A 71,762-nucleotide genomic window follows, 5' to 3' on the forward strand; every position below is an offset into this window, starting at 1 on the left:
GTGGGACTGAAAAGTTCAATCCATCAATTCCAACTTTGCTAGATTTTTTTTCCCCGTGAGAAGTTGAAAGTGATTGATTTTTTTTTTTGCACATGGCAGCCGAGGCCTAAAGCAAAAAGGTTTTATAAAACCCAGCTGAAGGCCTAGGACTGGGGCGACGGTGCATGTGTCCACAGAGAGGGCTCTGCGTGCTACCTGTGGCACCCGTGCCATAGGCTTGCCACCATGGATATAGGTGGTTTTTAACATCCTGGCCCTTTATTGGTGGGAAAAGGAGAGAAAGGGATTTGCGACTCTCATTTTCCTGGGCCGTTTTTGTCTTAATAAAGAGCCAATATACATCTCATGCCATCTGAAAGGGGACCACTTCGGCCACCGGTCTTCCCTGTGCACAGGCATAGCAATTGCTTTTATTTAAACCTTTTATAGTATACTTCACCCATTCTACCCGGGAATTTGTGTCTCCATATCCAGTGTCTGCCTCAAAAGTTTGTCTCAGATTGTCTTTTTCCACTATAGTTACTGCTTTGGGATCATTAGATGGAACAAAAGGTTTGACCAGAGGCACTTTGCCTTTATCATCCAGACGTTTGTCAGTGTTAACCACTAAGATCTTCAAACAACATCCTAGAGCAGGGGTGTCAAACTGCCAGCCTGCGGGCCAGATACATCACGCGGAAACCGTGCCCACCCCAGCTCCAACAAGGGAAAAAAAAGTCGTGATACATTGAGACATGTCACGTGACGCAGCGGGTTTGACACCCCTGTCCTAGAGGATCTTTTCCTGCTGTGTTGATTCCCATACTGTACAAAGTATTAATTTCCCTACATTCTTTGTAGTCATGCTGACCGTATTGCATGTCTTCTGGTTGCAGTGTGATACAGGGGGTTTCCCTAAGAAGGGAAATGCAAGATTTTATCCCTGCTATCCCTGATTCAACATAGGAGGTCCATCCTTTTGCTTCTGTTGACCACCACACATCCTCCCAGAGAGAGCAATCTGAGTTCACTTTTCCTACTTTTGCATATTTTTATTTTGCATATTTGTACTTTTCCTCATTTGTATATTGTCTCTGGTTGCTCAGACCCCCAGAGTTTATTAAATGGCACGCCTTAAATTGGCTTACCTGGGGCTTACTAGTTTCCTGGACTCTAATAGTAAATTTTTACAGTGCCAAAGGTGTGAAAATTTTGCCCAAACGTATGTTTCTTGCCATAAGCAGTGGTCAATCCTTGTACTACATGTGACCACCCATCCCTCTATCTGCCCCATTTTCGCAAAGGAGTTCCAACACCTGGGATAGTCTAAAGCAGGGGTCTTCAAACTTGGCAACTTTAAGACTTGTGGACTTCAACTCCTTGATAAAGAAGGCTGGCTGAGGAATTCTGGGAGTTGAAGTCCACAAGTCTTAAAGTTGCCAAGTTTGAAGACCCCTGGTCTAAAGCATGCAAGCCCCTTTTAATCCAATAGTTTCCCCTCAGTTGAAATTACTCTCCTCTCTGTCTCCTGAGCAGACAATAATTCAAGTTTACTTCCCTAATCTAAACTATCTGAAACCTCTCAGTTTTACCTCGTCTATGCTGGAAATAGAAGTGAGTTTCCCACCTTCTCACACTCCATCTAAGCCTTGTTTTATATTCCATTCGTCCCCAGCTTTCTTCTGCCCCCAGGGTAGTACTAAATAGGATATTTAAACCAAGGACACAGATACCCTGATTCAATTATGCTTGGCCCATACGGCCATTGCAACCGGTCAGTAAATTGTTAACTGTCCAGATGAAGCTATCTTCTTGCCAGGTGTCCTGTAATCTAAAAGCAAATATATCTTGTTATTCTTAGCCAGAAGGGGGTCACTTGAAGGTTGCACTTTTCACTTCTCTCTTCTGGAGCCTCCACTGGTCGGTCCCTTCAGTCAGCTGTAACGAGTCCAGCCTTTTTCAGCCATTCTTAAAATGTATTTAACATGGTCCATGCAAAAACAACACTTTGTTATTCCTTACAGTTGATAGGACAATTTGGCACATCTTAAAAAGGTAAAGGTAGGATAATTTTCCAGAGAAGAGCAAACAAGGGGGGCTGGGGGTGAGTGGATTCAGCAGGCTCCAGATGGATCCTCCCCCAGCTGATCCTTCTTTGAAGGAAGGTTCGCCAAACATATAAAAAAAGAGGTAGCATTTGATTGCACCTTTGCAGCCGCCATCTTGAATTTTGGACCACATTCTTCAGACGCCCCTGTTTTACACCGAAAAATAAAAACCAGCCTAGAGGTAGTCCTCAACTTACGACCACAACGGAGCCCAAAATTTCTGTTGCTAAGCGAAACATTTATTAAGTGAGTTTTTCCCCATGATTCTTCTGGCCACAGTTGTTAAGTGAATCGCTGCAGTTGGTAAATTAGTAACACAGTTGTTAAGTGAAACTGGTTTCCCCCGTTGACTTTGCTTGTCAAAAGGTCGCAAAAGGTGGTCATGTGACCCTGGGACACTGCAACCGTCATAAATGTGAGTCAGTTGCCAGGCATCTGAATTTTGATGACGTGACCATGGGGATACTGCAATGGTCATGTGAAAAATGGTCATTAAGTCACTTTTTTTAGTGCTCTTGTAGCTTTTGAACAATCACTAAATGAACTGTTGTAAGTTGAGGACTACCTGTATTTGCAATCAGGCCTGCTGCATGGCCCAGGCTGCAGAGACAGCAAGAAACTCAGCTTCTTCTCTCCCCACCCCCACACCTTTGATACAGGTAGTCCTTGACTTATGACAACTGGGAGCAGAATTTTTGTTGCTAAGCAAGGTGGTTGTTAAGCAAGTTGACGCTGAGCTTGTCGATCAGAAGATCGGCAGTTTGGCGGGTCGAATCCCGAGTGCCGCATAGCAGAGTGAGCGCTGTTGCTCGTCCCAGCTTCTGCCAACCTAGCAGTTCGAAAGCACCTAAAAATGCAAGTAGAAAAATAGGGACCACTACGGTGGGTAGGTAACAGCGTTCCGTGAGCCTTTGGCGTCTAGTCATGCCAGCCACATGACCATGGAGATGTCCTCGGACAAGCGCTGGCTCTTCGGCTTTGAAACGGAGATGAGCACCGGCCCCTAGAGTCGGAAACGACTAGCACACATGTGCGGGGGAACCTTTACCTTTACCTTTACCAAATTTTACGACCTTTTTTGCCCTCACATGACTGCAGTGAATCACATGGTCATTAAGCAAGCCCAGCTTCCCCCATTGACTTTGCTCGTTGGAAACCAAGCTGGGAAGGTTGCAAATGGTGATCACAGGATCCTGGAACACTGCAATTGTAAATGCATGCTGGTTGCCAAGTGCCTAAATTTTGATCATGTGACAGTGGGGAATGCTATAGCAATAGCATTTAGACTTATATGTACCAAGCACAGGTCCAAAGGGGTACAAAGCTTTACAGCTCTCTCTGGGCGGTTTACAATGTAAGCATCATTTGTATACTGCCCCCAACAATCTGGGTCCTCATTTTACCGACCTTGAAAAAATGGAAAGCTAAGTCAACCTTGAACCCCTGTCAGGATCAGAACTCCAAGCTGTGGCCAGAGTTTGCCTGTAATATTGCACTGTGCACTGTGCTGCCAGGGCTGTTTCTATTGTGATTCAGTGTCAGCCTGTGCTCCCAGCAGCTGAGTCCGATGAATCTGAGGAGGAGGAGGAGGGGTTTGGAGAGCCTTTGGTGTCAGAGGGAGGCTCTGATGCACTGCAGGACTCTCAGCCTGGCCCCTCCAGTCATGTTCCTCGTGATGCTCAGCTGTGTGAGTACGAGGTGTCGGACTCAGAGGTTTCACAGCTGAATCTGTTCAGAGACGCTAGAAGCAGAAGATAATCGAGCAGAGCAGAGAAAATCAATGAGGCAACTCAGTGAGAGGAGAAGGTACTGAGAAGCCATGCCTTGGGACTGATAATAAAAGGGGAAGGTGTGGGTGGGGCTGGTTGCTGAAGGCAACCGTTTGGAGACATTCTAAGGGAATCCTGGTCTGCTCTGGATACATCTGTTTAACTCTTGTTTGTTGACTCTTGTTTGATATTTTGATTCATTTATAGAAGGAAATATTCTGTTGCTTTTTTGTTTGAACTGTAAATAAATTTGGCTTGGGTTTTTCCAGCCTATTGACTGTAAAAAGGAAAAAAGGGTTGTCCCTGACACACAAACAGGGCCGTTCGTAGGCTGGAACAGAACAGTTTCAGGGCTATGCCAGTCATAAGAATGACAATCACCTGAAGAGAGCTTCCACGGCTGCAACAATTTGGGATGATTTCACGGTCTTAGCTTCTCCTCCTGACCAGCAGCCTCCTGGGGTCCCCCTGTTTTGCCAGCCTCTTGACTTACTTCTTTGCATGAGATCTGCAGTGAGGAAGCTTCATTAAATAGTAAAAACAAAGAACAAGAGCCCAAGAAAATATCCACACATCACTCCGGCAGCAAGAAATGGTGTTTATTCAGAAAGTAACTGGGAAACAGGAGAGGGAGGGTTGAATTCTGAATCTCTGCGTAGTATTGGAAGCATAAGAGACCACTTGCCTTTCGAATTCATTTCCCATCAGCAAAGCTGAACTAGTCTGACACCGTTTTAAACAAACCACCCTTTGCCTGCTGAGTTCGACCCCATTTCCCCAGCTTTGCACTGATCTAAATCAGGGTGTCATCAAAAACTGGGAAGGGGGGGGAGGGCAGAAAGTCACAGGCAGCTGGCGCTAGGCAAATGGCTATGAGCTGGGAGGGGTATGTTTGTCCCAACACTTCTCCATCCTGGTATTTTCCCAGATGTGCTGGATTCTGCAGCTTTCAGAATTGCCAGTCACTGTGCCCAAAGTTGGCAGTTGCAGTCCCAACCCATATGGCATTGTCAAGAGAGAGGCTGCTTTGCCCTGTCACTATGAAACAACATGAATAAATCATTTCGCTTCTGCACAACCCAGCTGGAGAGCCCAATGGGGTATAAGCAGTGGATGAAATAAAGGATGTTATCACTGAATTGATAGCTGTGCTGAATGAGTCTAAGAATTGGTGGGAACGGCTGGAAAACCTGATGCAGCAGTTTTGTCTTTCGGAAACGGGTTTTGGATTCTCCCTGGATTAGTCTTCCAAATGACAAACATGCCACAAACATAGGCAACACAGATTTTCTTGCTAGCTTGTTAGCTTCCTCCCCAGGGCTGCTTGCTTTTTCTGATTAATTTGGGTAATTTTGCATTCACGCCTTATATTGCATCTAGTTAATGTCTTTAAAAAATGAGACACCGTTCTTTGATCTCTTCCTGAAAAGTGGCTCTGAAGCAACAGAGATAATTCACAACATCGAGGTGCTCATTTAATAGGTATTCATCTGTCTGCCACAAATTGGAAAATATAACCCCGTAGGGCTGAACTTGCAGGACCACAAAACGATCAAAGTTATAGGGCAATGTTTCTCCACCTTGCCTGCTGGGGAATTCTGGGAGTTGAAGTCCATATGTCTTTCAAGTGGCCAAGGTTGGGAAATACTGTTCTAGAAAAACCTTGCTCAGTGTCAGCATCTTTAAGATGTGTGGACTTCAAATCTGGCTGGGGAATTCTGGGAGCTGAAGCTTAAGGCTGCTGAAGTTGAGAAACACTGTGGTCCAGCAGACTGTAAGAAAATCCGTTGTTATAGAACTCATTCCTAATTCTTGTGCCCCCTCAAACAGTTGAGATTACAGTTAATAATCTCCAACCAAAGTAACCAAATGAACGGTAGCTGGCAATTATGGGAGCTGTAATCCAAACAAGGTCTGGAAGACACCTTGTGACATTTGAGAATACAGTACAGGTGTAAATATACCCGGAGAGAATACCTTTTAAAAAAAAGTTTTTAGTCACTTTTCATTTGTCTACCTTCTATAGCATTCCTGCCAAATAAGCTGGGGAAATCTAATTTGGTGGGTTTCATGTGAATTTTATGATAGCGTGCCCAAGAGCATTCTCGAAGACTTGCAATTTAGGGTAATTCTAGCAGAGATAATTCAACCAGACCAAACATTTGTTTTGGTGTGCCCTACATTTTCACACAGCATGGTGAGCAGTTGCCACAGCTAGCTGCTAATGTTTGGATAACCACATTGGCCTAAATCTCCCAGTAACCTTGGGCTACTGGGACATAAGACACCAATGCCACCCATCTCCCTGAAAAAAATAGACTTCGTCCTACGAAACACCCTTAGGGTGCTGTTCCACCACCAGTCCAAAGAATGATTTTGATCTCGTATAAATATGAATCTGTATGCTCCTTTTGTTTCATAACACCAAGTAAAAATGACAAAAGAAATATATTAGGAGTTAGAAAGGCACTGTCCACCAAAGATGGAACCTCCTCTTCCAATGGCATCTTTTTATGACCAGCTATAAAAATAAGATATAGTCCCTAAAGTAAAAGATTTTCTTCTCCTACTCCCATGCCATACTTTCAAGAAACAGGAGGCTACTGTTCCTGCTAGTCTCTTCTGGTGGCCCCTGGAAATTGAAGCTTCTCCATCACTGTGGGACATCAAGATGGAACAATCCCAACTTTTTTTTTTCACAGAGTTGGCACTGAAGAAAATAAGATAGCACGCTCAACCAAGCTAAAATATGTGCATGTCATTTTCAGGTACACGGCATCTAAATCAACATCACTGTTTCAACCAATCCAATGTGGCCTCTTGGAGATGTCCTGATTTTGAGAATTCACGGTTTCCAAAGTTGGCATCAGGCAACTCATCAAGGTTCAATGGAGCAGATACAACCAACAAGACTAGGACGCAATATTTTAAATCCTAAAGTGGCACAGAAAGTTGTTAAGAACCTGAGTATCAACTATTTTATCAAAACTAGTTTCTAATCTTATTCCATTACATTATGATGTTAGATGTTGATATTACAGTAAGGTGAAGTAATGATGTCCTGGGCCCTAATGTCATGAATTTGAATTGGTGGACTGGTGGTTGATCTTCCAAACATTGGTTTTATCCTGTTCAAAGTGAACGCCGGGATTTCTGGCATGTCTGACCATCCAAGATGATGCATACACTGACACCATCCAGACAACAATGGCGTCATTCTTCCAAGGGAGCAATTGGACATGTCATTAATAGAAAGAAGACCATGCACGATGAAGCTTGATGTTAGTATTCTTGCCCAATCTAGCTGGATTCTAGTGCCAGGATAACCTTTTAGGATAAAAAGAAGATGCTTCCCCTTTTCCATCAAGTGCTGGGGACCAGACTGCCATTACTGCCCTTCCTACCATTGCTCCACCATTAGGTCTATCATGTGGTTGACACACAAGTCAGAAGAATCAAAAAAGTCTGTACAGAAGATACTGTTACCAACTGGACTGGCAGAGCCGAGACCTGATGCTGAACCCGAGGTCAAGGCTTCTAGCCAATCAACAGGGTCAAATCCGGCACGGGTCCCACTCCCTTGCCAGGCATCTGGAGGAGATGGCGGCATCTCCAGAGAGTCAGGGGAGAAAACAGAGGACAGCGAATCCAGTGATGCTGATGAAGAGGAGGCTGTCGAAAGGAAATCGTAGGATCCGGGAAAATCAAAGATGGCAGAGGACACCAGCGGTGGCTCATTGCTGGAGCAGGATTTCTTTGGTGGTGATGCTTCTTGGTGGACCAATGGGGACAAGGAAACTTGATCAGGAACCTCTGGGGTCAAGGCAGGTGCTTGAAGAATGTCACCTAGATGCCGCAAAACAGATCACACATTGACATAATAGTGAACCCCCACCTCAATCTTCCTAACTCCAAGTTAAAAAAGAAGAAGCCACAGAACAGGTTTTCATACCAGGATTTTGCCCTGGATCATAGGGTTGTGGCCATCTGAGGAGCAACTGTCTCTTTAACCAACCCTTCCCCAAACTTAGGGCTCCTGTTGGCTCGAAGCCTTTATTAATCCATCTTTGTTCCTGATAGCTTTTTCTCTTATTAATTCCTCCATGAGCCAGTACCGATTGCAGTCTGCAAAACGTATTAGAGCCATCATCTCACCTGTACACATCAGTGGTTCTTCTAAAATCTCTTCAATGGATTGGCTTGGCACCAGCTATATAGAAAGGGAAGAAAAGAGAGGGGGTCTCAAAGAGGGTCTGTCTCAAGAACAAAGCCAGAACACGTTCTGGCACAAGGATCAATTACTGATCTTCCAAGCCAATGTTCAAGCCAATGCAAGCATTGATGGTGAAGACTGTTCCTTCTCTCTTATGGAAAATGGAAGAACTCTGAAAAAAGTTGAAGGATTCAGAAGATACACAGCTGTCCATACCTCTGTTCCACGTTGCTATTATTTAAACCGGGATTAAAGAGCCTGGAGAACTTTGGCAATCCCAACGTAGCCAATTCCTCTATGGCAGCCTGTGTGCAAAGCAAAATCAGATCGTCTGCAAGAAAGACCGACAGGGATGCCCCAAAATAGTACCTGAGCCTTTTGAATGGCCTCTTGGAGCTCTTCCTCCAGGGACCGAGTGGCTGGGGCTGGATCAGGAGGGCTGGCTGTAATCTCGAGGGGCAGCTCCATATCAGAGTGGATTGGCTCACACGAGGGGGAGCATAAAACCTAGGAAGAAAGTGGAAGAAATGCTAAGAGTTCAACCTGATTTCTTCAAGCAAAAAGCCCCACTGGCTTTAATACTACTCATGGAAAACACACACACACACACACACACACACACACACACACACACACACACACACTGGTCTCAGGCTAATGGTTTCTTAATGACTCTGCTCAGTGCTAGGTAGAAATGCCTGACGTTCCTCAAGCAGGAGGGGCCTGGAGTCCTGTGTATGGAGGCGATCCTCGGGCTGGAGACAGAGATGACAGGGATCAGGGAGGCTAGCAAGTTGGGGAGTGGGGGATTAGGAGCAGGTGAGAGCACCGAGGTGGGGATGGGCAAGGGGAGGTATGGTTGGAGTCAGTGGAGAGACCGTTGCCAAGGAGCATGGTCTTGGTGTCTTCCACCAATTCTGCATTCTGGCTGCCTCTGCTCTGTCCCAATATCCGACCATGGAGCCTTGGGAGCCCTGGACGTAAGCTGTTGCTACTCACTCAACAGTGGCCACAGGATTGGAAAAGATCAGTTTACATTCCAATTCCAAAGAAAGGCAGTGTCAAAGATTGTTCAAACTATCGCACCATTGCACTCCTTTCACATGCTAGTAAAGTTATGCTTAAAATCCTACAAGCTAGACTCCAGCAGTATGTGCATCGAAAACTACCAGAAGTACAGGCAGGATTTCGAAGAGGCAAAGGAACTAGAGATCAAATTGCCAACATACGCTGGATCATGGAGAAAGCTAGGGAGTTCCAGAAAAACATCTACTTCTGCTTCATTGACTATGCTAAAGCATTTGATTGTGTGGATCACAACAAACTGTGGTAAGTTCTTAAAAAGATGGGAGTACCAGATCATCTTATTTGTCTTCTGAGAAACCTATATGCGGGTCAAGAAGCAACAGTGAGAACTGGACACGGAACCACTGATTGGTTCAAAATTGGGAAAGGAGTCCGGCAAGGCTGTATACTGTCGCCTTGCCTATTTAACTTATATGCAGAGCACATCATGAGAAAGGCAGGGCTAGATGAATCAAAAGTTGGAATTAAGATTGCCGGAAGAAACATCAACAACCTAAGATATGCAGATGATACCACTCTAATGGCAGAAAGTGAAGAGGAACTAAAGAGCCTCTTGTTGCAAGTGAAGAAGGAGAGTGCAAAAGTTGGGTTGAAACTAAACATTAAGAAAACCAAGATCATGGCATCCGGCCCTCTCAATTCCTGGCAAATAGATGGGGAAGAAATGGAGGTAGTGACAGATTTTATTTTCCTAGGCTCCAAGATCACTGCAGACGGGGACTGCAGCCAAGAAATTAAAAGACGCTTGCTTCTGGGGAGGAAAGCCATGGGAAACCTAGACAGCACACTGAAAAGCAGAGACATCACCCTGCCAACAAAAGTGTGTATAGTCAAGGATATGGTCTTCCCACTTGCAATGTATGGCTGTGAAAGTTGGACCATAAGAAAGGCTGAGCGCCAAAGAATTGAGGCCTTTGAACTATGGTGCTGGAGAAGACTCCTGCGAGTCCCTTGGAATGCAAGGTGATCAAACCGGTCAGTCCGAGAGGAGATCAACCCCGACTGCTCTTTAGAAGGCCAGATCCTGAAGTTGAAACTCAAATACTTTGGCCACCTAATGAGAAGGAAAGACTCACTGGAGAAGAGCCTAATGCTGGGAAAGATTGAGGGCAAGAGAAGAAGGGGACGACAGAGAATGAGGTGGCTGGATGGAGTCACTGAAGCAGTAGGTGTGAGCTTAAATGGACTCCAGAAGATGGTAGAGGACAGGAAGGCCTGGAGGAACGTTGTCCATGGGGGAGGAGAGCGCGAGAGAGAGAGAGAGCGAGAGAGCGAGAGAGAGAGAGAGAGAGAGAGAGAGAGAGAGAGAGAGAGAGAGAGAGAGAGAGAGAGAGAGAGAGAGAGAGAGAGAGAGAGAGGGAGAGAGGATGGCCCAACCGATCCTCCACAAAATTGTCCACACCTTAAAGTTATCCAGATTGAGTGACACTGGTAGTTGGTAGAACTTATGGCTGTTTATTTGATGTATAATAATTATAGGTTTGCTTTCGGGTCTTCTGTGCTTTTTCCTGCTGGTGCTGCAAAGTCTGGATAATAACTTTGCTGTCCCTTTTCTAACCTTTCTGCTCTCTAACTGTGCAGCCCCTCCCTCCCTATCTGGTTAATTGCCCTGACCTCTTTCCTGCTAACAAAAGTAATTAACCTCCTTGTCTTAGAGAATGAAATAGTTAACCTTTTGCTCTCACTAGCCACATCACTGGTTCCTCCGTGTCCATTGATTGACTTTCGCACACAATGTGGGGACCAGCAAGTACCTTTCACACATACTTTTACAGATATGAATGCACAAATGTTAATTTGATGATTAATTGATCGGGCACTGTTCCCTTTCACTGGATGGGGAGGGGGAACTTGAGACTAAGAGGTGGGCACTAATGGGCCCCTAAGTATAGACAAAGGCCATAATGAATAGCCTTTCCCGTCACTATTGTTGCTGAATGCGTTGGAAGCTTCCCTGTGTAAATACAGGCAGTTCTCCTTTACTGACCACAGTGGGTATCAGCAGCTTGGTCATTAAATGAAGTGACAGTTACTTTTTCATCACTATCATAACTGCAAATAGTCACTAAATGAGACAGTCATTGAATGAGGGCAATCTATTACTTTCATGGCTATCACTCTGCTTAATGAACTTGGTATTTTATTGTCATTCTGTTGATCATAATTTCTTTGGGTCTCTCACCTGTGATGGGCATTGCCCACAAAAGGTGACCATATAAGTTAGATCAGGGGTCTTCAAACTTGGCCCTTTTATGACTCGTGGACTTCAACTCCCAGAATCCCTCAACCAGGCACGCTGGCTGAGGAATTCTGGGAGTTGAAGTCCACGAGTCATAAAAGGGCCAAGTTTGGAGACCCTTGAGTTAGATAAATAAAATATGAATAAATAAATAATGTTGAGGACCAGCCCTTAAATTTCCCCTGCTAAGTGACAGACGTTGTGCAAGTAGGGGTTCTCTGTGGCCCTTAATATTTTGCTGCTGTCCTATTCTTGTGCAGGTAGTCCTCCACTTATGATCAGTCACGTAACATCCATTCAAGTTACGGTGGGCATCAGTGGGGACACTTATGACCTGGATTCAAAGTTCCAGCAACCTGGCTCTTCCCTGCAGTCACATGACCCAACTTTGGGCACTTGGCAACTGGCCCGCATAGTATGGTGGTTTGCAGCATACCGCCATCACGTGACCACATTTTATGATGGTTTTCTGAAAACCAGCATTTACTTTTGGTTTTGGGCCAAACCCGGCCCATTAAAAAAACCATTCGTTTGCTTAATGACTGCCATGTTTGCTTAAAGATCACCACAAAAAAGGCCATAAAATTGGGTCGGTCATGTGGGTGACCCAATTTATGACTGTCACAATGGGCAGGCTCCATTATGGTCACAATTGAAGGCCTACCTGTGCAGCTAGAAGATGCTAAGATAATTAGGGGTAGACTACCTTTGTTCCAAACTTTGGTTGGAAGAGAGAAATAGCCCAAGGTGTAATCTGCTTTACCTGGGCATCAGATACAATGCGTTTTTCTGATGTTGCTGATACCCATTGTGGTCATTAAAGGAGAACTACCTGTACTTATATTATATAGAGAAGCTCCCATCCCATTCAGCGACAATATTGTACACCGCCCTGAGTCCTTCGGGAGAAGGGCGGTATAAAAATATAATAAATAAAATAAATAAATAAATATTGACAGGAGAGGCCATTCAACGGGTACCCATGGGGGATGGGGAAAGTAATGACAGATCCATCGTGATGACATCGCACAGTGATAGCTCCTTATGAATACCTGCGAGCATCAGATGAACACAGATTTCCACAAAGTGATTCTTCAGCTAAGGATAATTTATTTAGTAATAAGTTAGGACGCTGAGCTTGTCGATCAGAAGATCAGCAGTTTGGCGGGTTGAATCCCGAGTGCCGCGTAGCAGAGTGAGCACCTGTTACTCATCCCAGCTTCTGCCAACCTAGCAGTTCGAAAGCACGTAAAAAAATGCAAGTAGAAAAATAGGGACCACTATGGTGGGAAGGTAACAGTGTTCCGTGCACCTTTGGCATCTAGTCATGCCGGCCACATGACTACGGAGACGTCCTCGGACAAATGCTGGCTCTTCAGCTTTGAAACAGAGATGAGCACCGGCCCCTAGAGTTGGAAACGACTAGCATGCATGTGCGGGGGAACCTTTACCTTTACCTTTAAAGAATGATATAGCCTTCCCCAGTTAGGGACCGCTTGGAATCTATGGAGCTACTTGGAAATAAAATTTACCTTGAGAAAATGGGTTTTATTTGAGAGGGTAGAAATGGCAGCACCCGCAAATTGAAATTCATCTGTCTGCTGACTTAGATGTACAAAATATTTTGTGTTACATCTGCTTACGTTATTTAATTTTCTTATGAAACAGCAAACACAAGAATCCCCCAAGAAATGTTCAATCAACACTTTAATTCCCAGGGTATACTGGCTAGCAGCCAAAATCCAAAATATCTTGGAAAGAGGGCACCAATTTACAGAAGGCTGCATTTCCAGGAGTCAGAGTGAAGCGGATGAGTCAGGAAAACAGTCATACAGGAAAGCAAAAAGCATCTGTCACTTTTCAGCTCAGAGGGAAGATGAGTCCTGGGGATTCTTCCAGGGGGACCATGGGGGAATCAAACAAGTCAAGATTAAGGCTGCATGATGCCCTGTCCCCAGCTCCTTTTAACAGGCACATATCAAAAAGGGTCGAGGATTCAGTTATATGGTCATGGCTGCCATCTTACTTATTGTTTATTGATTTTATTAAATTTAGAAGCTGTGGTGGTGCAGTGGTTAGAATGCAGTATTGCAGGCTAACTCTGCATTCCACTGCCAGCAGTTCGATCCTGACTGGCTCAAGGTTGACTCAGCCTTCCATCCTTCTGAGGTCAGTAAATGAGGACCCAGATTGTTAGGGGCAATATGCTGACTCTGTAAACCGCTTAAAGAGGGCTGTAAAGCAGGGTTGGAGAGGGTTAATGTCGTACCCTGATTCTGGGATCTCAGGAAGCTTCACTCTCATTAGAAGCAGGCTGCTGATCTGCAGACTCCCGTCGAGATTTGTAGACTTGTATAACCCTTCATTCTATCAGTGTTGTTTTTCCAAGATTTTCTTTGACCCACTAGATTGCTATCCCTTTTACAAGCAACCCCATTGTCCTATCATGTGGTTCCTTTTCAGGCTAGCCAAGGAAAGCTGACTTGCTTACCATGAACTCGTCTTCCATGCCCCCTCCCTCCTTGGCGCACTCTCTCTTGGGGATGTAAGGAGGGGGCGGAGCTTCCTGACGGCCCGGTGACTGCAGTGCTCCCTTGCGGCGATTCTTGATCTGCTTGTGCACCTCCAGCTCCTCGCGGGGGTCGCTGTCGTGGTGCTTCAGCTCTCGGTGGAGCTTTAGTGCCAGATTCTCCACCACCCGCTGCTTCTCCTGCAGGGTCTGGGGTTCTTCTTCTAACTCAGAAGGTGCCAAGCGGGCGCTGGGGAGCGGGGCAGGTGGGGGCTTCACCCGGGCCACCTGGTAAGGCTTGAGGCGTTCCAGCAGGGCTGGCTTGGTGCCCGAAACAGGGAGGCCCCGCTTACGGAGCTGCTGGCGGAGTTCAGAGACCTGAGAAGCGAAATTATGGCCATAGGTAAGGAAAAGGGGAGGAAAGAGGTGGTAGATCACAGGTAGTTCTCGAGTTACAATTCATTCAGTGACCGTTTGAAGTTACAACAGCACTGAAAAAGTGACTTATGACAGGTGCTCAGACTTACAATCGTTGCAAGGATCCCCATGGTCACATGATCAAAACTCAGGCAGCTGGCAACTGGCATGTATTTATGACAGTTGCAGTCTCCCTGGATTATGCAATCATCATGAGTAACCTTCCAAGATGGCTTCTGACAAACAAAGTTAATGGGAGAAACCAGGTTTGCTTAACGGCCACATGTCACTTAACAACTGCAGTGATTTGCTTATCCACAAAAGGCAAAAAGGTGATGAAACTGCAGCATGTCTCCCTTAACAACTGTCTTGCTTAGCAACAGAAATGTTGGGCTCTATTGTGATTTTAAGCTGAGGACTATCTATATCCGAGGTCTTCAAACTTGGCCCTTTTATGACTTGTGGACTTCAACTCCCAGAATTCCTCAGCTTGGGTCCTATCATGCCCTATTATCAGGGGTCTTCAGACTTGGCCCTTTTATGACTTGTGGACTTCAACTCCCAGAATTCCTCAGTCAGGCACGCTGGCTGAGGAATTCTGGGAGTTGAAGTCCACAAGTCATAAATGGGCCACGTTTGAAGACCCCTGATCTATATTAATCAAATGCACGGAGAACAGGTTACAGGTGATCCTTGACTTATGACTAGTCACTTCACAACTGTTTGAAATTACAAAGCATCCCCAAAAGATACTTATGACCCAGATTCAAAATTCCGATGGTTGCTCCCCTCTTCAGGCCCTTTCATGCATCGGTATTTCACTTCTCAGTTAAAAAACTTTCTGCAGAGCAAAACTGAATGTCCCGGCATAGAAAGAAAAGGCATTAGAGGAATGGGAAGCCAAAGAGAAACGCTGGCGCTTGAGGGTAGAGTTGTTTTTCATGTGCTCCCTATTTCCATAAGCAGTGGGGGGAAAAAATCCCCGATTTGATTCTTTGGAGGAGAGAGGACAAACTCCATCTCTGGAAATTGGGCTTAACTGATTTTCCTCCACATTGCCAAAGTTTGAAATACAGGAGCCTTGTGACTCTTTCCCAATCCACAATTCTATGATTATGGGACCTCTATGAGGCAAGCAGAGCAAAAGCGAGCAGGCAGGACCGTCCTGAGGGAAGTGTGATGGAAATCTGCAGGCAGGCTGCACTGAGGGACTTCAGGCCCAATGTTTGAAAGTGCGCCAAACTGCTGCACTGGCCTTGGTTTCCGCCTTCAGTGTCTGGCTGTCAGATCCTCAACAGTCCCGGACTTCAGCTGTTGTTAATAGAATAGCAGGCCAATGTGTAACAAAGCCTCCCATTATTCACAGACTTATCTTGGAGGAGGTTGTGCACCAGCTGAGACCCCAGGGGGGAGGAGGAGTGATGGCTATTGTCGTCCATGAATTGTTACAGGCTTTCAGAGGCTCTTTTTAGCAGACAACCAGATGTGAGGTGCTCTGGGTGAAGCTGGGCTTAAGGCAGGGGTAGGCAACCTTGGCTCTTTTATGACTCATGGACTTCAACTCCCAGAATTCCTGAGTCAGCTATGCTGACTCAGGAATTCTGGGAGTTGAAGTCCATGAGTCATAAAAGAACCGAGGTTGCCTACCCCTGCCTTAAGGGAACAGTTGGGATCACTGCTAGTGTACCAGCCTTCCTGTCGCTCAGCTGGATTTTGCGGCCTGGTTGATAATATTGACTTTTTGAAGTTACAACAGTGCTGATAAAAATCCGGTCCTCACACCTGTGCACCATCCCCACAGTCATAGGATCGCAATTTGGGTGCTTGGCAACCAGCTTGCATTTACGACTGGTTGCAGTGTCCTGCAGTCGCACAAAGTTTTCTGCTAATTTCCAACATAAAATGCTCATTTGGAAAAATGGATTCTCACTTACAACTGGCGTGTTCACTTAACAACCACGGATTCGCTTAACGGTCGTGGTGATTCACTTAACGACTATTGTAAAAATGATTCGAAAATCAGGTCTGACTCGACTTACAACTTAAGACAGAAATTCTGGTCCCAATTATGGTTGTAAGTCGAAGATGATCTGCATTCTGCTTTGGGATTTCAATTTGCCACCTGATGGTACTGAGTCCACAGGAGATTGTGGCATCCGTGGTGACCATGGAATTACCTCAGTCATTGAGATATGTTGGAGATTTCTATTGTAAGACAGACCCCCCCCCCCACTCCAGCACTTTTACGCTGCTGCCTGAAATCTAGTGTGGCCCTCAGCAAGTACATGCATGTTTAACTGATACACACTGACACACAAAAAATGTGGACTCTGATCTTTTACAGAGAGCTGAGGTATGGGTTATGCTTCATGTAAGCACAGATGGAATATCCAGTTTGGTGAATTTTCCAATCTCTTCCTGATTATGTCTGGAAACCAAAGCCATTGGTCTTGTCATGGATACCCTTTCCTTCCTCAGAGGGTCCTGAGGAGGCCAAATTCATCTCCCTGGCTTGCTTTTTCTCAGAAATCAGGCAGGCAATGATACGATAACCATGACTGGAAAATGTACTCAACCCAGGGAAAAGACAGACAACATTAACTTGAACATGACTAAGCAAAATGGATTGGTTGCATTGGTTTACTCCTTGGTTCCCTATTATCATCTAACCTCTTCTCCTCATAAGACATGTTTATTTATTTATTAGATTTTGATCACACCTTTATTGTTATAAACAACTCAAGGCAGCGAACATATCTAATACTCCTTCCTCCTCTTATTTTATCCACAACAACCACCCTGTCAGGTAGGTTGGGGTGAGAGTGACTGGCCGAAGGTCACCCAACTGGCTTTCATGCCTAAGGCGGGACTGAAACTCATTGTCTCCTGGTGATTGGCCCAAAGTCACCCAAATTGGGACTGGAATTCACAATACTTAACCAATACTTTGCCAGTCATTTACCTAACATCGTGTTAGGCGACTCGAGCTGATTAAACCCCCAAACCTACCGTGAGCTCTTCTAAGTTGGCAGGTAACAGTTCTGGTTTTGGTGGCAAAGGGGAGATTGGGGTGGCCGGAGAAGGAAGAGGGAGCGTTGGAGGCCCATTTGTGGAAGCCGGAGTACCAGGGAAATTCAAAAGTTGCTCTGGAGCATTGCTGGGTTAAAGAGAGAGAGAAGCAGAGAAAGAAAATAAATAAGGGACTATTGCTCCAGGACAGCTTTGCCTCAGACCATAAAAATAAAATGAGATTAGTCCACGTGACAAAGGCCTAAATTTATTGAAAGCTGGGCAGCATACAGGTTTAACAAATTATTATTATTATTATTATTATTATTATTATTATTATTATTATTATTATTATTATTATTATTAATAATAATAATAATAATGATAATAATAATAATAATAATAATAATAATAATAATAATAATAATAATAATAATAATAATAATAATTTTATTTATTTATTTATTTATTTAGTTTTCTATACCGCCCTATTCCCGAAGGACTCAGGGCGGTTTACAGGGCAATATTTAAAAGACAATATAAATGAAGATAAAAATAGAATTAAAAAGAATTAAATTCATAATAGCCCAACAATAAAACAATGTTAAAATTTAAAACTAAAACCTCCCTCAGTCCAGGCCGGATAAATCGAAAAGCCAAGTTCTCAGGTCCCGGCGAAACGAGCGCAGGTCGGGGGCAGTCCGGAGTTCCACAGGTAACTCATTCCAAAGGGCAGGCGCGCCCACAGAGAATGCCCTCCCTCTGGGGATCACCCACAGGCATTCCCTAACCGGCGGCACCCTAAGGAGGCCCTCCCTATGGGAGCACACAGGACGATGGGAAGTTGATGCCGGCAGCAGGTGTTCCCTTAGATAGTCCGGACCCAAGCCATTTAGGGCTTTATAGGTCATTACCAGCACCTTGAATCTCATCCGGAGGGCAACTGGAAGCCAATGCAGCTCGCGGAGGTGTTACACGGGAGTATCGGGAGACTCCCATCACAACTCGCGCGGCCGCATTCTGCACCAGCTGAAGCCTCCGAGTGGTCCTCAAGGGTAGCCCCATGTAGAGAGCGTTGCAGTAGTCTAACCGGGAGGTCACGAGCGCATTATTATTATTATTATGCCGAGTAGTTTAAACTGGGAGCTGTAGGTTTAAATTCCCGCTTAGTAAAGAAACTGAATCCCTGCTTTTAAATCAATCAATGGCTCCCCACAAAAGTCCCTCACAACATTATTGAGTAGAATAAATGTGGAGGAGGAAAGCCAGCCATTCTTTCCTAGGCTCTTCAAAGAAGGAATAAAAGAGAATTCTATAAAGACAAATAATACAATTCACCAAACCGGCCCTAAGCTAGCCTTCAACAGTTCTTAAGACAGAGAAGAAACTAATTAAGGCTAGAAGAAACTAATTAAGGCTAGTCGAAGAGCTCCAGAATAAGGAGCGGGAGGATAATGACATACTGCATGACATGTGTGCAAATATGAACAGTGTTTTATTACAACACATGTGGTCGTAAATTGAGGACAACCTGTAATGCATTCAGTGTATTCATTTAATACTGTATGCTTATATATTGCCAAGCTACGCAAGTTGTTTCTAGAATTCGTGGATAGTTTATGCTAATCGCAATTAAGTCCCATTGCAATTATTGGGACTTGTGGTGAATTAACCATGACTAATTTCAGCAGATGCTTCTCTTGAGTAACTAATTCTGAATTTTGGTACTTAATAAAAACGGTCAGTTAATTTAACAAGTGCTTTTTACACTTCTGGGGTATCTTCCCCAAAGCCAAAAAGTCAAAGAAATAAAAATAGCAGTATGTTCCTTGCTTAATTGGAAAGCAACACACACTTTAATCTTAATTGGAGAGCAATTCCTTGAAGTAGAGAATAAGTGGCAAGTCTCTGGGGATCTTAGCAAAAAGAAATATAAATGTTTTAGCAGCATCCAACAGCGAGCTGTGCCATGAGTCAAGAGTGAACCCTCTGCAAACAGGGCACACTATCTGCAAGATGGCAAGTGAGGTCAAAAAAAGTAAAAAAAAGTACAGACTGTAACTGCATGGTGTTGGCCACCCTGTTCATTTCTTTATTTTGTATAGCTGCCCATCTCAAACTGCAACTCTGGGCAACACACAATCATAAAACACTTTACACTTTTATATATATAAAAGAGGGATGCGGTGGCTCAGTGGGTTAGGACTCTGAGCTTGTCAATCAGAAGGTCGGCAGTTTGGCGGGTCGAATCCCGAGTGCCGCGTAACAGAGTGAGCGCCTGTTACTCGTCCCAGCTTCTGCCAACCTAGCAGTTCGAAAGCACGTAAAAATGCAAGTAGAAAAATAGGGACTACTACGGTGGGAAGGTAACAGCGTTCCGTACGCCTCTGGCGTCTAGTCATGCCGGCCACATGACCACGGAGACGTCCTCAGACAAGCGCTGGCTCTTCGGCTTTGAAACAGAGATGAGCACCGGCCCCTAGAGTTGGAAACGACTAGCACGCATGTGCGGGGGAACCTTTACCTTTACCTTATATATAAAAGGCAAATTAAAGACCAAAACAACCTCAACTTACAGCCATTCATTTAGTGACGGTTCAAAGTCACAACAGCATTGAAAATAGTGAGTTGCGACTGTTCCTTGCACTTATGGCTATCGCAGCAATCTCTGTCTTGGTCATGTGATCAGAATTCAGGCGCTTGGCAACCGGCATATATTGACGACACTTGCAATGTTCTGGGATCATGGGATCGCCATTTGCAACCTTCCCAGCCGGCTTCCAACAAGCCAAGTCAATTGGGGGGGTGGGGGTGGAGAACCAGATTTGCTTGATGGCTGTGTCATTCACTTAACAACTGCAGTGATTTGCTTAACAACCATGGCCACAAAGGTCATAGAATTGGGCGTGACTCACTGACAAACCACCTTGCTCAGCAACAGGAACGCTGGTCCCAAATGTGGTCGTAAGTTGAGAGCTACCTGCAGCCTCCAAGAAATATGTAATCTAAAGGTGTGGACACAGCCGGGTAAAGGGGCTCCTCATCACCCTTGGGCACCTAACCAGGTCTTCTGAAAGACCAACGGGGGGGGGGGGGAGGGAGAGATCCTAATTTCAGGGAGGAAAAAAATTCCAACCGACAGTCACAAGGGCAGAAAAGGAAGGGTCTCCTCTTGACTTTTTTGGATTTCCCTTGCAGACTGACGCTGCCTGCAAACCATACCTGTGGTGTTCTCAGGGCAAAGCTAAGAGTTACCTGGCGGGGACTGCGTGGAGAGCCTGAACGCAGAAGGTTGCCGGGGACGTGGGCATGGGCTGCTGCTGCTGATTCAAGATCTGGAGCTGCAGAAAAACCTGCTGTTGCTGCAGGAGGTGAGCGTAGGCGGCGTCCATGGGCAAGGGAGCCTGCTCCCCCTTCTGATCGGGAGGCATGTACTGGTGGTACTTCAGCTTCTTGACTTTGGGCCGGGACTCCTTGGCCTTTTTGGGTCTGGGGGCCTTTCTGGCCTCGGGAACTTTGTGGAGGACCTAAAGAGCGGAAGTGAAAAAGGAAGCAAAGATGGCACAGAGGGTCTGTGGACCAGAGCAAGGAGAAAAAAAAAAAAGAGAGAGAGATTCTAGGGCAGCGTTTCTCAATCTTGGCACCTTTAAGGTGTGTGGACGTCAACTCCCTACCACTTGCACTTGATGCAAGATTGTACAAAAGGGGAAATTGCAATATTTAGTGCCGTGGAAGGCATATCCATTATCAGAAGCCACCTGGGTGAAGTGTACTGATGTGAAAGCTGACAGACTTATACGTAAATTTTATGGATAAACATCCAAACAAACCGAGGGGAGGGCGGGGTTCTTAACTTTTGTCTCTTGTTTGATTCGCAGGATTTCTCCTTTCTTTTAAGGGGAGCCGAATGTCAACGCTGTGACAAACCGAACTGAAGCCATTTTCTTTTTGTCCCCATTGCCACATTTTAGTGTAGAGATATTAGATGAAGGAAGAGGGATGGGGGATGCATAGTTCTGTTAGCCAAAACAATTCATATGTGTGAGAATCAAGGTCAGTGCTGATAACATTTTGGCGGGCTGGAGAGCTGGAAGGAGAGCCCGCCTTTTGTAACAAGGCTGGCTGGGGAATTCTCGGAGTTGACGTCTACACACCTTAAAGGTATCACGGTTGAGAAACGCTGGTCTACTCTAGATGACGGGTAGAAATTACACCTTCCTTTTTTATATATAATAGTTAATATGTTTGTGTTTATGCTTTCTGTGCTTTTCTTGCAGATGCTGAATAAGGACCTTGCTTTCCCTTTTCTAACCTTTCAGCTCCCTAATAATGTAGCCACTCCCACTCCATCCATTTAATTACCCTGATCTCTTTCGGTCCTAAGTCAAGGACTACCTGTACTGAAGATAATACAGGTACACCTTTCCTGAGGCCCAGCATCCTTAAGTAGGTTTCTCCTCATAACATAGTAACCTCTCTGAAATGCACGTCTACTACTTAGTGAAATTGGAGATACACAGAAAATAAATTTTGGGGAAATTTGACTCGATTAGTGGAATACTGCAACCAATTTTGGTCACCAGACTACAAAAAAAGATGTTGAGACTTTGGGAAAAATTCAGAAAAGAGCAACTAAGATGATCCAAGGCCTGGAGACTAAAACATATGAAGAACGGTTGCAGGATTTGGGTTTGGCTAGTCAAGAGAAAAGAAGAACTAGGGGTGACATGATAGCAGTATTCCAATATTTGAGGGGCTGCCACAAAGAAGAGGGAGTCAAATTATTCTCCAAAGCACCAGAGAGCAGAACAAGAAACAATGGTTGGAAACTAATTAAGAACAGAAACAACCTGGAATTAAGGAGAAACTTCCTAACCGTGAAAACAACCAATGGAACACCTTGCCTTCAGAAATCATGGGCGCTTCATCACTGGAGGTGATGAAGGAGAGACTGGACAGCTTACGTGTCTGAAATGGTATAGGGCAGTGATGGCGAACCTTTTAGTGACCGAGTGCCCAAACTGCAACCCCAAACCCACTTATGTATCATCGGGTGCCGGGTGGGCGTGGCCCATTGGGTGGGTGTGGCCAATTGGTTGGGCATAGACCATTGGGTGGGCGTGGCTGCGGTGGTAATGGCAGACTGGGTGGGACTAAAAATTTCAATCAATTCCAACTTTGTGAGAACTTTTTTTTCCCCGCGAGAAGTTGAAATTGATTGATTGATTGAACTTTTTTTTTTTTGCACACGGCGGCGGAGGCCTAAAAAGAAAAGGTTTTATAAAACCCAGTTGAAGCCCTAGGACTGGGGTGACAGCGCGCGTGCCCAGAGAGGGGTCTGCGTGCCACCTGTGGCAACTGTGCCATAAGTTCGCCACCATGGGTATAGGGTTGTCCTGCTTGAGCAGGGGGCTGGATGACCCCTAGGTTCCTTCCAGATTCTATTCTATTCTATTCTATTCTATTCTATTCTATTCTATTCTATTCTATTCTATTCTATTCTATTCTATTCTATTCTATTCTATTCTATTCTATTCTATTCTATTCTATTCTATTCCTTATTCTTTCCTGTATTCTATTCCATTCCATTCCATTCCATTCCATTCCATTCCATTCCATTCCATTCCATTCCATTCCATTCCATTCCATTCTATTCCATTCCATTCCATTCCATTCCATTCTATTCTATTCTATTCTATTCTATTCTATTCTATTCTATTCTATTCTATTCTATTCTATTCTATTCTATTCTATTCTATTCTATTCTATTCTATTCTTATTCCAGGGTGTGGTTCTTAGGGCATTTACAATATTGTAACAGCACATTCTGATGAGTCTCAATTTTTTAATGTTTGAACTTCTCCATTCGCTTCTCTGAGTGTGGAAAGCCGGGGTATACTTTGAAATAAATAAATAATACATGTGCCTGATGCAAACAGGCAAACTTCAGCAAACGAAGCCTCAGCATCTCTCCTTGACTGTCCTTGCATACTGGAGGAGGTTTCAGATGCTTGAATGTGTGACTCTTGTGCAGCAGGACCAAGAGGAGGGAAGGGGATGGAAAGATAACAACTTCCTAGCAGGAGTGCAAATCCTGAGGCACCCCAGATGTTGTTTTCATCATCCTTCGAAAATTGATCATGCTGCCTGGAATTGCCGGGAACTGCAGCCCAGCAGTATCTATGACTTATTCAGCAAGTCATAATTTTTAAAAAAATGGAAGGGAGAATTCATGACAAAACTGGCTTACAAAGGCTGGAGAAATTTTTAGTTAATGTAGTGTTTTGCAATTTGGAACGAACACTGGGTTACCTTTTATTTTCTGACTATATTCAGCTGACAAGAGAGGACACTTAGGGCAAAATCAGCCCAAAATCCTCTCCTCTCCTCCTTCCTCCTTTCCTTTCCTTTCCTTTCCTTTCCTTTCCTTTCCTTTCCTTTCCTTTCCTTTCCTTTCCTTTCCTTTCCTTTCCTTTCCTTTCCTGTAATTGATTTGCAGAGGTTGTCAGAATTAGTGGTATTCCTCCCTGTGGCTACTCATAGATAGCAGCTGCTGTGCTTCCCTTTACAAAAAGCCCTTCTCTATAATAATTCATGCAGGGAGGACTAAAAAAAAATTGTGGCAGCTAAAAATCAGTACATATTGCCACCACGAACTAAAATTAGTTAAATTTTACCCCACATTTGCCCAATATTTTGCTGCCTGCAAATAAGGCAGGAACACCAGGGGAAGGAGAATGTACAGCTTTCCCTCCACAGGGAGACTAAAAAAATTAGGATGAAGCATCTTTGATGGAGCAGTTGCAGTCAGCATTTTGACCTGTCTGTCTGTCTATCATCTATCTATCTATCTATCTATCTATCTATCTATCTATCTATCTATCTATCATCTATCATCTATCTATCTCTCTGTCTATATCAATCAATCTATCTATCATCTATCTATCTATCTATCTATCTATCTATCTATCTATCTATCTATCATCTATCTATCTATATCTATTCACGTATTTATATCTCCGTCTATATCTATCTATCTATCTATCTATCTATCTATCTATCTATCTATCTATCTATCTATCTATCTATCTATCTATCATCTATCTCTACCTACCTGTCTGTCTGTCTCTGTCTATCTATTTATTCACCTATTTATATCTCTATCTATCTATCTATCTATCTATCATCTATCTATCTATCTATCTATCTATCTATCTATCTATCTATCTCTGTCTGTCTGTCTGTCTGTCTGTCTGTCTGTCTGTCTGTCTGTCTGTCTATCTATCTATCTATCTATCTATCTATCTATCTATTCATCTATCTATCTATCTATCTATCTATCTATCTATCTATCTATCTATCTATCTATCAATCATCTATCTATCTCTGTCTGCCCGTCCATCCATCTTCTATCATTCAGCAATGTTTTTAATATGCCTCCTATCTCAGTATCCAAAGGGACTCTCACAATACAAGAAAAAATAAATTACAAGAATATTAAGATAAGGATTTTTTTTTATTTTTTTAAAAATCAGATAAAATGTGACCCCTCCCAGCAGACACCCATGATTGCAACAGCCGCATATCTCCTGGCAGGACCCTAGAGCGCATTCATGGCTGAGCCTTGCAAAATCACGCCAGCAAAATCATGGTTGATCTCTGTTAAAAATGGTGGGAAAGTCTTTCTCCAGCCATGCTCCCACTGGGCTCTCCTCTGCCAATGACCCATGCCTACCTTTGGGAGCGGAATTGCGGGCTTAATGAGGATGTTTCTCCCTTGGAGAGAGAACTGAGCATCAGAGGTAGACGAAGTGACACCAGGCTGTTGATCCACCGGGACTGGGGGCAGGTCCAGCTGCAGGAAGAAAGATAAAACTCAAGAATGGCGGCTCTTACGTATACAGTACTGAGTTTTCCACCTTAACCTTGTTCTTTAAACTGTGGTTTGGGGAATAAGCCACAATAGTGCATTCATATAAAGTAAGAATCCAACAAAGCCCAGGTTGGAACCCATTGCTCTCAGACTCCTAAATTCACTAACTGCTATTTTTTCATGCCAAGGACATATGACACTTTAAGAGGGTGAACATCATGGATGGTCAAAGAAAATGGCTGCCCTGGGGTGGATGCACATTCACAGAATGGCTGCGCGTATGGGTATCATGATGGATAGAACCCATTTTTATTTTGTAATACATTTGAACATAGAATTCAAAAAGGTTCCTGGGAAGTAAGCTGATTTTCAGCACCAATGCTTTCTTTTGCAGCTTGCCAACTTCTTTTATAACTTGGTTTTAAATTAAAATATGTTAAATATGAAGATTACAGGCAATCCTCAACCTGTAATCCTTTATTACAACTGTAACAGAGCCCGGAAATATGGCCATAAATCATACTCATCATTAAACAAGCCATCATGTGACTGACCCAAATTTATGACTTTTTTTTGCAGCAATTGTTAAGCAAATCTGCAATCATTAAACGAACGGCCTGGCCATTAGGCAAGGCCGTTTGCTGGAAACCAGAAGCAAAGGCCTGTTTCTGGCAAACACTATAGTACATTGTGATCACATGACCTCAGGATGCTGCAAACAGCCATAAATGCGGTCTGGTGACCCCCTCACCAGGGGGCGGGGGACAGCTGTTGAAACTGAATCTGGGTCATAAGTACCTTTTGGGGGGGGGGTGCCCATTGCAAATTCCATGGTTGCTAGGTAACAGGTTGTAAGTCGAGGCCTACCCATATAGATGAGGGCAGGGAATATCAAGAAGGCATTTGCCGCACCGGGGACCTCAGCTGGGAGTTCAACAATATTTCAAAGTGTCCTGCAGAGGGCAGTAGTACCACACAGGCAGGCAGGCAGATACACACACACACACACACACACACACACACACACACACACACAAAACACGCTAATGTATTCTTCAATGCTACAGGTCCCTTTCCTGGCTTTTAATAAAACTTGATTTCCATTACAGTATTTAAGTTGAAGTCGAGGGTAGGAGTAAATTGACTACTTGAGAGCTTCCCTCTCTCCGATACTTTCTGCCTGGACTGCCTGACTGGACAGAGTTGGCCTGCTCTGGGTTCCACCAATTAAACCATGTCATTTGATGGGATCCTGGAAATGGCTCTTCTCTATTGCAGGACCTGCCCTCTGGGACCGCATCCTTCTAGAGATCTCTCTGGCCCCTCCCTGACCCTGTTTGGAAGGTCTTAATAAACCGGCTTTGCCCCCAGATTAGGCTCTTATTTCATTCTACAGGACAGTATGAATTCCGCCCCCCCCTTTCTTCTTTTCTTTGTTACTCTGTTTTGAATGAATGAACCTTTATTATCAAAGTACACCATGTATACAGTGAGATTGGCTGAGCCTCCCTTCGTGCCCCCCTCCCAACACAACTCACGGTGACAACAAACCCACCATCTTGTTACACCATGTGAGCTAATTGCACAGCACACCGGCCTCGCAAGTCAATCATACAGAGAGTTATTTCCCGTTCAGGAGCCTGACAGCCCATGGATAGAAGCTGTTCTTCAGCCTGTTGGTACGGCTGGCTATACTCCTGTATCTCCTACCGGACGGTAGGAGAGTAAAGAGGTACCGACCAGGGTGTGAGTCGTTTTTTTCTTGCTTTTAATACTGGATGCTGCCCAGAATCTTCATTTATAAATTTGGCCCAAGAAAATAAAGCAAAACTTATTCTACTTTAATAAGAACCATAAGGCCTTTCTGACAACTAAGTCCGGCCACTGCATTTCTAGGCTGATTAGAGTGACAGCCCCAAGATTAAAAAAATATGAATAAGTAAAAAATGGAGAAATGTTGAGGAATTCATATCCAGGTCCTTGGAAGTAAGCCATGAACTTTAGGAGTCAATTTTTTTTCATGATGTACGGAAAGCAGTAGTATAATAACCAACTGACACTCAGCATTCTAATATTTTACACTGCTCTCTTTTATTTATACAGGGCAGATAGTCCTCAATTTGCAACCGTTTGTTTAGCAACCATTTGAATTTACAACGGCACTGAAAAAAACGACTTAGGACCGGTCTCACACTTACGACTATCACAGCATCGTCAAAGTCACATGATCAAAATTTGGATGCTTGACAACCGGCATGTATTTACAACTGATGCAGAATCCCAGGTTCATATGATTATCATTTGCGACCTGCCTTGCCTGCTTCCGACCAGCGAAGTCAATGGGGGAACCTGGATTCGCTTAACGACAGTTTGATACAGTTAACCCCTTCAGTGTGATTCGCTTAACAACCATGGCAAAAAAAAGGTCTTCAAATCAGGCGCAACTCACTTAACGATTGCGTTGCATAGCAACAGAAATTCTGGTCCAATTGTGCTCGGAGGTTATGGATTACCTGTATTCAATAAAACATCATGAGAAATTGCAGCTGAATTGTGCATTTTTACCAGGATGTTAGATTATTGTATTTCCAGACTTCAGACTGTCAGTGTCTTTGCTTATAGGCATTAAAAGCAAAGCAGCATAGCGTATAAAAGATGTCAAGCTAGTTTGGGTAGAATGCAAGATTTACTTCTTCTTTTTAGTGGTAAAAAAAAATCCCACGGTAAACAGTGAGATTATTCCAATTCACAGGATGCAGAGGCTGAAAGGGTGCTGGGAAACCGCCAGAAAAATTTATTAGAAATAGAATGTCACAGCCTGAATAGAAAGCTCTACATACTGCAACATTTTGTGGTAGAGGCGCACCTGCGCTGCTCCATCTGGATTTCAATCATTTGTATTAATGTCAGAGGCCACAAAGGCTATCACTCAGTTTGTCTTCTCCCCATATCACATTGCATTTATCTTCTTCCCCATAATTTGAAGCCTGGCTGTTTAATAAAGGTGAAGGTCAGAAAAGCCCATCCATGAATCACACTGGCTAAAATGGGTGGTACTAGTTACACTATCTCTATTTTGGTTCATTGAAAAAAAAAGGGGGGGGGGAAAGGAAGCTGGGGAGAAAGGAAGGAGGGAGGGAAGGAAGGAAGGAGAAAGAAAGCTAGGAGTTCTAGTCCTAGAAAGCCAGCTGGATGACTTTGTTGCAATTACCAGAAGGCGGTGAGTTCTAGTCTCGCCTTCGGCATGACAGCCAGTTGGGTGACTTTGGCCCAGTCCCCCTCTCTCAGCCCAACCTACCTCACAGGACTGTTGTTGTGGGGAAAATAGGAGGAGGAAAGTGTATCAGTTCCATTTGCCACCTTAAATTATTTATAAAAATAAATTTGAAAATAAATAATATATTTGGGGGGATATGGAGCAACAATTTTCGCTGGAGGCAGAAATAAAGACTTTTCTCTGGGCTCTCTAAAGGAACAAGTCATATATAAGGAAGTCATATATGCCAGGATATTCTAGGAACCAGTCAGACCAAAACGTCTTTGTTTATGGAGGAAAAAAAAAGGTGGCCATATAAAGCAAAGGTAAGGTAAAGGTAAAGGTTCATGTGTGCGAGTCGTTTCTGACTCTAGGGGCCGGTGCTCATCTCCGTTTCAAAGCCGAAGAGCCAGCGCTTGTCCGAGGACATCTCCGTGGTCATGTGGCCGGCATGACTAGACACCAAAGGCGCACGGAACGCTGTTACCTTCCCACTGTAGTGGTCCCTATTTTTCTACTTGCATTTTTACGTGCTTTCGAACTGCTAGGTTGGCAGAAGCTGGGATCAGTAACAGGTGCTCACTCTGTTACGCGGCACTCGGGATTCAACCTGCCAAACTGCCGACCTTCTGATTGACAAGCTCAGCGTCCTAACCCACTGAGCCACCGCGTCCCCATTATAAAGCAAAAGCATCCATTAAAGTAGTGTTTCTCAAAATCTCAGAGCCCAGATGTTGTGTGGACTTCAACTCACAAAATTCCCTAGCCAGCATATTGGTACCTGTTTCTGTGGGGCAAATCCAATGATTATTGCTGGAAAAACTTTTCTCTTTAGGTGTTGACCTCCTCTGTTCGCTGAACACAGAACTGCTATTCTACAGCAGTTCCTGTTCTGTGAAAATCTTGCCATTTATAGCTGGCACTTCCCTACTGATGTTCCGCGAAGCTATTAAAATGGGTAGCTTAACTGACTGAATGTGATTATGGGATTTTATACAGTGACCATCCTGTAGCTTTATTTTTGTAAGAAGCTACTGCTGCCTGTGGTTTTTATTATTAAATTTTGGTGATCTGTTTGGAAATGGATGTAATCTTACTAGCAGAAACCATTTGGAATAGCTGGCAATATATATCCGTACGTACATATGTACATATGTTTGTATGTATGAGTGTGAGTGTGGATCTGTTTGTGTTATATTTTATTATAATGCCTCTTTTATAGAGGTATTAGAAATAGCTATAGTGCACCTCTTTTAATGGACACCACAGGATATGATAGTTATTTTTATCTTCAAGTACTGCTGGCTGATCAGTTCTGTTAAATTGCATCAAGATCCGAAGTCCAATTCTCACCCAACAATATCAATTCTTGTTCCTGGGCAAGAATTTTAAGGTTGGCGGTTTAGTTGCTTATGATTTCTATGGTGTAAGACACAATATGGATTCTTAATTCTATTAGCCTCAGACAGCGTGGAAGATAGAAGCTGGGGTCCCATCAAGGCATCATCCTAGCTTGTAGTTTCATGCTGGTACACTTTACTCAGGAACTTTAAAACATGTGGACTTCAAGTCCCAGAATTCCCCAGCTGGCATGGCCAACTGGGGAATTCTGGGACTTGAAGTCCACATATCTCAAAGTTGCCAAAGTTGAGAAACATTACTTTTAGTCAGTTCCTCCAAATAGCAAGGAGCTTCCCACTGTATCCTGGAGAATTTCCATTTTCATCCAACAGTACTTTAACAACCCACACAAAGACACACACAGAGAGATGTCTATATAGAAGTTGCTTACTTGAAAAACTGCTTCTGATGTGGAAGGATTTCCTTGGCCACTTCCTGGAGACAATGCAAAACATGGGGAGGAGGAAGAAGAGGAACTGCTAAGGTCTTCTTCAACGTTGAAGGTATCAGAGGCTCCACAATGGGCTGCATCTGAATATGTTGTTGGGGGAAAAAAGAAGCTGAAAGTCAAACTGAGTTACTTGGGACCCACAGTAGAGTGAAAGGATAATGCTATCCTGTTTCTTTTTTATCTCGTTCTATATAAAATCATCTCATATTAAGCTTGACGCTTGATTCACCTACCTCATAAATGTCTAATCAATTTCTGTTCTTGGAGAGCTCACAGTCATCAAAACTCATTTTGGGCCATAGTAGAAGAAGTCCTTGACTTATGACCACAATTGGCACCAGAATTTCTGTTGCTATACAGTGCAGTTGTTAAGTGAGTTGTACCCAACTGTATGAACTTATTTTTGCCATGGTTGTTAAGCAAATCACTGCAGTTGTAAATTGAATCCTGTGGCTGTTAAACAAATCCAGCTTCCCCTATTGATTTTGATTGATTTTGAATCCAGCTGGGAAGGTCGCAAATGGTGGTCCCATGACCCAGGGCGCTACCACCCTTGTCAATACATACTAGTTGTCAACCACCCAAATTTTGATCACATGATGCTGCGAGTTGTAAGTGCAAGGACTAGTCATAAATCACTTTTTTCAGTGCTATTCCAATTTCAAACGGTTGCTAAATGAATGGCTGTAAGCCAAGGACTGTCTGTAACTGAGAATCATTGGTACATTTGAAACTTTCTTCAGTCACAAGATTATAGTCCCAGACATCTCACATCTTTACATCCCTTGTTTTTACTATATTAAATATGATTTTTCCCCATACAACAGAGAGCAGCTACCAAAGGAAGAATCTTGCGTGAGTCTGTGTTCTCTCCCCCTTCTGAAGCACTATTAACCATGTTATTACCTGCCACAGCATCCTTGATACCAGGATCCAAGGGGAGAATATTTTTCTTCACCAACTCAAGTGGCCCGGGACGGTGCAAGATCTTCTCGCTCAAGTCTTCGGCCAAGCGAGCCTTCTTCTCCTGCAGCTCGGAACGGTCCCCTCGAGACACTGAAATGGAGGACCAGAGGGAATTCATCGTTCGTGGAAAGCAAATGAAGTGAAATAAGAACAACCTGGGCAGATCAGAGGGGAGTTTTACCTCATACATCCACAACAAGATGAACACCAATAGTTACAAAGGGTTTAATCATCCCCTGGGGATTATTCTGAGTACAGGTAATCCTCGATTTAACAACTTAATTAGTTTAGTGACCAAAGTGACAATGGAAGTGAAAAAAGGGACTTACTTTTACAACCCTCACAGCATCCCCACAGTCACGTGATCAAAATTTGGGCGTTGGCACCCAACATGTACTGATGACAGTTGCAGCATCCCAAGGTTATGTGACTGTCATTTGCGACCTTCCCAATTGGTTTCTGACAAGTGAAGTCAATGGGGGAAGCTAGATTTGCTCAATAACCGCATGATTTACTTAACAACTGCAGCAATTTGCTTAACAACTGTGGCAAAAAAGGGTCATAAAATGCACAACTCACTTAACAACTGCCTTGCTTAGTGACAGAAATGTTGGGCTTAATCGTAGCCATAAGTCGAGGGCTACCTGTAGCTAGAAACACAGGTGAACTTATTCATGCCTAGGTGGAGGTTCTATCCTGCCTCTCATTTAGGAATTCAAGATTGCGCACAAAGTAGCTTCTTCTCCAATTTCCCCCCCCCCCCAATATTAACCAGGCAGGACAGATTGGCCTCCAAAATAGACTGGCTTAAAATGAACATTCTAAATCTTGATTTTAGTTTAAATTAGGAACTTAAGGGGAGGGGGGAAATAACCTGTTTTCCAGAAAAGTGAGTTCATTTTTCCCAAGCTACATCCAGACATCTAAGTTCAAATTAGAAAGTGAAGGAGAGTGAATATGCAGGGGGAAAGAGGCGCTGAAGAGGATGGGAAGGTTTCCTATAGCATCTGTCACCCACCCCTTAAGGCAGAACACTTTTTCTCTTGGGGGAGAAGATTATCAGAGTGTATCGCTCAGCCTGGATCATGGGAATTCTTTTCATTTTCCCCATTAGGGAGCCAGGAGTGGAAAACATGGAGATAATTCTGAATCCAAAAAGCCTGCTAATCATCTTGACCTCGTTCTTTGAAGGGGTAACACTTCTTTGGAGGAGAGTATAGAGAACTCTGTGGAAGAAGGGGGGGGGGTTTCCCTACAAAATTTAAGAGCAAAACTCTTTCTTTTCTAAATCTCTCCCCCTGCTATTTTATTTATAACTGTGTATGTATTTATTTGATTGGGGCTGTGCTGAGAATTGGTCTTCCCAGGGCTATGGTATCCAGCAGCACAGCAAGTGGAAGCTAGAAAGATGGGTCATTATAGCAATTTTTTTTTCTTGGAAACAAAAGTGACTGAGAAAATAGGACACCCCCCCCCAAATCACTAATTGCAAAAAAGGGTTTGAAAACAGAAATAAAGCAGTAAAGTACTTTTATGAAAATAGGTTGCCCACCCTCTCACTTTTATAAATGTTGCCAGTGCATCTCAAAATCTGGTACTAGAGTGCCTTGCTCCCATCCCCCTAACTTTTATCCCTATACTTGCTAATCAAACACAAATGTTCCACTTAGAACCATGGGGAAATTTGAGAGGTCAAAACACGATTCCCTCCTGGAAATAGATTTTTTTTAAAAAGAAAATAGGGATCTGGCAGGATTCTGAAGATAAGTAGGTGAAAAATGGGTTCCCCAAGAAGATCTGGATCTTGTATCAGGGTTTGAGAAAACATAGGTGCCTTGCTCACATAATATACTATGCCTAAAATAACCAGTATCATGGCTTAATGTGCTGGCCTGAATCACACAACGTGTTAAGAGAATAGCTGTGTTCCCACAACACACCATTCCAGAAACTATTGAACCCATATTGAGCTTTATCTACTATGTTATACAAACCCAACACCTTGATTTTCAGATAATGACATGGGATTGGCACAGATGGTAGCAACTTGGACAGAAACAGTGTTGTTCCCTACCTTCAGCCAGTTGGCCCTTAGCAGAGTTGGTCTTGTGAGGCCGGGGTGAAACCTTGAGCTTGGCAGTCTCATTGGCCTGTGAGAAACAAAGGAAAAACATCACCAACACAGCTAATATACGCAGTCTATTTACATATTACTAAAATTCTCTTGTCTGTAAACTTTTATCGAGTGAAACAGCGCATTGAAGGCAACAAGGTTTGAACCAAGGTACCTTAAATTGGCTAATTTACGGAACTGATCCAAAATCCAGAATCTATGATTCCCATAGAATTGAAATTTGGCCAATTTTATAAAACATTTCATGACATAATTCAAATACCATATAACACTATGGTCAACTCCAGGTGTTTGACTGTGCTATACTGTTCAACATGGGCTGCTTTCAAGGCAGATACGTTTCTGAATATTTCCCTGAATTTTTAAGAACTTTTCCAGAACATTAGAAGCTTTGCCATTGAAAGTGTTAAGGAATCAGGTAAGGAAATATCTCTGAAATGATGACCCAACAGCTCATGGGGTTGTTTAGTCATCACTATGAACTGCTACTTCAGTCTCTCTGTAAAACTCTTCCCGTCCACTAATATATCTCAGTCATGGAGTTTTAAGCTGAAATAACTGTTTAGCCTGTGCCTGTGGTTGATTCACTCTAAGCCTTGGAAACTTCCAAATGTATAGATATCAATTCCCAGAATGTTCTTTAATAATAATGCTAGCTGGAGAATTGTGGTAATAGAAGCCTCAGCATTTGGAAATTGCCAAGCCTTGGAAACACTGTACTAGGACAATCGAGAAGACAATGAAAAAGTCAAGTATGAGGTCTCCTCAACAGAGCACTAACCATGTTTAGACAAGTGTATTTCAGTAAGTCATGTTATGAATGAAACAGGCATGCCAGGTATATTGCTCCATCAGACAACGAGTCTCTTAATTTATTTCTATCTATTTATGGCTATCTATTTTAGAAGTAGAATTGATGGGATTCTGTGTAGGATTTTAAATTTGGATGATGCCACTGCATTCTTTTTAAAAGAAGGAGATTCAGATTACACTTGGTGTTCAGATCTAATATCATAGGTAATATAAACACACCTGGAAACCTAATGAGATAAGTTTTGGATATAGGAGAGTACATGTGTTTCCAACCCATGGATATCATAAACTATCTTTCTCTGTTTTGGAAATGCACTGTTGATCACACTAGCAATTCAGAGTAGTGATACTACAGGACAATCAACTTCCCTTGGAGGCTTCACTTTGTTCCATGTTAAGTGGGAACTGTGGGTGCTTATTCATTGCATTTGGAAAGCATTCTATTGGAAAAGGCAGAAATAAGCATGTTTAGCAAGATGGACCAATGGTCTAAATCAGCATATATCAGTTTCTGTCTGTCTGTCCTATCCAGTTCACTAAGATGGGGTGGTGAGAAAGGTGACTGAGTTTGAAAAGCTTATGTACATTTTGAGGTAAGCCAGCAGCTATGGCTGATGCAGAACATGGATCTCTACTTAGATGCCATTCTTATTGACAGCTAGCCCAACTCTTGAAAGTGGACTGTCCAATAGCGCGCTAGGAAAAATCCCCGTGATTTTTTCATGCCGCTAAAATTCTTAAATCCCATTTATACTCACCCTGGTCTGCCCTTGTGTCCCACTAGGCTGTGAGAAAGTGGGGAGGGATTTGCTGAGCCCTGGAGGGGGAAAAAGGGGAAAAAATCAGATGAGCCCTAGAGTAAATGTTCTGGCATCCATCACTACGCTTCCCCCAAATTTAGGAGCATATACAGGGTAGCCCAATCCTTCTAGAAAATGGAGACTTGGATGCAACCCTCAGCTGAGTCTTTTGACATGTTTTCACTCAAGCCACTCTTGTATTCTCAACTTATTTTAAATGGCTATGATATTTAGGCTTAGTATTTTATTCCATTTGACTCCAAAATCTGCTATCTGGCACAGAACTGATTGTTTAGGGGTTTTCTCTTTTAAAATGTCATTTGTCAAAAACATTCCTTATTATGCATGACAAAAAGGAGACCTTTCCATCCATTTAACATTATGCTATTAGCCATTTTGGATCAAGCTGTTGTTATGGCTCTTGGTGGGAGAGATACATTTTGGTGTTTCCCTTGTAGAAATCAAAGCAAATGTTGAATTGTAACTTTTCAAAACTTGCATTGACTGGACATTCTCTTGAATGAGTTAGCTGAAGTCCTCTCTTGGGTGTCCCCCAGAAATCAAGGAATCCAAGCAGTGTGGTGTTACTGATTTTGTTTTCTGCTGAAATTTGTTAGTGTATAGGTATTCCTCTACTTATGACCATCATGGAACTGGCTCATCCTGGCTGTAACTCGTGATGGTTGTAAAATAGGTTGATCATGTGACCCACCTGATTTTACAACCTTTTTTGTGGCAGTTGCTATGCAAATGCCATGATCATTAATGGTTTGCTGTGGGTGCAGTTTGGCCAAAAACTGAAAGTAACCACAGTTTTCGGCAAAACCATCATAAAAGATGACCACATAACTGTTGGCAGTTGCAAACAATCGTAAATGCAGCCTGGTGTGCATGCGGCCCAAATTAGGTCATGTTATCTGGGAGGGTGGGCCTGACTATGATAACTTTGAATCCGGGTTGTTAAGTAGCCCCTAGGAACGTCCTTCAAAACTGTGAACTGTAACTAAGCAACTAATTTTAAGTCAAGGACTACCTATAGCAGGAGCTTTTTCCCCGTTGCCGGCAATGGGGTGGGTGCGGTTTTGTCTTGACACATCCGGCCCGTGGGCCGGCAGTTTGACACCCCTGACCTATAGTAAGCAGAAATTCAAAGGGCGCAGCTTTCCCTTCATGGCAGGAAAGCATTCTGCATTAATATTCTGATGTTGATGCCAACTCTTTCCCCAGGCATCCACTCCTCTCCTGTCCCCCCACATCTTGTTTGCCATCTGATTCTCTTGGGTTTTTACGAGGCTCACCTGGAATTAAGTGTCGTTCGGAGAGCTGTTCTTGGGACCTCCGATGCTGCATTCGCATTTGGAGGACTGCAGAGAGGCCACAAGGAACGCATCACAGGAATGATGGGTTGCAACAGCCGAGGGGTACATGGAAGCATAAAGTGAAATGCACATGCTAAAATCAAACTCACTGAAAACGCACGCCAAATAACAGAGCAACAGTGCTGGTCTATGATTTGAGATTAGTGATTATGGTGCATGTAATGTATTGGGCCTTTTACTTAAACTGTTTTCACGCGTCTTTGAATGCTGCTTGAGATTGCTTAATTAGGGTGTCTGTGTGTCACTGGCTGCCCAGGCATGCAGTCTCCAGGATGATCATTGGTTGGCTCTGGGGCGGGAATAGGTCCCTTCAAACCTATTGGCTGCCGCCTAGAGGCCAACCATATAAGAAGCTGCGTAGAAGCCTCTGTTCTCAGTTCTGTTCCTGTTACTACAATAAAGCAATGTTCCTGTTTGAACCCTCTTGTCTCGCCTCCTGCTTCCAAGAAACCCACTACACAACAGTGCAATGTGTCAATAAGTGTTATAAATGATGTTGGCAATGTTTAAAACAAGGCTGTTCAACCTTGGCAACTTTAAGACTTGTGGCAGGCTGGGGAATTCTGGGAGTTGAAGTCCACAGGTCTTCAAGTTGCCAAGGTTGGACATTCCTGCGTTAAAAGAACAAGCCTGTCCTCCTGCTGACTACTCAGCTGCGTTATTAAATTGAGGATTATTTTTCCCCCAAGTTCAGCTCAGAATGTAAAACAGATTTTTCTGCTATTGTGCATGCATGTATTCGGTCTTCTCCCCGCATCTGCTGCCTGATAAGAGTCTGGCTGGCAGAGAAGATTCTTTTAAATAAATTATGCTGAATGCAACTCAATTGGGCTGCTGTGACCTGTTGTGGCTTCCCTCCAGGGCAAAAGCTGGGCATATTATGCAAAGGTGCCTGGGCACAGCACCTTCAGGATGCATGTATCAAACTAACAAGGTGGGAGGCCATTTTTCCCCCCTCCCCAAGGCTCACATGGCAGCCTTGTAATAATCCCCTTCTAAATGGAGCTGAAGTGAGGTTACTCAGCACTACTTAATATTTTAAAAGCAAAAATTAAACAGACAAATCAAAAGAAGCGGGTGGAAACAAGTTCACAATGAGAGCTGTATTTAATCTCCTTCGACAGCTGTCCAAGTGGGGAGAAGATGTAATTGAGGCATCCATCTGCCATCCAGCAGAGAGATTTCGACCCTGGCAGGGATGGGGGTGGGTGGGAAGTAACACTCTTAGAGGCCCTGTTTTGCTTGCACCATGTTCTTCTGGTATAAATCTTCCACTGGTAGTGCTTCTGCTAGCGTTAAGTATTAAAATAGGGCATGTGGGGGACAAGGACAATATAGATCTGCAGATCTAAGGTCCTTTCATTTAACCCAGAGAGGTCAAACTGGGCCCCGTAACCATACAGGCCCCCATTCCACTGGTTTCCTTTGATTCTCCACCACAGGTCAAATACCCTTCTATTTATGGATTTCTTTTCCTTATGCTCTTTTAAAATTAAACCAATTCAGAGAGGTCAATGAGAACTCTACAGGCACTATAGCATTTGCCCTGTTGTTCCCCTAAGCCAGGGGTAGGCAACCTCGGCTCTTTTATGACTCATGGACTTCAACACCCAGAATTCCTGAGCCAGCCATGCTGGCTCAGGAATTCTGGGAGTTGAAGTCCATGAGTCATAAAAGTGCTGAGGTTGCCTACCCCTGCCCTAAGCTGTGTTCTGGTTAGACATTCTTTTCTTCCCCATCCCCTATATTTCTTTATGTCCAGGGAACAAGGGGGAGATACAGGAAAGAACAGCCCTTGATTAACACTTAAACCAGGGGTCTTCAGACTTGGCCCTTTTATGACTTGTGGACTTCAACTCCCAGAATTCCTCAGCCAGCGTGCCTGGCTGAGGAATTCTGGGAGTTGAAGTCCACAAGTCATAAAAGGGCCAAGTTTGAAGACCCCTGACTTAAACAAAGAGATAAATTGACTTTTCTCAAATAAATCGAAATGGTTTATCAAAAGTCACTTGATTCCACTCAGTCTGGGCCGAGTCTTGCACCAAATATATTCCTAACTCTGCCTGCTGGACAGATGGAAGCATTTTCTATGATAAAAGAGAGATGTCAGTGCATTGTAGTGGTCAAGATGTAGGACTAAGAGCAGGGAAATGCAGGATCTAGTCCCTGCTCATTCACAGAAGCTTCCTGGATGATTTTAAGTCGAGTCCTCTTTCTTGGTCCAGCCTATCTCACAGAGTTGTTGTGAAGGTAAGTAGATTTTATCTACTTAAGTACAGGTAGTCCTCAACTTATCAACTGTCATTTAGCAACTGTTCAAAGTTATGACAGACCTACTTTGGGGCTACCTATGGCCCGAAGTTCTAATGTACCCCACTCCAGTGGTCACCTAACCAACCCATTTTACAACCATCACTGTTGATGACAATGAAGGGCAGGCTCCATTATGGTTGTAAGGACTATCTGTATGCTTAATCATAAGCATATACCTAATTAAAATATTAGTCTAGATTCTAAGGCTTTCTCAGACCTGTCCTTCCACTTCCACTTCAAAAGTTCCCATTTCACAATTTCCTTTCTTCTATAATGTCTACTTTGATGGGCCATTCCATTGCCCAATCATCATACCCCCAAAGACTCCCATGGAATGACTAGGTTTAATTAGAAAGACAGTCTCTTCCTGTAATGGGAAATAGGAATAATCTTGAAGAATAGGAGAAAGAGCTACAAAGAAGACAACAGCCAGATAAGAGAAATTTGACTCCCAGGCAGAAATGTAATTTGAGAAAGCTAACCCTCCCTAATTCTCACAGAGACTAAAACAGGGAGGTGGGGGGGTAATAAATCCAGACACACAAGATTCTATTACTGTAAACCTATAATAAAATTATTAGCATTCATAACTCTGTACCTCTTAGTCTCAAACTACAAACTAGCAAGGGACTGAGCACATTACCTGAAATATGGGGTGTTGCTCTGCTTTTTCTTTGTAATGTTTTATTTATATCTATTATGCTACAATAAAAATGAAGGTGGAGATCAAGACTATGTGAACAAGGGCCCACTCTTTTTGTATGCATCACAAATTCAATCATGCAGTCTAGATTGCCATCAATGATTTAGATGAGGGGATAGAAGGAGAATTCATTAAATTTGCAGATGACAAGAAGTTGGCAGGAATAACCAATACTCCAGAAGATAGGCTCAAGATACAGAAGGATCTTGACAGACTTGAACATTCAACCCTATCTAACAAAATGAAATTCAATGATGAGAAAAGTAATGTACATTTAGGCAAGAAAAACTAAATGCACAGGTATAGAACAGGTGGTACCTGGCTCAATAGTAATAACTGTGAGAGGAATTTTGGAGTCCTTAGTGGACAATGACTTAAATATGAGCCAGCATTAACAGAGGGACATTATCAAGATCATGTGAAGTGTTAATACTACTTTATAATGCTTTGGTAAGACCACACATGGAATATTGCATCCAGTTTTGGTCATCACGATATCAAAAGGATGTGGAGACTCTAGAAAGAGAGCAGGGAAGAGCAACAAAGATGATCGAGGGACTGGAGATTAAAACATACGAAGAATGATTGCAGGAAATGGGTATGTCTAGTTTAATGAAAAGAAGGGCTAGGGGCAGTGGTGGGATTCAGTTGGTTCGCACCAATTCGGCAGAACTGGTAGCTAATTTTTTGTTGAGTTCTGGCCCAGGCCCAGAATAGACTTCCGGAAGCAGCATCCACACAGAGAACCGGTTGTTCACATATTTGAATCCCACCACTGACTAGGGGTGATACGATAGTATATTCCACTATCTAATGGGCTGCCATAAAGAAGGGTGTGTGTGTGTCAACCTATTTTCCAAAGCACCTGAAGGCAGAACAAGAAGCAATGGATGGAAACTAACCAAGGAGAGACGCTACTTAAAACTAAGAAGAAATTTCCTGACAGTTAGAGCAATTAATCAGTGGAATGATTTGCCTCCAAAAATTGTGAGTGCTCCAACTTTGGAGGTTTTTAAGAAGAGACTGGACAGCCATTTGTCTGAAATGGTATAGGGTTTCCTGCCTGAGCAGGTTTGCCATGCTTAAAAACTACTGTACTCCATCAATTGCTTGAAATTTACCACAAACCGTTTCCTTTTTTAAAAAAGCAAGGAAACGGATATAGAATTGTTTTAAGAAGATAAATAAAGTTTGGATGATAAAGCAACACAGTTCCTCTGAATCTATTTCTTTGAGTTCTAGGATTGTTGTCATTAAATAAAATGAGACTGATTGGAATACTGGGAAATGCCACAAAGGATCATGTTACATGTGTTCATGTCACATTTGTCAATGATATAGCTGAAAGGAAAAATGCAGCAGCTTAAGCAAAACATGGACACAAGTGCATATACACCTTCACATGTACACAATCTCTCTCTTTCCGGCATACCCAGAAAATGGAACTGAAATGGAAAGTGCTACCAGATGGTTAGATTAAAATCAGTGTTGAAGAAAATAAGAATTACAGTAGTGTGCTTTGGCTAATAAATTACTATAATTGAACCTTATGGACCTGAGTCTGCAGCAGCAGCAGCAGCACCCCGCCCCTCCAGTTTTTACAAATTATATGCACGATTACTGTCACTTGAGAATAAACATCTTAATGAAAAACTAGAGGAGAATTTTAGAACTGAACAAGAAATTCTGCTCATAAGGTCTATAGCAGGGGTCCCCAACCCCCGGTCTGTGGACCGGTACAGGGCCGTGGCATGCCAGCAACCGGTCCAAACAAACAAGCAAAGCCCCATCCGTGGGGTGCAGGCAGCACACAAAACCACACACTCTCCGGTCTGCGGAAAAACCTTTCTCCACGAAACCGGTCCCTGGTGCCCAAAAGGTTGGGGACCTCTGGTCTATAGTATAGAGCAGGGGTATCCAACTTTAAGACTTGTGGACTTCAACTCCCAGAATTCCTCAGTCAGCCAGTTGAAGTCCACAAGTCTTAAAGTTGCCAAAGTTGGACAGCCCTGCTGTAAAGGATTGGATGGGCAATTGAGTTTGCTAACAAGATAAGCTTGTTTTGTGTAAAAGAGCAGATGAATAATGGATGCACAAAATTGTTCCTTATGGTCATTCCCCAAGAAAAGAACTATATCAGCCTACGGGTGCAATGATACCATTTAAGACACCTGCATAGATGGGCCAGCCATATGGTGCACCTCAAAGACAACAGATGGACTTCCCGCCTTACAGATTGAATTCCCGGGGATCAAGTACATTTCCTTGGCATACCTAAAATGTGTGGAGATGATCCAATGACACAACTTTTTAGTCTCTGCTGAAAATCACTTGCTTAAGATAGAATGGAATGGTGTATTGTTGGTTTGCACTCACACTGGGAACAGGCACAGAAAAGCTGAGTGTAACAATGGATTCTCACTGCAGATAAATGCAGAAAGAACAAGAAATATCCAAAATTTTCTCACTAGAGCAAATTATTGGGTATTTCTTGTTCGTTCTGCGTTTATCTCTTTCATCCTCTACCATTAAGAGAAGACCTGTGTTTCTCAACATAAATGCTTCTTAACATGTGGATTTTCCACTTGACCCAAATGACCCATATGTAAATATCGGTTCAATGAAAAATCAGGAAAAACTCACAGTCCCACCAGTTCCACAAATATATACAAGAGTGCTTTCAAAAGCCAATATTATATATATTTTCCAAAAAGGCTGTTTATTTCATTTTACTGATTAAATGTGTATGCCATCCATCTCGCTATCCAAAGTGACTTTGGGCAGCTTGCAGTGTAATAAAATAGAAATATAAAAACAATTATAAACACAAGAACACTTAAACATACAAGGATTAAATAATGCTACATGAAGATTGTTATAACAGTACGTGCAAATGCTGCTAATTTAGGAAAGGCAGCTGAAGTGGGACACTTGTAAGACTTCTTGGCATCTCTCAAAGGAGGAATGGGAATTAACTCTAGCTCAAAAACCATGTTCTGTTCCTCACAACACAACACCACTGATGGATCAAGATGACGTGAAGCATTTGGCATTTTCTCTAATCCAAATCTTTTGAGTTTTCCACCTCCAAAGAGATTTAAGGGACGCGGTGGCTCAATGGGTTAGGACACTGAGCTTGTCGATCAGAAGGTCGGCAGTTTGGCGGGTCGAATCCCGAGTGCCGCGTAGCAGAGTGAGCGCCTGTTACTCATCCTAGCTTCTGCCAACGTAGCAGTTCGAAAGCATGTAAAAACGTAAGTAGAAAAATAGGGACCACTACAGTGGGAAGGTAACAGCGTTCTGTGCGCCTTTGGCGTCTAGTCATGCCGGCCACATGACCACGGAGACGTCCTCAGACAAGCGCTGGCTCTTCGGCTTTGAAACGGAGATGAGCACTGGCCCCTAGAGTCAGAAACGACTAGCACGCATGTGCGGGGGAACCTTTACCTTTACCTAAAGAGATTTAAGTTGGAATTTCAGCCAGAATTCTTAATACACTATAGGTATAGAATTACAATTCCTATAATCAACTATGAAGACAGAATCACGACTGTCTTTTCTAACTCAGATATCTCCTTAGCTGTCTTCAGTTTCTTGGGAGAGCTGATTTGCACTCTGACCCTGGAAATAAAAGGTCATTGGTTGTTCTAAACCCAGGAAGGAAAACAGACCATTGATGATGGCTTTTGTTATGTATCCAGGTGAAGAGAACACATACACACTTACATAGCAGTCACCACCAGGGGGTGTTGAACTGTAACTGTTTTGGCGGGAACCCAGTTTCGGCAGGAAACAGAGGTTCAAACCGATTGGCCGGCTGCTCACCTGGCCAGGTATAAAAGGAGGGCAGGTAGCCCCTATTCCCCAGTATAATCACTTCCACCTAATAAAGATCTGCCATGCTGTACTCATCGTCTCGGCGTCCTTCCTGCTCTCCAGAACCCACTACGCAACAGCTTTTTGCTTATCATATCGCTGGGCACAGAGATTGCTGGGAGACAAACTCAGGTGGAAGGCATCTTAGAGATCATCTAAACCCGTGTTTTCCAACCTTGGGAACTTTTAAGTTGTGCCGACAAACTCCCAGAATTCTCCAGCCTCCACACACATCTTAAAGTTCCCAGGGTTGGGAAACACAGGTTTAGATGATCTTTAAGATGACCTAAACTAACACTTGCTCGCTGCTGGAAACTGGTTGCTAAGGCATTATGGCCAGATGGCATCCACTTTCTGCTGAACTAGCTCCAGAGTAGGAAATTTCTACCTCCCGAGAAAGTCTGTTCTATTACTGAACAGCTTTCGTCTTGTAGAGTTTTTTCTAAAGGTTAGCCAACATCTGCTTCCCTGCATGTTTCACTCTACCCATTGAGGCTAGTCTTACCCTCTGGTGCAACAGAATGCTGCTGCTCCACATTCTGGCTGGCAATCTTTCAGAAATTCAGTGGCATGGAAACCTGAACTCAACGGGCTAGGTATGAAATCAAAAGGCATTTGAGAACTTTTTTTTGAAAAGACGCTCTGTTCTTTGAAATCCCCATACTGTACCCTCCTTCCGGGGACAATGGCTCCCTGGCAAGGGTAATCCTTGGGGGCAAGGAAGAGCACCGCAGGGGTGGGTGAGGTGGGTGAGCCCCCATTGCCCATCCTCCCAAGAGCAGGCACATCATATCTCTGGAGGGTGGGATTGCTCCAAGCGTTTCTATTCCTGTGCCCCCTGCTTGGCTGGCATTTCTCCTGTTGTCAGCAACAGCTGGGGTGACGCCACTAGCTATTTATTTAAAAGGGGATGGAAATACAAGATGCCCCTGATTCCCAGGCCAGAGGCTGTAAGGGCTGGGGTGGTGGGTGATACCCACAGAATATGCAGTATAAAGCACCTTCGCATGGGACACACGGGCACCTAGGTGGGGATTAATTGCAGAGAGCTCCATGTATCTGACCAAAGAAACATTCAGTTGCACCCTACATTCTCATTTTCACGACGTTTGTCCAGCCATGGAAGAAAATCGCTAAGAAGCAATCATCTATCTTCTTAGCGATCAGTCAACTGATCAGCATGAACAAAAGTTTGCATCAAAATTAGCTGTATGTGTGTTTCTGAAATTCTGGAAGTAGTATAATTCTGTACAACTGAAAACTGCCAGTTTTGGTGGGGGTGTAGATTCTTCCTTGGTGGGTCCTTGATTGGAGTATAGTTTTCCACCTGATTCTTTGTCTGTTGCTGATCCCTGCTTATCTGAATGTGGGCTGGAGAGAATGCGCTGTAATCTGTTTCCTTCCAGGGTTTTTTTAATTACCGTATCACTTTTAGATTTTTTTTAAACGTCTCTTTTGAACACCTAACCACACACTCCTTTGCACTGATGAAGTTGCCTAGTTGGTAAATGAAATGTCTACAAGCAAACAACCAAGTTCAGGGACCACCAAGAATTCCAAAGTTCAACCCTGAGCTTTTTTTATGGAGACATTTCAGAAACTCTGGCAATACCATAAAAATAAAAAGCGTGGAATAATTCTGAAGAATATTTTACCATAAGTGGGGAGGCACACATCATTGAATACAATACTATTGTACAGTGACTATTAAAAATACCCAGAAGCGGGTTGGGCTTTTAGGAGTCTGAGCCTAAAGAAAATGATTGTAAGAGAGCACGTTTCATTCATGAGCAGTGCTGGGCCATAAAACTAAGGCTTCCTGTGAAAAAAATTGTCCTTGCAAGTAGAATGACATTAAGGTAAAGGTAAAGGTTCCCCCGCACATGTGTGCTAGTCGTTTCCAACTCTAGGGGCTGGTGCTCATCTCCGTTTCAAAGCCGAAGAGCCAGCGCTTGTCCGAGGACGTCTCCGTGGTCATGTGGCCGGCATGACTAGACGCCAGAGGCGCACGGAACGCTGTTACCTTCCCACCGTAGTGGTCCCTATTTTTCTACTTGCATTTTTACGTGCTTTCGAACTGCTAGGTTGGCAGAAGCTGGGACGAGTAACAGGCGCTCACTCTGTTACGCGGCACTTGGGATTCGACCCGCCAAACTGCCAACCTTCTGATCGACAAGCTCAGCGTCCTAACCCACTGAGCCACCGCGTCCCTAGAATGATATTATATTGGTCTAAATGTGTGTGTTCTGCTGCTTTGACTTTGTTATATGCCTGGAAGGAATACTCGCTTGATTATTTGACTTATAGGTAGTAATTGGCATATGACCACTTATTTTAGACTGTGTGAAGTTACAATGACCATGAAATGGCTCTTTATGGCCTTTAAAACACCAGCAGCAGTCACATGACCATATATTCCATAGTCATATGACTGTGATTCGCAATGTTGTTGTTTTTTGCCACTTTCTGGCTTTTTTGTAAAATTCTGGCTAAAAACATCCTTTCAAATGAATGAGTTTGCTTGATGAGCGTGGCACTTGCTTAATGACTGCCGCAAAAAGGCTGGAAAATTATTTCTGATCTTGTGGGGTGCCTTGACGTACCACCATAATGACTTACGACTGGATTTCTAGTCTCAATTACAACGGTTAATTGAGGACTACCTGTATGGTATGACATATGCTGAATGATCTGCTTATAACCTTAATTCTTCTTTTGCTACTCTTACCTGATTTACTTCTGTTGTCCATTTTCTGGTCATCACTACTGACATTTCTCATCAGAGAATGACAGTGTAATTCTACAACAGGCCATCTAATTTGCAATGGTTAAGGTACCAGGCTAGAAACCAAGGGACCATTATTTCCAGTTCTACTTTGGGTACAAAACCAGCTGGGTAACCTTGAGCCAGTCATTCTCTCTCAGCTCTAGGAAGAAGGCAAGGGCTAACTACCTCTGTAAATCTGGCCAAGAAAACTGAAGGGATTCGTCCAGGCAGACACCAAGACTACTGACTCAAAAAGAAAAATGTTGATATTAGTGATAATAATTTATTACACCTGCATGCTGCCCAGCTGTCAATGACTCTAGATGGCTCATAACAATCAAAGAAATTAGAATAAAATCAATAAAACATAGTAACAGAAAAGTTAAGGGTCCCAGTCTCTCTCGCTAAAGACCTGGGTGAAGAGCCAGCTCTGCACGGCTCTTCTAAACAACAGCAGAGCGGGTGCCATCTGGATCTCAATGAAGAAAATCCAGATGTTCATGCAGAAACTCTGCTCTTGAAGATATCATATTTCTTATCTGCATAGGTTGGCCAACCCAACGGGAAAGTCAGACCTCCCAGGTAAATCAGGTAGGAAACACAATTAGATGAGCTAAATCTACTTTATTATAAGACTACATTAACAGACTCTTGCAAGTCTGAAAGGACAAACTCCATTTAACGGTTAGCTCCATTAGGGAGGTTCCTTCCTTAGTTTCTTTCTTTGGCCACTTAGTGATTGCAGGCTCCTTCGCCTCTTGTCTGATTGTTTCCTAACACCTTTCTCCCTTTTCCTCAAGGTCATCCATGCGTTCCATTACAGCTATAAAAGGTAAAGGTAGAGGTTCCCCTGCACATGCGTGCTAGTCGTTTCCAACTCTAGGAGCCGGTGCTCATCTCCATTTCAAAGCCGAAGAGCCAGCGCTTGTCCGAGGACGTCTCTGTGGTCATGTGGCCGGCATGACTAGACGCCAAAGGCGCACGGAACGCTGTTATCTTCCCACCGTAGTGGTCCCTATTTTTCTACTTGCATTTTTACGTGCTTTCGAACTGCTAGGTTGGCAGAAGCTGGGACGAGTAACAGGCGCTCACTCTGTTACGCGGTACTCGGGATTCGACCTGCCAAACTGCCGACCTTCTGATCGACAAGCTCAGCGTCCTAATGCACTGAGCCAAAGGGGGCTTAAAAAGTCATTCTGAATATATATTTTTTTAAAATCTTCAGATCTGAAGGATATCGTTGAGAACCAAGGTAGACTCCTATTCTGCTTGAGGCACACCAGGAACCAACTGTCAAATTAAACTTTAAACCAGTGTTTTTCAACCGTGGCCATTTTAAGAGGTGTGGACTCCCAGCATCCCCCAGTCTAAAGCAATTGTTAGAGGTGAAAGATGGCGGGTCTTTTCCCTTTCCCAGCCTCCCCTCCACCCGCTGCATTCAAATGTCTCTTATGGGCAATCCAAACATGGACTGCCCTTTTTTTTCCACCCCCATTTTCATTAGATGCAAAATGACCTTGGCTCAACTCCTGAAGGTCGGCAGTTTGGCGGGTCGAATCCCGAGTGCCGCGTAACAGAGTGAGCGCCTGTTACTCGTCCCAGCTTCTGCCAACCTAGCAGTTCGAAAGCACGTAAAAATGCAAGTAGAAAAATAGGGACCACTCCGGTGGGAAGGTAACAGCGTTCCGTGCGCCTTTGGCATCTAGTCATGCCGGCCACATGACCACGGAGATGTCCTCGGACAAGCGCTGGCTCTTCGGCTTTGAAACGGAGATGAGCACCGGCCCCTAGAGTCGGAAACGACTAGCACGCGTGTGCGGGGGAACCTTTACCTTTACCTTTACAACTCCTGATGGAAGAGGGTCCTAACACATGGAATAAAGAGAGGTGCATTTATACCATCAATATATTCGAATTCAAGGCCAGCCTGTGTTTTAAGTAGGCAGCTGACTGAAAGAAGTGAGCTACTGTTTTCTTAGTACTTTTTGCTCTGTGCCATATTACAAGTAATCAACCAGGGAAGGACACGTGCAGTCTTGTCTATGAGATGTCATTTTCTCCTTTTAATTGAAACATAAACAATGCATAAATTCATAATTATGTACGGCTTATGTATATTTATTTATTTATTTATTTAATTAAATTTTTATACCGCCCTTCTCCCGAAGGACTCAGGGCGGTGAACAGGGCATATCTTAAAACTACAAAAGTACAAAAGTTAAAAAAGAATTAAATTATTGCCCACAATAAAAACAATAAAATATATATATAAATATTAAAACCCTAAGTAATTCCCCATCAGGCCAGGCCAGCTTGTTCAAATAAATGGGTCTTTAACCCGCGCCGGAAGGAGCGGAGATCCGGTGCCATCCGGAGCTCAACCCGCAGCTGATTCCACAAAGCCGGAGCGCCCACAGAGAAGGCCCTCCCCCTGGGGGCCACCAGCCGACATTCTCTGACTGGAGGCACCCTGAGGAGGCCCTCTCTGTGGGAACGCACGGGGCGGAGGGGGGTCGACGCCGGCAGCAGGTGGTCCCCGAGGTATTCCGGACCCATGCCATGTAAGGACTTAAAAACCATCACTAAGACCTTGAACCTCACTCGGAAGACAACTGGTAACCAATGCAGCTCGCGGAGCAAAGGTGTAACATGGGAGTACCGGGAAACTCCCAAGACAACTCTCGCGGCCGCATTCTGTACCAGTTGGAGCCTCCGAGTGGTCTTCAAGGGAAGCCCCATGTAGAGAGCATTGCAATAGTCAAGACGAGAGGTCACGAGCGCATGAGTGACCGTACACAGGGCATCCCGGTCTAGATAGGGCCGCAACTGCCGCACCAGGCGAACCTGTGCGAAAGCCCCCCTGGTCACGGCTACTACATGATCTTCTAAGGTAAGCCGTGCATCCAGGAGGACTCCCAAGTTGTATATGTATGTGCATGGTGGGGGATGAGTGGGTTGGGATACCTTTGGACCAAGAACATAACCGTCACTTCTATCAAGGATCCCCAGATCCTTGGATACAAGTGAAAATCTTCAATCCTTAACTTTGCAAGGCTGCTAGAATCAAACTCGGCCAAAACCTTTCGCACATTTATCAGGATGCAATTCAATAAGAATCCTTCTTGCAAACTAGCTGAAGTCATATTAAAAACTTGACTACACTTTACTGGCATTTGATTTCCTATTATAGTTATTTATTAAATGAAAGCAGTTTAAATCCATCATTTCTTCTTCCCATCTTTTCCATATTTTAATGGATTATTTTTCCTGCACTTCATGGTTTTGGAGAAGCTCAGTGCTTGTTGTTGATTGACATAACTGACGTCTCTGACCTAAAAGGCCTGGTTCTTGGCTTCTCTCTAACAACCACTGATTTTGCTGCAGTGTTCCTACAGCAACACTACAACACAGGTATTATACTGGAATTCTGTTGGGAAGAAAACTCTGATCTTAATCTTGTCATCCATGGAATGGTTAAATTATATGAAAATATTTCTCCACCCTTACTAGAATACTTCTAAATATGCTACAAGGCAAAGGTTGGCTCTAATTAAGTTTGGGGGATGGAAATTTTAAATAATTAAGAAGCTGCTTTAGTTCAGATGAAACCATTGACCTTTTTAGATCATTTTTTTTAAAATCCAGACTGGAATTGCAACTTTGCAGAATTTGGGGGGGGGGGGGGGATTTTATCCAGCCTTACCTGGAGATGCCACAAATTGCTCCTCTGACCTTTTGCCACTGAGCTTTGCAGGGCACTTCCCAGTGTAATAAAATGTAAAGTATATTTATAACATAAATTTTGCAACATAAAAGCAGCAGGCAACAACCAAGAAAGCAGCAGGCAAAAGAACTAATAAAGGGGTCCAATTTACACGGCTTCTCTTTTATCTCACATTGTTATAAGGGTTTAAGCCAGTGTTTCTCAACTGTGTCAACTTTAAGATATGTGGACTTCAACCCTCAGAATTCCCCAGCCAGCTTTGCGGGGAGATGAGATCCACGCATCTTAAAGTTGGCAAGGTCGAGCAACATTGGTTTAAATCAACCAGCCATCAATAGTTGAATTTACAATAGTGCTGGTTGGGAATTCTGGGAAGTGAATCACTAGTCCAGTGATGGCGAACCTTTTAGAGACCGAGTGCCAAAACCGCAACCCCAAACCCACTTATTTATCGCAAAATGCCAGGGCCGCATCAGCATTGTGGTGCCCTCAGGGGGGGGCAGGGAAGCGTCTCTGAGTGCCACTTTGGCATGCAAAAACCAGGTGTGCAAAAATGGGCCACTGTGCTGCAAGGTGCAAAAATGGCCGCCGCCACACCACGGGGTGCAGATATAAGGCGCTGCACCATGCAAGAACAGGGCAGGGCTAGTTAGTATCACTCAGGCACTAGCCCCGCCCCGTTTGCAGCCCCTCCCTTTTCTTCCAGTCCACCAATTGACAATGGTTGGTGACCTCTGCTCTACCACCTCTACTTGAGCTTGCTAGTTGGCCGCTTCGCCTCCTTTGTGCTGGATGGGGCTCCTGTTCCGGGCGGCGGTGGCAGCCTGATGGACCTGCTGCTGATGGCGATGGCACAGGTGCCAACAGAGAGGGCTCTGAGTGCCACCTCTGGCACGCGTGCCATAGGTTCACCACCACTGCACTAGCCTATTTGGAGAGTATATAATTTGCAGCATTATTGTAATGATATCATTTGCTCTTCCTGCAGACACTCACCCTATCAAGTCGAGGAAGCTGGGCTAAATTTTTTTCTCACAGAGCAGGAGATGGCCGGGGAAGGGGAAAAGTAAAACTAAAGCTTAAATACTAGGACATTGGGCCCCAAATCCTCAGAATGTAAATAACAAAGACAAGCAAACTCCGAGAAAGTCCAACAAAAGCATAGTTTCATTATCTGGTGACATGAAGATGCAAAGAATGGGAAAAGGCCTGGGGGTTTAGCTGGGCCTCCAACCCAAAAGTACAAAATGCTTCCTGTGTTTTGAAATGACACACACCAATGCTGGTCCGACCTACCAGAACGAAATCTTCTTCGAATGAGCATTGACTGTTCAGATGCCAGAAGTGTCATCTTTGGCTGCTTTTGGAGCTACAGATCCCAAACGTGAAGTAGGCCCCACTGGTATTTAGCAACACTGGCAGGAAAAGAAAAAGAAGGTGAGAAGGTGGTAGTAATGCTGTGGTAGAGGAGGAAGAGGAGGAGGAGGAAGTAGAAGAAGAAGGAGGAGGAGGAGAAGAAGAAGAAGAAGAAGAAGAAGAAGAAGAAGAAGAAGAAGAAGAAGAAGAAGAAGAAGAAGAAGAAGAAGAAGAAGAAGAAGAAGAAGAAGAAGAAGAAGAAAAATAGTGGCGACAGAAGGTAAAGGAAGAGGAGGAGGAGAATCATCTAAAAGGAAAAAGAACAACGGGTTCTTAATCTCAGAAATTTCAGTAGGATCTTTTTTAGCAACGCTCACCTACCTTTAGAGTTTTTATTGTTGGACAGATTATTCGGATTTGGAATGGGTGATGGGCATTTAAATCTCCACAAAGCTGGAAGTCCAAGAGAGACTCTGAATTTGTAAAAGTTTTATGATTATTATTGCTCTTCTATTCTCAGTTGCCCTTGAAATGTTGAACTCAGACCTGCTGTAGAGATATTTTCAGTGGGCTGCCTACCTCAGGGGATTGTTGTGCAGCTCCAACAAGGAAAGGGGGAAAGAATCACAAACGCCCCATTCCAAATGCAATGGTAAAGAAGCAAAGGTTGCTGTAAGGATACGGCTGTGGGGGCAAGGACAAAACCACAACTGAACAACTGCGCAACCGGCAGAAAAACAGCAGGTGCAGCATGGCAATGGGCTCAAGGACCTGGCACCCCCACCCCCGCCCCATGGAAGAGGCTACATCAAAAGAATGATACAAGATTTTGCCCCAATCAGATAAATCAACACTTTTCACTCAAACAGTATCCCCACTTTTTTTTTTTTGCAGCTTTGGGGTACCAGTCCCTCACCATAACTTCCCTTTCTTGGTCTATTGGTTTCGATGTTCCCGCCTAGCAGTGGCAAGATTTATCTGAAAGAGGGAGTCGGGGGGGGGGAGAGGAAAGAACGACGTAGTGGGCTCTACCGGGTGAGCTTCTGCCTGCCCTGCTGGACGCTTAGCGGGGAGGTGGGCTCCACCGGGTAAGCTTCTGCCTGGCCTGACGGAAAGCTTCATGGGAAGCGACGACTCGGCCAGGTTCGGCCGCTTGACAGCCTCTCCGCTGGCTTTCGGGAGAGCCCGGGGGAGAGCGAGGGGGGATTAAGAGAGCCCGAGGAGTGCCCGCCGGGCGCCCCCCCCCCTGCAGCAGCCCCTGCCCCGAGAAAGCGCCCCGGCTCACCGGAATGGTCGACGAGACGGCGCGGGCCCTCCTTCTCCTGTGGCTGCCGCGGGCTCGAGGGCGCCCCGACGGCTTCTCGTGGAGGGTCGGGCGGCGGCGGCGGCGGGAGGAGGAGGAGGGGGCGAGCGCGCTCCTGCCTCTGCTGGCTGTCCAGGTGAGGCTGGCAGCGCCCGGCGAGCCCGGCGGCGCGGAGAGAGGCTGGGCCGAGCGCTCTGCTCCCACCCCCCACCCCGCGCCCGGGCTCGGACGGACGCCACCGAGCCGCCCCCCCCCCCGCCCAGCTCCCCGGCCCCGGGCAGCTGAGTCGGCCAGGCCGTGCGCCTCCGGCCCTCCCCGCCGGGGCCACCTGCCGCGACACCCGACACCCGGAACGCGCTGCTGGCTCAGCGGGACGGCCCCCCTCTCCTCCTCCTTCTCCTCCGAGTCGCCCTCGTCCTTCGCTAGGCCGGGGGATGCCCGCCGCTCCCGGCTTCCCGAAGCCGCCCTGCCCGCTCCCTGCACAGGCTTCGGGCAGAGCTGGCCCGAAGGGAACCCCGCGGAGAGGGACGCATCTCCCTAACGGAGTCCACCGTTGCTCGGGTTTGCTCCACGCAGCCTTTGGGACCTCCAGAGATCTGGGCCTTCCGTCCTGGGCTGGGAAGGATGGGAGAAGGGATGGCGATCCATTGGCAGGAGACAAGATTTATTTTTATTTTTTTATTTTAATCCCATTTATATAACGCCCTTCTCCGAAGACTCAGGGCGGCTTACAATTTAAGCACAAACCAATGTGCTTAAGCAATAGCCTTCATTCTATGTATATGCCTGCTTATTAGGGCTTTCACACACACACCCTAAGCGGCATTATTACAAAGTCAGCTTAATTGCCCCCAACAATCTGGGTCCTCATTTTACCTACCTCGGAAGGATGGAAGGCTGAGTCAACCTTGAGCCTGGTGGGATGCGAACCTGCACTAATTGCAGGCAGCTGGTGTTACTTAAGGAGGCATTAGCCCACTGTTCCGCCAAGGCTCTAAGATGGGGGGAAAGGATTCCTATGCTGCCTTCACTACTACTTGCGCTGATGTTGTCTTTGACGAGCCTTTCTTATGAAACCCCAAACTCTCAGTAGTCATAGGCAGGGCTTTTTTTTTTCCTCATAGAACGCTCAGAACGGAGTTCCGGCACCTTTTTGGGATGGAACCTTGTAGGGTAGGCAAGGTGGTTTGTATGACATGTGTGAGTTCCGGCACCTTTTTCTTTTACAAAAAAAGCACTGGTCATAGGGAAAGGTAAAGGTTCCCCCGCACATGCGTGCTAGTCGTTTTCCAACTCTAGGGACCGGTGCTCATCTCCGTTTCAAAGCCGAAGAGCCAGCGCTTGTCCGAGGACGTCTCCGTGGTCATGTGGCCGGCATGACTAGATGCCAAAGGCACACGGAACGCTGTTACCTTCCCACCGGAGTGGTCCCTATTTTTCTACTTGCATTTTTACGTGCTTTCAAACTGCTAGGTTGGCAGAAGCTGGGACGAGTAACAGGCGCTCACTCTGCTACACGGCACTCGAGATTCGACCCGCCAAACTGCCGACAAGCTGATCGACAAGCTCAGCGACCTAACCCACTGAGCCACCGCATCCCTCAGTAGTCATATCCCTCCTTAAATGTTTCTGGTCCATTACCAGAGAGCCAGTACGGTTGTAGTAGTTAAGACGCTGGCTTAGAAAGCAGGAGATGGCGAGTTGTAGTTCTACCTTTGGCATGAAAGTGGGCTAGGTGACTTTGAGCCAATCACCAGGAGACTGTAAGTTCTAGTCCCCCCCCCCATTTTTGTACAAGGTTTGCATCCTGTGGAGAAAAGGTCAGCGCTCAGAGCCCACATCCTGCCAGCGCAAAGTCCCGTTTCCTCCTTTTTTGCCTAATGGTGTCATAAAAGTTCTCATAGCTTCTTCCCTGCCATTAACACTGAACTAATTCTCCATTAAATCATTATTTGGGTGAGTTTTAGCCAGTCTCTCGGTCTCTCTCTCAGTTCAACCCATCTCACAAGGTGGTTGTTGGGAAAAAAGGAGGAAGGAGAATTACGTATGTTCGTTGCCTTGAGTTATTTATAAAGGAATAAGCTGGGATAAAAATCAAATGAAAATTAAATAAACCTTGGCTCCTCCCCCCACCCCCACCCCATTGAAATCTAGGTTCAGCTCTTTTCCAAGTTCAGTCCAGAACAAGCTGGACTGTTTTGTCTTTAAAAAAAGAAAAAAAAAGAAAACAGTGATAAACTTTCAGGGGGTCTTGGAAGAAGTCAAAAACTCCATCCCCCCAAAAAGAAACCCTATCCAAAGCGATCTACCTAGCGATGCCTTTTTCTTCCACAGCCCTTTCTTAAAATTCTTCTCCGAAGTGTCATGCAGAGGAGTCCCCGCTCAGAAATGGTTTGAATTTACATCCTTAGACATGTAAAGCCTGCTTACAAAATTCTTCAGAGGTGAAAGGCTTTCCTGTGGAGGAACTTACAAATCAGCAAAGAAGTGTATGGTGTTATTGCATAATTTCTCATCCGAGTTAAAGAGTTTTTGGAAGATTTGCTAATAGCTGCTTAGAAGAAACAATTCTGAATGAAAAAATCCATGTCCTTGGGGAAGTTTAGATCTTTATTGAATATTCAAAGACCAGAATTCGTGGTCAGGAGAGCAAAAGCTTTTCTTTTTAAGACATTTTTGGGGATCTCCTCCCCCTTTTTATATGTTTGCATCTGCAGAGGAATCTCTCAGAGCCCTGATCCTGCCAGCACAAAATCCAATTTCCTCCTTTTGGCCTAATTGTGTCATAAAAGTTCTCATAGCTTCTTCCCTGCCATTAACACCAAACTAATTCTCCATTAAATCGTAAAGCTTTTCATGGGGCCCCTGGCAAAATGGCTGCCTCACCCTAAGAAGCATCTTTGGCCTTTGAATGACTTGCCAGGGGCTGCCCTTCAAAAGCAGGAGGTGGGGGACCATCAGAAAAACGAAAGGTGACCTTGATTTAATTTCATTAATAAGGGTAGTTAATCTTGATGAGATAATTATTAAAAGTTGGGGATTTAATCGTTTTCTGATTTGGGCAGAGTGGTTGGAGGCAGCTCTGAAGCCCCAGGTGGACTAGCCTCATTAGGTTTGCTTTATTCTCCCTTAGCTCTTTCCTCTGTCTTTTCAAAAAAAAAAGTTAAATGGAGTTTCTGTAAATCTGAACTGATGGCTTTCACACATTTGCAAGTTTCCTTGCTCCATTAGCCTCATTTTCTCTTGTTCTTCCTTCCTCCCTCCCTCCAACCCCCACCTCTTCTGGGTTCTCCATTTGTTGCATAAAACACAACCCCACATTCAGCCACAGGTCCCTGGACGCCATTCACCAATGGCTGCATCTCAACCTGGTGGACGGGTGTGGGGAGAGTTGTGAAGTGTGGCTGGGCTGCGCTCTGTCTGACTTGCAACTGACTTGGTCGTATGCTGGGGACAGAGGCAGTGTCTCAGAAGGTGGGGACGGTGTCAGCATATAGGAAGAAATACTGCTAGTCCGGGGGTATGCTGGCTCAGGAATTCTGGGAGTTGAAGTCCACGAGTCATAAAAGAGCCAAGGTTGCCTACCCCTGTGCTAGTCCTTGATATACGACCATAACTGAGCCCTCAATTTCAGTCAGTGCCCAATTTTACAACCTCCTTTGTGGTGGTTGTTAAGTGGATGTGGCAATCGTAAAGTGAACGCTGTGGTTGGTAAGCGAACGCGGTCATCGTTCAGTGAACCTAGCGATTGCTATGGCATTTACTGAAGTTTACTGGTGTTTATTTCCAGTCACTGGCAAAAAGACAATAAATTGTGACCCTGTGAGTGCAAGGGGTCCCAGACATCCTACCTTTGAATACAGAACACAAGTACGGGTAGTCCTCAACTTACGACAGTTCGTTTAGGGGCTGTTCAAAATTACAGCGGCACTGAAAAAAGTGACTTACGACCATATTTCACACTTACGACCTTTGCAGCATTCCCAGGGTCTCGTGATTTGCATTCGGGCACTTGACAACTGGGTCCTATTTATGACGGTTGCGGCATCCTGGAGTCATGTGATCATCTCTCGGGGGCCTTCTAACTAGCAAAGTCAATGGGGGAAGCCAGCTTCACTTAGCAACCTTATTACTACTAACTTAACAACTGCAGGGATTCACTGAGCAGCTGTGGCAAGAAAGGTCATAAAGTGGGTCAAAACTCACTTAAACAAACCTCTCACTTGGCAACATCAATTTTTGGCTCGGATGTGGTTGTAAGTCGACGACTACAGTACCTTTTTCAGCATCCGTCATAACTTCAAATGGTTGCTAAGCAACCAGTCATAGGTGGAGGACCATTTGTAAGTAAATTTATGCCCAGTGAAAATCTGCCCGTGGAAGGGAGAGAAACCTGCTGGCCTGGGTGCACCAGCACCTCAGTGGCACGACACACGTGGGACGTTGGTGCTCGCAGGGGAGAACCCCCCGCGTTTTCGGGCAACCTGAGCGTGACTTGCAGCATTTGCCCAGTGGACAAGCCATCAGCACCATCCATAATTGCAGGGAAGGGCTGCTTCTGGTTGTGAATTCACAGCCGCTACTGGGCCAAGTGAAGGAGCCAAACGGGCCGTAGCAGAGAGGCATCTGCTGCGTTGTGGGGTGCAGGAGTCTTTTATAACTTATAGCAGCCCTGGGGGTGGGGGGGGAGGGCGGATTTCCCTTAACCAAATATCCTCCGTACTGTAGCTACGTGAAAGGAGGAGTGTCAGCTGAAGAACAAGACTGAAAACAAAGCAGAGAGGAAGAGCAGATCCTAAAACAGGTAGTAATTGTGAAGTTGGACCCCTGGAGATTTATTGCCAGGGGACTGGGAAAGGGTTGCAACATTGTGCTTCAAGTCGGTCCCGCGAGACTTTTTTGTTCTTTTTCTGCAGGCTCCAGGCCCACCCCTTGGCACTGGAAAATATATATATATATATATTTTCTCGTATTTATATAGCAAAGTTCTTTCCCCTTGCAAAAAAGGCAGACCCAAGGGCACCGAGCTTAGGTGGCCCTGCTTGTGGACAGGGCAATCCCCCTTCTCACGAGAGAGGTTGCCTGTCACACCAGACTCTCCCTCTTCAGAGCAGACACCGCCGAACCCAGAGCAAATTGCGGGGACTCGCTGGGTTGCCTTTGCCCTTTCCCATCCGCTACTGTCAGGCCACAGGCAGTGTTTCTTCACACAACAGGTGTCACCTGTTGCCAGCTGTCTGAGGCCCGCGCTGGATTTCACTGACGTGGCAGATCAGGTTCTGATCAGGGTATTTAAAGTCAGACACGCTTGCTGCCCTGCGTCCCGCTTGGGCCCTGCCCCTTGGCACCACCTATGCCCCACCTTCCCCCGGAGCTGGACTTGCAGCCTGTGTGTGTGGTTTGTTTCTGTGTGTCCCCCTGGCAATGTGAACCTGACAGGATGGGCACGAAAACCTCTTGTTAGATTTGTCTTGCCTTGGTGATGTATTGGGCTGTATGGATGAACAACACTGACCCCTCCTGGCCATGTGTGAAAAGGTCATCTCTACCCCCACATTTGTATGGGACACTGAAGTGTCCGAGTTTGTGTGTCCCCATCCGTGTTTGTGTGTGTGTGTGTGTGTGAGAGAGAGTTTGTAAGTAGTGCAAGAGAAGACAAAGCAAGAGCTCTTTTGTCCCTGTAAAGTTGCTTTCTGTGGCTCTCATCTCCTAATCTATTTTGGACTCAAATACATACATCACCCTGTCAACAAAAGTGCGTATAGTCAAGTCTATGGTCTTCCCAGTTGCAATGTATGGCAGTGAAAGTTGGACCATAAGAAAGGCTGAGCGCCAAAGAATTGAGGCCTTTGAACTGTGGTGCTAGAGAAGACTCCTGCGAGTCCCTTGGACTGCGAGGTGATCAAACCGGTCAGTCCGAGAGGAGATCAACCCTGACTGCTCTTTAGAAGGCCAGATCCTGAAGTTGAAACTCAAATACTTTGGCCACCTAATGAGAAGGAAGGATTCACTGGAGAAGAGCCTAATGCTGGGAAAGGTTGACGGCAAGAGAAGGAGGGGATGACAGAGAATGAGGTGGCTGGATGGAGTCACTGAAGCAGTAGGCCTGAACTTAAAAGGGACTCCAGAAGATGGTAGAGGACAGGAAGGCCTGGAGGAACATTGTCCATGGGGTCGCGATGGGCTGGACACGACTTCGCAGCTAACAACAACATACGCATTCCCAAGTAAAAATATAGACAAGGGTGAAAGGTGCGTCCATATACAAATCTGTTTTTCCTCTTGAGATTCACATACTCCAGCCCTTTTACTTTCTTTCAGGTAGTCCTCGACTTAGGACCGGGTGCTTAGCAACCATTTGAAGTTACGACAGACTCTCCGGGGGTACTTACGACCTGCTTCCAAAGTTTCCACGGTTGTCCTCTTCCCACAGTCGTGTTTCTACGTTTCAGGCACTCAGCAACCAACCCTCATTTATGGCCATTTGCAGTCTGCTGCAATAGCGTGACTGTTTTAGGACGGTTTTGCAGGAAACCAACATTGTACTTCCACTTTTCGGCAAAACGCTTAATAACTGTGATGTTCACTCAACAACCGCTGCAAAAATCAGGTTGGCCAAGTGGGTGACCCGCTTTATAATTGTCACGACTTTTTGGTTGTACTGTAAGTCGAGGACTACCTGCCTTTCGAAGTGGAAGATGGTTGGTTGATACACACACGCTAATGTGTGTACGTCTTTTCCTCTGCCCTCCAACATGCATGATCTTTGTGTTTGTGTGAGCTGTGTTACCTGGCATGGTCCTTCTCCCCAAGACTGGGCAGCCAGACCCGTGGCTTTGCTTGATTAGAATTCAGAGCTTCACGATCCAGAGCTAAAACTCCTGATTTACTTGTGGCCAATTGGCCCAGGTCTTTTCTTTCACCTGGATCTCCCTCTCTATAATCATGAGTTCTAGGCCTGCCACAGGCATGAAAGCCAGCTGGGTGACCTTGGGCCAGTCACTTTCTCTCAGCCCAACTCACCTCACAGGCTTGTTGTTGTTGGGAAAATAGGAGGAAGGAGGTGTGTTGGATATGTTCACCATCTCGGGTTACTTATTAAAATAATAAAGGCGGGATATAAATAAATAAGTCAAAAAAATAAAATAAACGATGTCTCTGGTGAGCAGTTCTGGATTACCTGCCTTGGCTGCAATATCCTTGGTGCAAAGCATTCGTACGTACCAAGGGCTACTACTCTAAGCCAGCCCTTGGTACAATGCCGGGAGCTTGGTTGGACCTCCAGAGAGGGGAGGGGCATGAGCTCATAGGTCTTCCCCAGGCTCGTATTTCGGAGATTAATTCCAGGCACAGCCGTGAAACCGATGCTATTGACAAAGATAGCACACTTGTGGTCTGGGACAATGGAAAAGAGGCACGTCCCAGCGATAGTCAACCTCTCCCAGAGAAATCAAAGAACAGCACCCTGAATGTTTACATTGAACGTTTTTACATTTTACAAGACGTCTCACATTAAGTACAGACAGCCTCATCAGACCCAAGTCAACACGCTTTGGGGCCGTGTTTCTCAGCTTCGGCAACTTTAAGACCTGTGGACTTCAACTTTAAAGCCCACACATCGTAAAGTTGCCGAGGTGGAGAAACACGGCCCTAGAGAGTCCGAAGTAGCCAGGATACACATTTCCCCCCCTAGTTATCCTGCTTCCTACACTTCTGCCTTCTGGGTAACATGGTTGCTACATGCCATCCTACAATACTTGATTTATTCGTTTCAGATAATCATTTTATTGCAAAGGAGAATAAAAAGAAGAATACATAGTTTGCTACAAACTGTATTACCTGAGGCCAAAAATAATAACCCAGTGTTGAGGTGGGTCCCCTTTCAAAGACATTTCCAGATTGTTTCTTGAAGTCAGCACCTGCCACCAGATGGCATGGCTGCCAAGTTGGAACAGAAGCCAAAGAATTTATTCTTTCCGACCTTGGATACCAGGGCAACTGCTGATCTTCCCAGACCATTCTGCTTGCAAAGAGGTAAGAGCTATTTCAGGTGATTCTGCATTTCCCAGAATCGGATCGAGGGTTTCTCATATCCAGCCTGACCCAACAGAGTCTGTTGTGAAAAGAGCTTCTCGAGGTCAAAGCACCATCGCGAATCTTGGCATCGGCGCCTGTTTTCATTGGCTGGGATCCAGCCCATATACTGCCCTCTGATTGGCCGGGAGAGATTCACGCTCCAGCTCCCAAAGAAAACGGCGCAAGCGCACCAGTTGGCGATGCAGAGTGTCATCTAGCACGGGCTCTGACAGACGCAAGCGGAAGCCATCACACGGAAGAATAAGGGGTGGGTGGTCGGTGAAACTCTCGAATATATCACCTGGGGAAATAAAGATGATGAAAAAGAGAGCAGTTGATGGTTGTCTATTTAGCATACGGCGATGCTACATTAGCCAGGAGAATAGTGCAGAATAGTAGTTTGGCTGCCTAAGACTGCTAGCCCTGTTTGGTTCATGCTTGGGCAATTTCCAAAATGTGCCTGAGTGGGGGCGAGCTATTGTGCATGAGAAGAAAGACCAGCAGCTTTCCTGGAGCATCATCCAGAGCTGTCTCCACCAAAGCCAGCTTGCAAAGCGGTATCACAACCGGGAAGGTTTAGCACCAGCAGGGTCTTTTTACCATCTGCACAAAGAGCCAGCTCATCTTCCCACCAAGTGGTACCTCTTTATCTACTCACACGTAACATGCTTTTGACCGGCTAGGCGGGCAGAAGGTGAGGCTGGTGACAGGAGCTCACCTGCCACACAGCCCGAGGACTCGAACCGCTGGAGCAAAGATTTATTTCCAGCATCATTAAGCCACTGGACCGCCACACCTCAGGTGGATGGTCAGTTTTCCCTAGAGGAGAACCGTTAAATCGTGACTATTATCCCACTCTTTAGCCCCAAAGTACCCCAAAGCATCTTTCAAATATTATTAGCAGGAGAATCTGTACACCCAACTCGATTTTTGCACCCTCGACCCCAGTTGTACACGTAAGGCATAGGAGATAAGAAAGGAAGAGGAAAAACATTGAATCCGACACCAGCGTCACACCAGGTTTTGTCCTGATCTGCTGTACCAAAACCAACCGAAGCACCACGGCTGAACTGGGGCTGACCAGAGGGTTGATTTCGCCTTGGAGGCAATGGAATTATCCAGTTTTTTTTCTTCATATTTTTCATGTCTCTGTCCTGGGTTGCTTTTAATATCCACATCCCAGTTTATGTAATTTTTTTTGGTGGGGTGGTGGTGAAAGAATGCCAGAGGAAGAGAAAGGAGAGATCCAGATTAGAACTGAATGAAAAGCGACGTATGGATGCAGAAGCAAAGCTTCCCCTGATGAATTGCTAGCTGGCACGGGCTACCCAGTCATCCTGGGTCAGATTGAATCCGAGCCAGCATAACGTTTGTTAGCCCCATTGCCACTTCCTGTCCTGTTCCTAGTCATTGATGAATGGTGCTATCCTTGTTAGGGAGTGTGCTTCTCATAAAAAAAGGTTTTTCCCCCTCCCCCCTCCAGGTTTGCTGATGGCTTCTTTCAACCGGCAGACAAAAAATCTACCATTGAAGAAGAGCGTGGGCCACCCTAGCTTGGTTGGTTTACCTCTTTCCTAACACCCTAGCTGAGCATCTCCAAGATAAATAATGTGACGCATGGAAATGTTACTCTTGCAATTTTAATTGTTTTTATATTTGCAATTGTTTTTATATTTATATAAAAACCATTTTTATATATATATATATATATATATATGCAGCGGCCTAGAGGTGAAGATGCTCGCCTCTCACTTGGAAGGTTGAAAGTTCAATCCTAGGCAGTAACAGATGTTTCTCCATCGGGGTGTAAAGAGAAAATGCCTGTTGAGAACGCCGCATAGGCGTCAGGAAAGGCATCCGGCCAGTAAACACTCAGCTCTATTCAGTCACCCCGACTCCACCCTGAATCAAGTGGATTACAGGGTCGCAAAAATTGTTTTTATAATTATATTTTACTGCGTTGTAAACCGTCCAGTTGCTTTGGATAGTGAGATGGGAGGCATATAAATTTAATAATAAATTAAGATATACAGTGGGGCAGAAATAGTCCTGGAGAGAAGGGAGGCAGGCCAGGCCTTGTTAGTATAACTAGCTAGGTTTTACAAAGGCGATCTGAAATTACCACATTGCTGAGCAAACAGGTTTCCTCCTTCAGCTACAAGGGGCTGGGAAACGCTTAAAAGAGACAAATATTTGAAAGCTCAGGTTCTCTCCATATTTTCCAGTTACAGCAGGAAAATAATGGGGGTGTCACATCTGAACGAAAAGATACATTTCAGTGTGCTGTTCGAGATGAATAATGAAAAACAGACTGTCTTCTTCCCAAGATAAAATGCTGAAGCTCCACTCTGCTCTCCTCTGCCTTGGTAGAAGCTTGTAGAAAAGATGATGATGATGTCAAAAGCAGGGAAAGAGAGATGTGGCAGGATTGAAAGGAGCTCAGAAAATAAAGCACTAATGAAGAAGGTAAAGGCTGGGAGAGGAATCAGTTTTTGTGCCCCCACCTCCCAGCACTCCCAAAGCACACCTTTGATCCTATTTAGAATAGGCCACCTCTAAGAGAATGGATGACAGATTTTATAGACTTTGAAGCTGTGGGGAGATAGAGCAGGGGCTTAAGGAAGAAAATATGATTTTTATACTGGCCACCTAAATGGTGATTTCAGCTGCTTTACTTATGGGCTGGGGGTAAGAATAAGGAAATGGCAGGGCTTTTTTCTCATAGAACGCTCAGAACGGCGTTCTGGCACCTTTTTTGCAAAAAAAAAGCGTTTCAACAAGCTGTGCTACTCCCTCTATTGGCTTTCGAAAGCCAATAGGAATTGCTGCTGAGCGCGCCAAAAGACCCGGCTGGCAAATGTTGCAGAGGCAAGTTGTCTGCAGTGAAGGCGAGTTGGCAGGAACTTTGCACCCCTTCCTGCTGCCCAACTACACCATCTCAACTAGGTAAGTAAGAGAGGACAAGGAGTGGGAGGTGGGTTCTGCAGAGTCCATGTGCACTCTTTCCTTGTGCTCACCCATGTCAGCCAGGCTGGTGGCCTACCTGGTGCTGGACCTGCGCCACCGTCGCCTTGCCCTGCGCGCCTTTGTGACCGCCCTGCAGCACCTGGCCCGCACCACCTCCGCTGCCCGCACCGCGCAGCCCCGCCGTGTTGAGTGGGCCCCGCTGGTCCCACAGCACCAGCTGCACCAGCTCCAGCCCCAGGGGGCAGCCCGCCACCAACACCCTTCATGCCCGTGACCGCAGCAGCGCCGCCACCCCCGCCTCCTGTGCCCGCCAAGATGAGAGTTCTGGCACTCATTGGGGTGTGATCTTGTCCCAGTTAATAACATATGGTGATAAAGGCCAGAGAAACCTCTGTTAAGTTTCCAAAAATTGGCAAACAACTTATAAAATGCTCACGTACTTTGTGCCATCTCGTCTCGCTCCTCGTCAGGTGGGTTCCAGCATTCAGGAGACGCACGACCTGGTCCCAGTTGGTAGTTTCTGAGCACATGTTGGAGCTGGGTTGGTGTTAGCGCCGGATAATCGTTTCTTAGGCGGGACCAGGATGCCTGTGTATCGACAGAACACAACGTATTTTTAAAAATTGCAATGGCCCTTATGGCAGTCCTCTAAATCTGACTTATTCTCAGTAGAATGTTTAGTTGTATCTAACACCCCTAATACAGCATTGTTTCAGAGGAAGAAGGCAAAATTATCCCCCACACACCCACATACATTTTTTTTAAAAAAATAGCTGGTCAATAGTTCAGTGTTATTGATTCACAGATTGAATTTGTTTATGAATAAAAACAGCTGGGGAGGGGGAAGGCACATTTCCTTTAGCATTGATACTAAATATTGTAGGAGCACTATTTTTTTAAAACACAGATGTTGATCAAAAAGGCTGTAACCAACTGAAGTTACTGATTACATGACATTAAAAACCAAAGTGATCGATATATTTGGTCTCCTAGTGTAAGCTCTACACACAGAGGGACAGTGTTACTAAAGAATGGGTTCAGAAAAATAAGTGACACCTATTTTATTATTTACTATTTATTAATCAGGACACCCCGTTCCTGCTAGACTCAGGGAGAGAACAAACCCACACACATCTGGAGTTGTTACTATGACAGTTTTTTTGGATTTGCCTTCAATATGTGGATGTACTGTACGTATTGAAGAAAATGAAGATTCTCAGGATGGACTTGGGTAGAACTGCAGAAAAACACTGCTGTGTTGGTTGAGTCCTTGGCTGCTGTATTTGCATATAAAGTAGGGCAAAAAAACACTTGTAATTTAATATGCTCTGGCATATTTTCTTTAGAGGCATCAGATCTTACATAAAAGACTATCACGACCTGATAGTAAGTAGTCCTACAGATGGTTCTTGACTTATGACCCCAGTTTGGTCATAGGTCTTCTGGTGCTAAGTAGGATGACTGTTAAGTGAGTTAGATCCAATTTTACGACCTCTTTTGCCGCAGTTGTTAAATGAATCATATAGTTGTTAAGCAAATCTGGCTTCCCACACTGAATTTGCTGGTCAGAAGCAGGCTTGGAAAGACAAATGTCCATCACATGACCCTGGAATGCTTCAACTGTCATAAATACATGCCAGTTGCCAAGCACCCAAATATTAATCATGGGGGCTGGGGGGAACGCTGTGAAGGTCGTAAGTGTGAGGATCAGTTGTAAATCGCTTTTTTTAGCACCCGTCGTGACTTTGAATGGTCACTAAACGGTGATAAGCCGGGAAACACCGGTAGTGATCTGGCCCCACATCAGAGCTGGCCCTGAATGTGAACAAAGAAAGCTGATATTCCCTCAAGCCCATTTGGGGAGAAGAGGGGTGTGTGAGCCAGCTCCTTCACCTGAAGCAAGCTGCTTTTGGGCACGCACAACAGGTTGGCGGTGTTGCTGAGCTTGCGGAAGAATTCTGTGGCGATGTCGCCCAGGCCAACTCCTTGCAGCCAGTCCAGGACGAGGTCCAGGTTGGTTCGGATCTGCACCGCCTTGGCCCACTGGAAGAGAGACTGGGAGCCACCTGGAAATGGGTGGGAGGTGGGAGGCAAGGAGGAAGAGGTGGTAAGCCTGGCTGACACCCACACCCCACCCACCCCACACCCCACCCCTGGCTTTCCTGCCAAGTAGCTTAGCCCCAGCATACCCCACCCCCACCACGTCTGGAGGAGGGAGCCGCCCCTGGAAGCCAGGCTTGTTTCCTGCTGCGTCCGAGGGCAGCCCTGAACTTTGGGACAGGCAGGAAATAGCCGGCTTCCACCAGAGACCAGAAGAAAAAATAGGAGGAAACAGCAGCTGCTGGGGTGGTGGAGGGGGAGCTGGGTAGCAAGGGGAAGCGGAATGGGATCATTTCTTTTCACTGCTCAGGAGCAAAAAAAAACAAAAACCAGAACTGGAAGAGTTCTGGCTTTCTCACATCTCCCTGAAGACAGAAAGGGCTTCTTGTTTCATTTCAAGCAAAAAATCCTTCACGGCCTAAAATATTCACTCAAAATCCAAATTCTCTCTCTCTCTCTCTCTCTCTCTCTCTCTCTCTCTCTCTCTCTCTCTCTCTCTCTCTCTCTCTCTCTCTCTCTCTCTCTCTCTCTCTCTCTCTCTCTCTCTCTCCTCCAGCAATTTTTTTAAAAAAGCATCTCAAAAGCGATTATAAATTCCTGAAATCTTTGGACACGCTGTACTTAACAGTTCAGTTGAAGGCCTGCAGAACCATGCAGAACATGGTGAGACTGACGAATGCAAATGTGGGGCCTTGGGAGGCTTAGCGTGACCGGCAGACACAGCCCATCTGGTGAGTGGATAACGGTCCATTTCCTTCGCAGAACCCTCAAGCTCCTAATTCTTACAATTGTCTAGTTTCTTCCACTCTTCCTTGATTCCTTTTCTTCCAATGCACAAAAGCAACTTGGGCGTCCTCCTGGATTCACGGCTCAATTTTTAAGATCATATAGGAGCTCGTGACCTCCCGTTTAGACTACTGCAATGCTCTCTACACGGGGCTGCCCTTGAGGACCACTCGGGGGCTTCAGCTGGTGCGGAATGCAGCCGCGCGAGTTGTGATGGGGGTCTCCCGATACTCCCATGTAACACCTCTACTCCGTGAGCTGCATTGGCTTCCGGTTGCCCTGCGGGTGAGATTCAAGGTGCTGGTGATGAGCTATAAAGCCCTAAATGGCTTGGGTCCGGGATATTTGAGGGAACACCTGCTGCCAGCATCAAGCTCCCTTCGTCCAGTGCGCTCCCACAGGGAGGGTCTTCTCAGGGTGCCGCCAATAAAAGACTGTCGGCAGATAACACCCAGGGGAAGGGCCTTCTCTGTGGGTGCGCCTGCCCTCTGGAACCAGCTGCCCGTGGAGCTTAGGACTGCCCCCGACCTCCGCACATTTCGCCGGGACCTGAAGACCTGGCTCTTTGAGCTCTCCGGCCCAGGCTGAGAATTTTTAACTGGGGTTTTTTAATTTTAGGGATAATTTAATCTTTTTAAATTTATTTTTAACTTTTGTACTGGTTGTTTTAAATACCCTGTAAACCGCCCTGAGTCCTTCGGGAAAGGGCGGTATATAAATCTAATAAAATAACATAAATAAATAAATAAATAAATAAATAAATAAATAAATAAATAAATAAATAAAAGCCAGACGAACACTTTCCACAAATTCCCTCTCCTAACCGAAAAACCCCCTCTTGTTTTGGTCATCCTTCCTCTTGCTCCACCATTTTCAGCCATCAAAAGTTTCCTGATATTTCCAGTTGTATCATCCTTTGCTACCCTGTAAGTCCTAAACTGTTCGCAAGCACAAAAAATGCGACCTCTTTTAGTGTTCAAAAATTGCCCTTTTTACACGAAGCCTTAGGATCGTTTTTGGCTTCTGTGCTCAACCTCGAAAGCTTTTCTATGAACAGACCAATTTTCTTCCTCTATCTTTGCTGCTTTCTCTGTCCCATGCAGAAAGTTAAATTACAATTTACTCGAGGTGGAGTCCTTCCCCTTAAAGGTAAAGGTTCCCCCACACATGCATGCTAGTTGTTTCTGACTCTAGGGGCTGGTGCTCTTCTCCGTTTCAAAGCCGAAGAGCCAGCGCTTGTCCGAGGACGTCTCTGTGGTCATGTGGCCGGCATGACTAGACGCCAAAGGTGCACGGAACGCTGTTACCTTCCCACCATAGTGGTCCCTATTTTTCTACTTGCATTTTTATGTGCTTTCAAACTGCTAGGTTGGCAGAAGCTGGGACGAGTAACAGGCACTCACTCTGTTACGCAGCACTCGGGATTCGACCCGCCAAACTGCCGACCTTCTGATCAACAAGCTCAGCGTCCTAACCCACTGAGCCACCGTGTCCCCTTACGCAGTGCAAAAACCCAGGTTTTTTAAGGAGGAAAATGCAGACGGGTGCACCTGTTTGTCTTCAGATGCGAAGTACCGCGTAGCCCTATGTTATGGAAGTGAACCTATCTAGTTTTCTTCCACAAAATACCAAAGTGGTTTTTTTCCTGCTTATCCACCTTCAATTCTTTCAAATTGGTGTCCCCTCACCCCCTTTCCCCCCCTCCCGGGAAAAGGTCTGCATATTGTTCCTGGCCCACCTCTTTCCATGATGGTGTTGAAGAGTGAAGCATTGGAGAAGAAGAAGAGGTATCCAAAGGTCTGCGAAACAAGGTCAGGGTGCAAGTCACAGTCACGGGTGAGTTCAAGTGTTGCCTGGTAGATGGCCAGGGTCCCTCGGATTCCCTCTGGCATGCTGCTCAGCTCAGGCACGTGCGTCAGGTCAGTGGTGGCTGTGAAGGGGTTACTGTCTAGCAACACAGGAAGGGCTGAGTATAGAGTCTGCCGGATGAGGAAAGAATTAGACACGGAGACTACTAGAAAAAGGGAAGGGTGAGAAGGTCAGGCTTGATCCTTGTGGAGTGCTTGCTCACCTTGGTGAGGTAGTACACAGATTGCTGGAATGTGGACATGATGACTTCATCTAAGACAGCCATGGCTTCGTCACAGGTCTCCAGGTCACTGGAGAGCAATGCGTTGTGTGCAACTCCTGCAGTGGGTTTGAGAACATTGCATAATATTACAGAGAGGCAAGAGTTCTAACCGAGAGTTGTTCTGCAATGGAAAGTAGGAATGGATGGAACATTTTCAGATTGCACTGCAAGGTGTAACAGATTCTTTGGGAAAAGCTATGCGCATTCAAAGGGACGCGGTGGCTCAGTGGGTTAGGACGCTGAGCTTGTCGATCAGATGGTCGGCAGTTTGGCAGGTCAAATCCCGAGTGCCGCGTAGCAGAGTGAGCGCCTGTTACTTGTCCCAGCTTCTGCCAACCTAGCAGTTCGAAAGCACGTAAAAATGCAAGTAGAAAAATAGGGACCACTACAGTGGGAAAGGTAACAGCGTTCTGTGCACCTTTGGCATCTAGTCGTGCTGGCCACATGACCACAGAGACGTCCTCGGACAAGCGCTGGCTCTTCGGCTTTGAAACGGAGATGAGCACCGGCCCCTAGAGTTGGAAACGACTAGCACACATGTGCGGGGGAACCTTTACAAAGGTAAAGGTTTTTATGCGCATTCAGCTCATATCAAGCAGTATCAGTTTGGTAGAATGTCCTTAAAGTTCTGGGCTACGTATGCAGAAGCTATGATTCCCTTTGCCGAGTGCCTTTTCTAGAGAAAGCGGTAGTACTCAGCCCCCATTCTGTGACCTCGCAATTATCTTTGAGTCAATAATATTTGTCTTGGAGAAATCAGGAAGTCCTATTTCCTTGACCCCTCTGTTCTGGGATGAGTCTTTGAAAAAAACAGTTGGCCTGTCCTTCAATCTTTCCTTGCCTATTAGGGAAAAAAAAGAAGATTCTTGGCTCACCTTCCAAATCCAGATCTTTCTCAATGTCTAGGACTCTTTTTTGCACTAAGTTGAGTAGCTCCATCGAATTAGCCATCCACAGCATGAGGGGGCGCAGGTCAGCTGCCACTTCCTCAATGCTGAGGTTTCCTGCTTCTCCTTTGTCTTGCTGGCTGCAAGGAACACCAGAGTGACAGAGATTAGCGTCAAGGGGTGGGGGAGGTTGAAGAAGTTCTCACCTGCCAGCGAGAGGCAGCTGATTTTTGGCTGGGATATTAAAACAACAACTGGACTGGATAGTTTGCATTCAAGCCATTCTACAGATTTTCAGAGTTCAGGCCAAGTTCAGCCTTTCTTGATGATTGTGAACTTTTCTTCCAGAGGACAGAGGTGTGTGGTTTCCACTTGTGCGGTTGCAATTTGCCTTTCACACTGTTCATATTGCTACCACACAATAAGGCCTTTTTGTTGCGTTCTTTGAGAAGTTCTGGATATTTTTTGTATAGCTTATCCAGGCAGCACATATTCAGCACAGCCATTCTGCAATTGTTCCCCTGAAATTGTTTGTCACAAGAGTGATCTTAGATATGCTGTGATTTTTATAGCTTCGTTCAGTAATATTGTGTATCAAAAAAGTTCCATTCTTCTCTAATTCCTGTAATTTCCCCCCTCCAGTGCTGGAGCAGATAGATATGCAATTTTGTTTCCTTAAGGGGGAAAACCACACACAGCTACTGATCTCTACAAAGCCTGTTGTCTCTTGGTATTTGTTATGTATGACCTGGAAATGCTGTTGATTTGAAAATGGCTTAAGTGAAGATTGTGTGAAAGTTGTCTAAGCTAAATGGGAGAAACTAATTTTTACAAGTAAGGGAGGAACTAAACAGAAGGATGGGAGGAAATAAATCAGGGGTATCTAACCTTGGCAACTTTAACAGATGCGAACTTCAACTCCCAGAATTCCTCAGCCAGCAGTTGAAGTCCACAGGTCTTAAAATGGTCAAGTTGGACACCCCTAAACTAAATTATTCACAAATGGGAAAAACGAATCCATACAAAGATGTCCTATTGATCTGGAAAACAATTTGTTGTTTATCTCAACATTTCCGCATTTACTGTTAACCCAACTTGTATTTTTTTAAAAACAAAGAAAAGTATTTATTTATTATTGACCTCCTCCAACTTAAAGTTCTCATAATCTCCAGTCAATGTGCCAAAATGTCAGTGCTGGCTGGAACCGGTAGGAGTTACCCCCAGCTATCTAGATGTCTGAAGATGGAGAAGGATAAATGGCATCCCAGCATCCCAGAAGGCTGAGCAAGCGAACTGAACTTGATTTGCTGAGCTTGCTCAAGTTTAGAAAGTCTGTCACTTCAAGAGAGGTAGAAAAATGTCTAGATCAGGAATTCTGGCAGTTAAAGTCCACAAGTCATTAAAAGAGCCAAGGTTTCCTACCCCTGGTCTGGATCAACCCATGGGCTAAATCAGCTTCTGTTATCCTGTATCCTATGCAAAGCTAGGAATTCTGAGAGACATTATTTCAATAAATCTGGAGGGAAGGCTAACATTAGTGAACTGAAAGTGATTATTATGCTCTTGGGCCGTAGAAATATCTTCAGGCACAAACCTGTTGAGGTGTTTATGGTCATTATTTTGAAAGGAGAACATTTCCCAATAGCTTGGAGTGGTGCCCAAGCCACTTTGGCCGTCTCAAACGAAGAGTCAGATCTTCCTAATATTCCACCAATAGACCTTGACCGGATGAGCAGATGAACCTTACTCTCCGGGAATGATAAAGCAGCACTTTTCATTGCTCTCAAGGGGTACAAAAAAGTTTAAGCTGCCAGGAACCCAAAGCTCAGCTACCCAATAAAAGGAAATGACTAGAGACTTGTACCTCCCAAATCACTCAAACATCTGTAGCTCAAAACAAACTACAGTACTGACTAAGCCTAATATTATGACTTGCCTTGGAAAACGTAGACATCTAGAGATTATTAATTTACTTACTTTTCTGGTTGTCGATCTCTGATTTCTTTGATCTTGCCCTAGAAAGAACATGAAGAAAATGATTATTATTTAGAGAAGACCACATTCTTGGGTCTCAAAACCCTTTCCATACCTGATAGTCAGAAAGACTTCTACAGTTACTGGAGGATCGATGGGGGGGGGGGAGAAAGTATTTGTTATACTTGCTTCATTTAAAGAGCTCAAATATGGAGGTCAGATATGGAGTTTTCCCCTATAGGTTCCACACCTGCATAATCCGACTCAGCTATGGATGTAAAGATTTTATTTTACGTCCGTATGATTCTGTTTCTCTTCTGATTATTTTTTAGAAAATAGTGGAAAGCAAGAAAGGAAGAAGAACATGGATTCGTTTTCACTTTTTGCGTGGAGCCAG

General features: G+C 44.8%; 2 protein-coding genes across 2 annotated transcripts in view; both read right to left on the reverse strand.

Annotated features, from left to right (window-relative positions):
* Positions 1-4,443: 4,443 nt before the first annotated feature.
* Positions 4,444-52,707, reverse strand: LOC308678671 (myocardin-like). Its single transcript, XM_081345901.1, has 14 exons — positions 52,427-52,707; positions 51,082-51,200; positions 36,322-36,387; positions 34,982-35,040; positions 33,351-33,426; positions 31,217-31,366; positions 30,251-30,390; positions 25,065-25,184; positions 20,585-20,856; positions 17,330-17,477; positions 13,886-14,281; positions 8,439-8,576; positions 8,012-8,066; positions 4,444-7,702 (listed from the first exon to the last, which is right to left on the reverse strand). The coding sequence occupies exons 2-14, from the start codon at positions 51,134-51,136 to the stop codon at positions 7,257-7,259; spliced, it is 2,121 nt and encodes a 706-aa protein (XP_081202027.1). The 5' UTR covers positions 51,137-51,200; positions 52,427-52,707; the 3' UTR covers positions 4,444-7,256.
* A 7,664-nt stretch (positions 52,708-60,371) lies between these two features.
* The window catches only part of LOC308677475 (ras-interacting protein 1-like), a 26,079-nt gene continuing 14,688 nt past the window's right edge, over positions 60,372-71,762 (reverse strand). Inside the window, exons 6-12 of the mRNA XM_081343919.1 lie at positions 71,369-71,406; positions 69,380-69,531; positions 68,445-68,560; positions 68,112-68,352; positions 65,381-65,553; positions 63,928-64,075; positions 60,372-60,821 (exon numbers count right to left, since the gene is read on the reverse strand). Of these exons, the coding sequence (XP_081200045.1) occupies positions 60,622-60,821; positions 63,928-64,075; positions 65,381-65,553; positions 68,112-68,352; positions 68,445-68,560; positions 69,380-69,531; positions 71,369-71,406 (1,068 nt within the window). The 3' untranslated portion in view covers positions 60,372-60,621. The remainder of the gene's footprint in view (positions 60,822-63,927; positions 64,076-65,380; positions 65,554-68,111; positions 68,353-68,444; positions 68,561-69,379; positions 69,532-71,368; positions 71,407-71,762) is intronic.

Source organism: Vipera berus, assembly GCF_964194415.1.
Source record: "Vipera berus genome assembly, chromosome: Z".
NCBI classification, from domain to species: domain Eukaryota; kingdom Metazoa; phylum Chordata; class Lepidosauria; order Squamata; family Viperidae; genus Vipera; species Vipera berus.

Excerpts from the sequence above, each read along its gene's own strand:
- LOC308678671 (XM_081345901.1), bottom strand. The coding sequence starts at position 51,136 with ATGACACTTCTGGCATCTGAACAGTCAATGCTCATTCGAAGAAGATTT. Across the intron at positions 35,041-36,321 it reads CGAACGACACTTAATTCCAG|GGCTCAGCAAATCCCTCCCC; the intron begins GTGAGCCTCGTA and ends TTCCCCCTCCAG. Across the intron at positions 25,185-30,250 it reads CATCAGAAGCAGTTTTTCAA|CTGGACCTGCCCCCAGTCCC; the intron begins GTAAGCAACTTC and ends TTCTTCCTGCAG.